Source organism: Triticum urartu, chromosome 7 (assembly GCF_003073215.2).
Source record: "Triticum urartu cultivar G1812 chromosome 7, Tu2.1, whole genome shotgun sequence".
NCBI lineage: Eukaryota > Viridiplantae > Streptophyta > Magnoliopsida > Poales > Poaceae > Triticum > Triticum urartu.
Genome location: NC_053028.1, coordinates 637,851,348 through 637,923,436, shown reverse-complemented (window position 1 = coordinate 637,923,436; position 72,089 = coordinate 637,851,348). Strand labels below are relative to the sequence as shown.

Here is a 72,089-nt window from a genome sequence, read left to right as displayed (position 1 = left end):
TGCTCCAAGGGACTAGGACCGTCACGGCCACAAGTGCCGCAGCAAGCCAGCCATCCTGCGCACTGCTGCAAGCCGCTCTCTCGAGGCCGCCGCCAGTGATCATCGGAGGACGCCGCTGGCCGCCCTTTCTCTCTCCTCTTTTTCCTCTCCAGCTCCTCCTCTCCCCACCTCCCTATGCCCGCTCGCAGACATGGCTGCAGCTAGAGCGCGCACGCCTGAGCTCCACTCTGGCCACCCGTTGGCCCAGCTGCGCCGCTCCGGCCTCCCCTTCCGCCCTCCGTTGTCGCTCCGGCCAACGATGTTTTTTATTCTTTCCACAATAAGGGCTTTGTTGCAAAATTCCTCCCGCAACATCATCTCTATTGTAGAAATTTCTGGGCTCACAATCCAGACGACATCATCTTTTCAATGAAAAAAAAATTCTGCAACATTATTCATGTTGCAAAAGTCCTCCCACAACATCATCTATTTTGCAAAAAAGATGAAGACGGAAAAAAACTGCAACAACACCTTTGTTGCAAAAAAATATTGAAGACAAAAATAAATAAATAAATCAGGCAAAAATAACGCTTCGGTGGTTTTGCAACAAAGCAACTGTTGCGAGCGAGCTGTGCCTCTGCAACATTTACCCTGTTGCAATTTGTGATGCACCTCCTTCCTATTTGTTGCCAATCCAGCGGGCATGAGGCGGTGGATGTTTCTAATTAATCCACCAGCGGACACGTAGCGTTGTCCACCTTTCAGTCCCAAACAAGGTGGGGTATACTAGAGTTGAAACCCATATGAGTTTGAAATCAAATCATGGTTCTTGCATGTGGATAGCTAACTTCCACGCACCATTGTCCATGGCTAGTTCTTTGGTCATATTACAGTCCTTCAGATTTCTCTTTATGGACACCCATGTCAGGTTTGGTCTACCACGACCTCTCTTGACATTATCAGCACATTTAAACCGCCCGCTATGCAGTGACGCTGCTGGAGGCTTGCATTGTATATGCCCAAGTCATATCGGATGATGTTGGTTAACCTTCTCTTCAATCGGTGCTTATTTGTGATTGTTTGTTGTAATTATTCTGTACTCCCTGTAGGGTTCATGTATTTTGGTTTTGATACCGTGAATGCTCTTGTCCTGTTTCACAAAGTTGTCTGTTTCACAGGCTGATGCGCATAGTAATGGGTATAAGATCATAATTGCAGTCACCTTCGCCAAGTCTTATATCTTTTGCCAGAGTTATTTTATAATGTTATTTTGGTATTTGTACATTATTACTGTGAAATTTAATAGTGTGGGTTCCGTAACATGATGAAAGAGTAAGAAATATGTACAAACAAACATAGTTAGTATTGACATATATATCCATAAGTCCAAACAAAGGTGACGCATCCCTTGTGTTTCGTATACTTGGGATCATTTTGATGCAAACATCATAATTTACATGAATGTAAAAACTGAAGTATGAGGAGAAGGAACTTCTATTTCGTTTATGTATAGCAGAAAAGGGAAAAAAATAGCATGGAAGTATAAATAAGCTGCAGGGCAAGCACTGGCAGTAAGGCATCATTTAGAGTAGTGCTAACCTGGAGATGGCCCCTTTGAGATGTCCCTCTTGGGGCGACCGCCTTGAATCTACAGGAAATTATGTAATTATTATGCATGGATGCGGAACATAATCTCTTCAATGTTGTTTTCTGTAATACTAAGTTTTAACCAAACAAGTGGTGAAAATATTATTTTTACTAAATAAGATTTGCGTTTAAACTGAAGACAAAATCATATGCTTTCGGTGCCATTTTTGTGTTCTTTCAGCCTAAGGCTTCATCTAATGTAAATGGGCATTGAAAGAACATGTGTTTTTTGCAAGTTTGCAGCTTTGAGGTTGTAGCAGTTTAGTTGCTTGATGAAGTTACAGAAATGGATGAGAATGTCGATGGAGCCACCGTGTTTGTATCAATTTCTATTATCACCTTGCCAGGTAGTAATAAGTACTCCCTCTGCTCTTTGAAGTTACAGTTCAGTCCTAAGTCAAACTTCCTTAGGTTTGACCAAGTCTACATAAAAATATACCAGCATCCAAAACACCAAATTAGTTTCATTAGATTCATCATAATGTATATTTTCAGACTATATGTAATTTTATATTTAGTTTTGTGGATATTAGTAATTTTTTCTATAACCTAGGTCAAACCTAAGGAAGTTTGACTTAGGACAAACCTAGAACTTCAAATATTTTGGAACAGAGCAAATAGTAACTATTCTATCATTTTGACATTTAAAGACTAGAGCAGCAGGGAAATAAATAAATGGAATCAGTAGGACCATACATAGATGTTTTAAAAATCCTTAAAATAAGTAATTTGATTTGCAGAAATATGATCATTTGTGATCTGTGCTTGTTCACTGTGTGTATTCTTTTTTCCCTTTAGAAAAGAAATCGTCATGCCTCAGGAACAAAGACTTGAGGTACATACTATACCAAGAAAGTAACGTATGTGAATGTTTTCAGATATATGAACACTTCTCTGTGTGTTTTTACCAACAACTATTGCACGGTTCTAGAGAGAATCTTCAAGAATAATTATTGCACATCTAGGAAAAAATGTTTGTACCTGTTCTATTGGCGAGAATGATTTGTTTTCCTCAAGTTCTAGCTTGTTGAGTTTATGAACTATATACTTCATCGTAGGCCTTTTACGTGGATCCATGTCCATGCACTTGACTGTTTCTTTTAAGTAACCACAAAGCTACAGAACCGCCGTCATCCTAATGGAGCAACCAGCAGCATATTTTTTTTGTGGATTTTTTCACTATTTCTCTAGAATTCACAGTTCATACGGGTGCAGTTGTTCGCGGATTAGAGTAACACTTTAGGATCTGCCACCCGTGCTGTGACACTAGTACATACGATGATTGGAACGCCAGATGTGTACGCTTGTACAATTGTTCTAATATTGATTTGCACTAATGAGCTCATGTAACGAGCTGTTGCAACACTCGCGGCACCGGCGGTGCCTGGACGTGGATGGTGCCCTCCAGCGCCTGCACGACCTGCGCCATGGTCCGGCGCTGCCCCTCCTGGTCCTGGATGCACCAGCACGCCACCGTGCACGCCCGCCTCAGCTCCTCCAGCACCACCTCGCCACTCAGCCGCGGGTCTGCCACGGCACTTACGTCCCCTTTCAAGACCTTCCCCGCGGCCCACACAGGGAAGAAGGGCCACGACTCACTACTCTCACTCCCTGCAGCCTCCACCTCGCTGTACCCCTCGGAATTTCGTCGTCCCGAGATGAGCTCGAATAGCACCATTCCAAAGCTATACACGTCGGTCTTGCTGCTGGCGGGTGCCCCGAGATCCACTCCGGCGCCAGGTACCCAACGGTGCCCCTCATCGTCGTCAGCGCGCAGCTGAAGTCCCTTCCCACCAGCTTCGCCATCCCAAAGTCGGCAATCCTTGGGGACAGGTCCTCGTCCAGTAGGATGTTCCCCGGCTTGATGTCACAGTGTATGATACACTCGTGGCAGCCGTCGTGCAGGTAGGTCAGCCCTCTCGCCACGCCGACCATGATGTTGTACGTTTCTCGCCAGCTCAGGCACGCACCTACACAGAAAAGATAGCCATCGAGGGAGCCTCTGGCCATGTACTCATAGACGAGCATCTTTTTGTTGCCCGACGAGCAAAACCCGAGGAGCCTGACGAGGTTAACGTGCTGGATGCAGCCCAGTGTGCTCACCTCCGTCCGAAATTGTTTGTCTCCCTGGCAAAGGCTTTCCAGCTTCTTGACTGCCACCTGAACTTGGGCCGTGTTGTCTCCCATTTGCTGCTTCAGGACGTCGCGGTACACTGAGCCAAAGCCACCGCCGCCCAGCCGCTCTGAAAAGTTCTTTGTGGCGGCACGGATGTCGTTGTAACTATACACGGCCAAGGAGGAACCATTCACGTTTGCAATACTGACCAGTCTCCTCGTCCGGGCAGAAACAATTCTCCAGGATAGTATGACCGACGTGGCCAGTGCTGCAACACCGGCCAATGTGATGCCAAGGACAAGCCATAACTTTCTCCCACCTTTCTTCCTGTCTACGCTTTGGAGATCTTGCAATCCTCTTTTTGAAAGCCGTAGATACAGTTCTGACCCTGAGATGTCAGAGTCCGCGAGGTTCTTGAGCTCTCTGTGCCAGACGGTGCACCCCCCGGCGGAGAATGCGTAGGCCTGGCAAGAGCAGTTATTTTGGCAAGCGGATTCACACTCCGCTTTGCTTTGGGCAGCGCCCACGACGAGCGAGTCGTCGGGGGGCTTCACGTCCTGCAGTGCTAAGAACCCGTCCGTCGTCAATCCGCTACGTGAGCATGTGAGCGGCGAGCTCCGGCGGCAGCCACCGCTCCAGTCGTTGAGTGTCCAGTCCTCCTCCGACACCGGAGCGAACCCGGGCGGGCACCGGCATGGCAGTTGGCTCCTCTGTTCACAGATGCTGAACACGCCGCAGAGCGCGTACACTTCACACTGCATGGTGAGCGCCAGCTCTGTCTCGCGGGCACCCAGATGTACAGCTTCGCTTGTCCGGTTAGATCGAGCACCAAGCGCGTGATGGTCGTGTTGTCCGTGATGACGTTGGTGAGACGCCGGTACGCCGACGTCTCCTCGTACGACGTGATGCTCCTCGTCGCGTCTGGCAGCCTCTCGAAGACTTGCCCCGTCCAGACGCCGCTCCGCCAGTACGCACGGGAACGGTTCCACATGTAGAAGAACTCGCTGGTGCCGTTGGGGTCTATCATGTCGGTGAACATCCCCGGCGCGGGGTCTTGGGAATTCCGCCACGACGTCAGCGTCTGGTACTCGCTGGTGAGCTTGTTCTCGCCGATCCACGCCCCTGGCACGTGTGTGTCCGTCGGGTGGTCGAAGCTCTGCCACAGCACGTTGGAGGAGTTGCCGCCGTCGACAAGGACCAGGTTGCCGTCGTCGCGGATCTCCGCCGTGTTGTTCGAGCCCGGTGACGACGACGACAGGTTCGATGACCAAACGACGACCAGCGAGGCGGAGGCAGCGGTGGGACCGACGAGCTCGAGGTTGCCGTCGTTGGCAGAGACCCGGAGCTGGGCGGAGGCGACACCGGACAATGGACTCGCGCGGTTGCCAACCCAGACGACGGTCTGGCCGGGGATGTTCTTGTACCAGACCCCGAGGTAGAACCGGCCGTCGGAGCTGCCAGCCGGGCTGAACAGGCCGAGCTCGAACTTGCCCTGCGCTGAGACCAGCGTGTCGCTGCCCCGCAGCGGACGCCGCGCCGAGATCGCCGCTGCACCCGGAGCAGGGGCGAAGCACAAAGCAAGGGCTGCAAAAGTGGCAATGATCAACGACATGATGGGGACGCAGAAAGAATTTGCAGGCAGGTGAGACGGATAGAAAGAAGAATCACCTCGATCGCGAGCGACACATACTTATATCGATTCTACTGTTCGTGCATTCGTCTGTCAAACCGAACGCATGCGGAGAAAGAGGGAACGCATACTACGTCGACCTTTTATTTATTTTTGATGAGCTGATACTACATCTACTACTGATTTGTGATTTGGTTGGTTCGGCTATAGCAGACATCAATAAATTTAAGCTTTCAATGCGCAGTCCGTGGTTGTAAAAAGAAATGACAATTTGGACAGGGCGCTCAAAGTCATCGTATGTACTGCCATAGCAGACGTCAGAATTTTTGGCATGCCTTGCTGGGACGGTTAGCCGCGGTCCAATTGACACAAGGTCTACACGATTTTCGCTTGAACATAACTGCAAGTGGTGCTTTCACGATAGACTTTTTGTAACGTGCGCTCCGTCGCTCACGCATTCGTGATTCTACGGATATCGTCATATCGAAGGACTCTATGCAACGATGGCGCCAGGATTGATTCACCTCCCAGGCAAGCTTCGCTGCCACAGTTAAGAAGTGTTATAAATACTCCCTTGCCGCATCGCTGGATCGGAAGAGCTCGCTGGCTACAACTCGGAGTTGCTAGAGACTCCACTGAAGCAACAACTACCCCAGATCTACAGGGGATAGGATGAGAGTGGAGGCAACATGAATGGTGATACCGCTTCTTAGGTGATACGATGCTCCGACTGATCAGATCCTGCTGGAATGGATATTATGAATGCACCCTAGGTCATGTCTTAATTGAGCGCTAGGCCATTTTCCCACTAGTACTAGTCTGCCAGCCTCAGTTTCGCTGATCGTCAAAAAAAGGGCTCATTGTCACTATGCGGCCAAATTTCGTGTTTTTGACCTTTTTGCGAAAGTTTAGCCGGATCTGACCCCGACTGCAAAAAAATTCGGGGTCTGACCCTTTTTGCTACCACCGTAGTATCTGACGGTAGGGTATAACTGCCCACCGCCACAAGCCTTGACAGTAGAATTTAATTGCGCCGTCACGGACGTTTGATGTAGAAAATACCCTACCACCGGGGATTTTGGTGGTAGCCTATTATAACCTACCGCCATGGTCTTTGGCGGAAGGTATCCGCAATGCAGACAAGTTAGCGAGCATCTCGAACCTGTGAGCAAGGCTGGATGGTTCTTCGAGCAGGTGTGCCAGGAAGACCACATATATAGAGTTGCTTCCTCTGAAAGTGTGTATCCAAGTTCGTACCTACCTCTTGAAACAATCAGGGTGCTGGTTGTCACAAAATTATTTCGGACTAGTACCACTACATCTATTGCGTGAAGAATGTATATCCTCATACCTCACCTCCACAAGTGCGATACATGGGTTGCGTCAGTCACCAACTATACATCTAGATGCACATACCAGTTGCTGATGGTGGGAAGGAGACCAGAAAGAGGTAGCAACACTATGACTTTTTACGTTAGCTAGATATACTTCTCGTGTGCGTCTCGTAGTCGCGAAAGGAGCATGTTAGCTAGCTATATACGAGAATGGCGTTCTGGAGGCCGAGCTCCAGGGAGGCCTTTATTTTTGAAAAATTCAAATTCAAACTTTTATGTTTCAAAAAATTCTGAAAAAAAATATGCGAGTATGTAAGGATGTAACCCACATGTGTGCAAAATTTCATGATGAAATACGTTGAAATGCACCCTGTACAAAAAAGACAAATTCATGGCCTGGGAGGATGAATAGTATCATGTGTTAAACAGCCTCAGATTTGTCTTTTTTGCACACAGCTCAATTCAACGTTTTTTGCCCTGAAAATTTATACACATGTGTGTTTTACCTTCATATACATCTGTAATTGTTTTCAGAATTTTTTGAAATGTAAAAATATGAATTTCGATGAAATTTGAATTTTGAATCTGGAGGCCTCCAGTGAGCTCGGTCACCAAAAGCAATTTCCGGCTATATACATCCTTTCAAACGTCCATGTGACTTGAAGGGAGAAGAGAACCAATTACTAATCGATATATGGGTGTGTAAAGTCTAAGGACAGAGCAGCTGAAGGTGTGTAGCCGTGAGAAGAGTAAATGGCAGAGTTGATGAGACAGCCGAAGAAGAGCAAAAGTGAGTATTATAAAAAAAAACTTTCATCATGTATAAAAAATGGCCATCACATGTTTTTTTAAAATAATCTTGTTTTAAAATTTCACCACTTCCTTTTTTAATTGTGTATTTTAAAAATAATTAAGTGATTTTAAGAAAAAGAAGTAGAGAAAGGTTAAAATAATATGAAAACAGGAAAGAAGAAAGGAAAACAACCGGAAAAGAATAAGGAACTGGAAAACTGGAAAAATTAATCAGAAACAAAATTAGAAAGGAAAAAAGAGAAAACCATAAAAAACATAGAAAAACAAGAAAAGAAAACAGTCTTATTGGCCGTGGAGCCATCTTCCTTCCTCGACTTGCCTTGCGCCACGCTAACTCCTGCGTAATAGTTCTGTTTGGACCTCCTTCCCCCATGCGGCGGCGCCGCGCCGCACCGGGGCCTCCCCGCCGGGCCTCCCTCTCCTCCCCGTCGGGCCTCCCTCTCCTCCCGCCGCTGCCGCCGAGGGCATCGTAGGCTAAGCCTGCGGGGCACAGCGGCGGCGGCGGCAATCTTCCTCGGCCGGCGATCGGATCTGGGTGGCGGCGACCCACTCCGGCCGATCCAAGGGCGATGGCGCAGGCCAGTGGCGACCAGGGCTGTCGTGCTGGTGCCGGTGACAAAGAGATCCAGTCGGCGGCTAGGGTGTCCGATCTGGATCCCATTCGGATCTGGATGGTGGTTCCGCGAGCCGTCGTGCGCATCCTTTGTTCCGGCGCGGCAAGCAGCCTCTGGACTAGGCACACGACACGAGAACGTCGGGGGCTCCGGCCCTTGGCGTGGAGGTGATGGCCATCTTCTTCGCCGGAGGTGGTCGGCTAGATGGTTGTGGATTCTCGCATCCAGTCCCAGTGTACAGTGGGGAGATGGGGCTGCCGGTGAAAACCGTGCTATGACTCGGGTCATGGCGGGCGATGGTGGCGTTTTCGCATCGTTATCTTGTTGAAGACATCGCCTTTGCAACTTCTGTCGACTTGCTTGCGCTGCTCTGGGTGAAAACCTTGATCCGGAGTTTCCGGATCGGACGATGGCGGTGCTTTTGGGGCGTCGTTTTCCCTCATGGGGGCATCGTTTTTTGAGCAGCGGCTGGATGCAGGGCCAGAGGACGGATTCTTTGGTGGAGCGGTGCGGCATCTCACTCATTGATGGCGACGGGTCTTGACGGCATGGCGTTGTGGTGACTCTGCGTCCGATGCACGGAGATGGACCCGCGCAGGAGGGTGACGCGGTCTGGCGTCGTGGTGGCGTCGACGGCAGCTAGACCGGGTAAGGTAGATGCATCAGTACAGCTCTGAAGATGGATTGGTGGCAGGTGGCTACGGCGGCCTCAGACCCGGCAGGCGTCCTGGTTGAGGAGTGCGCCGGACTGGTAGGTGACCCATACCCGGCAGGTGTCCTGGATGGGACCTCAGGTCTTAGATGTTAGACTTGGCTGCGAGGTCTGTTTGGTACTAGGCCAGACTATCAGCATCCCTTCATCAGTTGGATAGGAATAGCGTCACTTTTGTTACCTAGTCAGTGGCTTCAGTCTTACTGTTGTATGACTTTATAATATTTTGTGTGAATAATTAATAAAGTGGTTGCATGCATCGTCCAAATGCAGATGCCGGAGGTCTACCTCCATTTAAAAAAAAATGGCCGTGGAGCGTGCTGGGAGAGCGAGACACGATTGGTGGCTATTGTTTACACTAGGCTATGAATAGTCTTTGTGTTTGTTGAGGCGTGTCGGCATGAGTCTTTGGATTCATAAATTGTTAAATCCAGTTTTTGATATGTGTGGACTGTATTTATTGTGATGACTCGTATCAACGTAGTTGTTCCGTCGTGAACAAACACATCACGACTGTAAACAACGCCTACGGTTCTTTTACGGTGCCTCTCACATCAACATGCATGGCCAGCTCAAATGAAGATCTATACTACTCCCAGAATGAAAGACCATGTCAATGAATCACACATATGCATGTGTAACCTTTATGCTCGCACGGCCACCATTTACTTTTTGGTCAAAAACAACAAACATTAGAGTTCCGTCTTCTGCAAAAAGGAACGGACCCACGCTGAGAGCAGGCAGACAAGGTAAGCCAGAGAACTTGACAACACTCTCCAGGACCAGCGAGAGCGGGTGCACCGTATCCCCAACCCATTGCGTGATGGAGGCCTATGAGCTATGAAGGTACGAAGAGTTGCTACGCATCCAAGGTCGTACCAGTCGCCTCATAGTATCAAGTTGGTGGTTGCGACAAATGCTTGTCAGCCAACATGTTTGTTGCAGGAAATTGGCCAGCAGCACCTATCCATATCCTGATACCTCCCCTTCCAAAATGTAGTATATGGATCAATTGCCTTGGTTAGACTATATGTTGTGCACATCATTTTTTTGCGGGTTGTGCATATATGATATATGTGCACATATATCATTAGCTTATGATGGGAAGGAAAGGAAGATGAACAGGAGCACCAAGACTAGATAACAGCTAGGTTTAACTCTTGCATCTTTTATCTTATAAAAGGTTCATATGCATGACCAACACTTCCATTGAAAATTCAAATGTATATATGACTTGGAGCCAGAGAGGGAGGACATACACGTGTCTGATAAGTGAATGTGTAAAAACTAGAGATGTGGCAGTTCAAGGGTATAGTCATGAGGAGTAAATTGTTGAGTACTGCTAGATAATATAAGATAACCGAAAGGTGAGTATACTCTAATAAAAGATAATAAATTTGATTGAATTCCACGCCTGTACTCTAATAAGAAAAATGTTAGACACGTGGAGTAAAACAACGGAATTTTACGGATCAGCTGACTTGTCATTCTTTAATTGGGCTAAATAACCAGCTCATCCTAATTAACCCAACAGATGCGTCTAGAATGGGCAGAGAGAGGAGTGAAGCTGCTCTAATAAAGCAACCGGGCCAACTGCCTGCATCAACAAAAGGGGCACGTTGAGGGGAAAACATTGGTGTTATTTTATATAGAAAAGGCGACCGCCCAACTTTATCAGTAAACCATGCCGAAGCAAGGCTGAGTAAGAGTCACTAGTCCGGTGCTGGATACAAAGAGCAGGCTGTGGTGTGTATATTGGAGATCATAAATTCCATGTTGTCAGCGTCAAGCCCCTTAGCAAGCGGCCACCATTGCTGTAAGATGAAAATCGGTTTAAAATAGCAGTCATATGGCTTAGCCGTAAAATAAGCTCATTGGTAAATTTGTTGCTGGTAACTAGTCCATAAGGACCAAGCTATAGCAGCAAATGCAACCCAACAGATGCGTCTAGAATGGGCAGAGAGAGGAGTGAGATAATCTTGGAGCTAGGAGCATTTTCTTTGGGTCCAAAGAAAAGTTTTGTATCGCGGGAGAAAGCATTTTGCTGCCGCTTCTCCTAGACGATACGGCCGCTATAGCAGACAATGGCGGGCGCCAAGGCATTTAGCGGGAATTAGAAATTTCATGCTGAATCAGCAAACACACTAGAGGGTCGTTCAATGAAAGCAAACATACCGAGTACTAGAGCTTCTGAATCTGCAAACGGACAGAGATGAACTTACTAGTACCTGTTGGCGATAATCTACCACCTGCCATCGAGGATGAGTGTGGGTTAACGAGCAGAGGGGGGAGTGGCGTGCTGCGGATCGGATCGGCAGGGGAGCAGTGGCCGCAACAGAGGCCCAAACAAATCTCAGACAAAATTAGAGGAAATTTGGGTTGAGATTTGTGTGGGCCTCAGTTTCGGCCCGCGGAAATTAAATCTCAGTCATTCCAATGAAATTTGCAGTGACTGCTAAGCCATTATATTAGTGTTATATTAGTGTTGTCTCGACCAGTGATCGTGGCCATAACAGCAGATTGCGGGAAAATAGGCATTGCGCCACGGGGAGGCTCTTCAGCTGCAATAGCGCTAGTTTCACCAGTGATTTTAATATTTGAGCCAAGCTGACATTGAGCGATGAACGAACAAAGATCGACACAAACTCAGGCAAAATGCAATTGAATGGAATATGCTTCACATTCTAAACCTCTCCACAAATAGTGCATGCTGCATTAGCCGGTCCATGTCGTTTTATAAACTTGATGATGGCCCGCACGTTGTTGCGGGAATATTTTGCCCGAACCTTTTCCTATTACTCATCGAATGTTCAGGTGGGCCTTTTCCAATGCATGTTGCTTGATGAGATTTCATGCTTGCATGTTGAGAGAAATATGTTAATAAGGGCTAGCTATTTAGATATAGAAGATTGACCAGTGAACAGCTAGCAAGCATCCCTGGTCGCTTGCCACACAAAAATCTTGATTTTGTTCTATAAAAATCTTGATTTTAAGTGGAACATGTGCCATCGACGTGGCCTTAAACTCTCGAAACAGAATTTTGCCCTGTTTTCTTATATATAAAGCACAAACCACAAATACACGGCCGAACAATACATCAATGATGAGGAAGCCCTCAAAAATAGCAGAACTTAGAAAGAAACAGACAACATACATCGGTCAAGACATGACTATGTCGCCGAACAAAAATACAGGACCTAAGGACTACACGGCGATGACCAGCAACTCCCAGAATCCCTCGGCAATGCCCTCAAGAGGGAAACTAGTGCAACGTGTTGCCATCACTGCGTCCGATGAAACAGACCAAGGTTTTCACCAAGAGCACTGACTGGGGGAGCAAACCTGTGACAGCGTCCTCAAGAGGATAGCGGCACCAACGGGCGCCGTCGTCATCGGCGCCGAAGGGCAGAGCTTTCACCAAGTTGTAACCACCAGCCAAGGAGGAGCTGAGCCGGACGCTGCGGTGTAGCCAAGAACTCTAGAACTAGAACTGGGAATCTCCGCCGCGATGTAGAAGACGCCAGAGCCTCCCAACGCCGCACCCCTCTCTGTCTGCATGACCGAGAGATGCAACCAACACCGCTACCCAGCGACCCGTCAGAGATCCCACCGAGTAGCCCGCCACCTAAGGCCGCCGCCCCAACATCCCTCTCCGAGCCATTCCCTAGCGCCACAACACGCAAACGCCATCACTAGGCCGAGAAGCAACCACCTCCCTGCCAACCTGCCAAGACTCACCACGCAACCGCCCGGAGGGGGGGCCATAGCCGGGCAGCATCGCTGCCAAAGCTTCCCTGTGACCCAGCACCAGGCTGCAGGAATGGAGTCAGCTCGGACTGGGCAGGGAACCACACACCCCCACATCCAGGACCGCATCGCTGACCATCTGCTAGCAGCACCTCTGGGGAGCAGCGGAAGCCAGTGCACCATCCGATCTAGCAACTCTAGATCCAAAGAGAAAGGTGTGGCAGCTCCCGGGTGTAGGTGCACCCGCATGAACAGTACATTTGAAAAAAAATGAAACAAAGTAGGAAAAATCCGATTTTTTTGACATCAAACTAGATCAAAAGTTTTAGCTTTCTGCAAAATTTCGTGACCAAATAACATTTGAGGAGCCCTCAGCAAAAAAAACAAAATCACTCCTGAAAAGTGAATAAAACTTTGAACACAGATTTGTTATTTTTGTTGAGGGCTCCTCGAATGTTATTTGGTCATGAAATTTTGCAAGAAGCGAAAACTTTTGATCTAGTTTGATGTCCCAAAATTTCAGATTTTTTCAATTTTATTTTGTATTTTTTTAAATGTACTGTTCATGCGGGTGTAGGTGTACCCGAGAGTAGAAAATCCAGTCTCAGATCCAAATGGGAGCCACCCGGGAACGGTAGCTCCAGTCGTCGGGCAGCCTTGGAAGCACCAACCACAGCCACATCCATGCCTCCACGCCTGTGCTAGCCCCCACCGTAACGCACTACGGGCCGCCATAGCACCATCCATCCTCGTCCATGTGCTTGCGGAGAGTCGCGGAGCCCGCTCGACCAAACCAGAACGAGGCCAAACAGCCCAGTCGCCAGCAGATGAATGAAACCTCCACCACGCCGCTATCTACAACAACTACTGCGGAGGAGGCCGGCCATAGCCCAAGTCGCCTGCCATAGCCCGTGCCTCCCGTCCCGGCAGGCACCAGATTTGGCATAACAAGCCATCGTTGCCTCCTGGCCAGACACACTCCGCCACCACGTGGCCCACCATGACACCAGCTTGCCTCGCGATCTCGTCACCAAGCCCCACCATCGCACCGCCATAGCGCGCGCACCGTGACGACCCAGCCAAACGGCACGGACCCACATCAGTCCCGAGCAGGCGAGGTGGAAAAAGATCCCTGTCGTTGCCGACAACGGCCGGACATTGCCCCGGCACCCCTTGCGGCGACAGCGGTGGTGGGGGAGGGAAGGAGAGGCAGGTGGCATGACCGGCGGCTAGGGTTCTCCCCGTCGCTCGTGGGGGCGAGTGAGAGAGGAGGGGAAAGGGCCCGTCTAAGCCCATGTGACCCTAAACTTACCGGAGCAGGTTCTAGATTGCAAGCTATTGTAAATAGATTTAACCCAAATTTTTCGGAAAGCATAATGGGTTGAACTCACTAGATCCTTAGCGCACGAGGGGGAAGCAACCGGGTAATAATAGGTTCCCACTGGTTCATCTCACTACATTGAACGTCGAAAGCCAAAGTCCTAGTTTCTAGCATGAAGCTCGTAGGTGCGTACATCATGATTGCCACAATATGAGAAAAGTATTAGAAAGCAATCCTTAAGCGGACCATCTCCGGTCTAGCAGTCTAGCCAAAACCTAGTTGAGGAACCAGATACCATAATGAACTTGACATAGTATAGAATTTGCCTCAGATCTAAATTAAGAAGAGATTTCCAAAATTAAGGGCTATTCCACAACAAAGAAAAAAGGGGTTCTCTATCCGGGAAGTATTTTGCACAATGCAGTTTTGCCTCCATCGAGACTCATAACAACTAAATTGGCAAATCTTCCACCACCATTTTGTCAGAAGGCATTTGTCCATGATTAAAGGTTTGAGTTTCTCACTTCACAAGTCTGCACTTTGGAGAATTTCACCTGCTTCAGACATTTTAGAACTAACCCAAATTTTATGACGACTATGATTATTTCGTATCCATTTGGGTTACAAGCTGAGAAGCATATCCTTTTATTTTATTAGAACACAATTGAGTACTCAAATAGACGGTAGGCCTTCAATCGTGGGGTTCACACTTATATGTATTACCAACGAACAGTAAAAGGTCTTTAAAACAAAAATGTGTAGTGTTGATAAACAAATGGATATAACCCAATGTGCTCATATGTGATTGATCTGGGTCTATGGCAGGTAGGTGCACACCTGCAAGGTAAAGATACAACCTAAAAAGATTTGTACTTTTTATGGGAAAATACAAGAGAAACTATTAGGAACAGCCAGCTTGTGAGACGCTCATGGACAAAAATCAGGCCACACATGCCATGAATCGGATTTTACAACAATGAAACCCAAAATAATCAAAACCAACGAAACAAAGGATCTAATGTACTTTCAGTCCCTATCCTTGGAGTAACAAAAGATATCTTTAATTTCAACTTGAACAGCAATGACCAAACAAGCTTTTGTCATAGTAAACATGACAAGAAAACATCATATATCCTAATCACCCCCACCCGCATCACATGCCTCTGCTATCCCTGATATCCAAACTAGTAGCTAGGAAAAGTGTTAGGTCAAGAGAATGATGTCCAATGTGCCACAAACTTCATGTCACATTATTGCATCCAAGATTTCAATAGGGAACCATACAAAACAAAGCCATGTTTGGTTGACTTGTGGCTTCTAAAAGCCTTTTGATCGCCGTCACAAAATATAAATCTAGATTCACATATCAGTTGCTGATGGTAGGAAGAAGACCAGGAAGAGGTAGCAACACTAGGACTTTTATGTTAGCTAGATATACTTCTCGTGTGTCTGGTAACCGCAAAAGGAGCATCTTAGCTAGCTATATATACACCCTTTCAAACGTGTATGTGATTTGAAGGGAGAAGAGAACCAATTACTAATCGATATATGTGGTGTCTAAAGTCTAAGGACAGAGCAATTGAAGGTGTGTAGACGTGAGAAGTGTAAATTGTAGCCGAAGAAGAACAAAAGTGAGTATTATAGAAAAAACTTTCTGTTGGATCTGCCCAGGTCACACACGCTCGCGCGAGCTGGAGTTTGATGAATACACACAAAGAGTCTTGGCATGCACACATTTGCCTTTTCTTGTATTTCTTCTCTCACTTGATGCAACCGGTTACAAGTCTTATTAATAGAGATGCATACACACGTACTGCTACTGCTTATCCACTGAGCAGTTTTAACATGGTCCCGCTTACCTCCTCATTTCACATGAGAGGTAAAAGTATAGAACAGATCTAAGCCGTTGATTTCATTAAGAAGTGGCCTGATTAACTCTTACCTTCTTACCTATCATGTGAAAAGAGGAGGTAAGAGGGACCATGTTAAAATTAGCCTTATCCACTATTTGCTCTCCACTAGTCAGTAGCTAAGGCTATGAGTAACAACGACTTGGCAAGGCCACACTATTCGGCGGGCACCATCCTCTTCCTAGTTGATTACTGGGTCCACATCTTAGCCAAACTAAACACACTCAGCTTGCATTTGTACACAGGATCGCATCTCTCAGTGCACACATTACCGCAGCTCGCGTATAGGAAACTCAACTACATGCATGAACGAACTAATGCAACCAAGTAAACATGATGCATGCTTTAGAACAAGGTTAACTCTAACACTTTCATCGTGTATAAGAAATGGTCATCACGTAATAAAAAAATATTATGTATTTCATCATGCATAAAAATTTCACCACTGCCTTTTTAAAATTGTGTATTATTAAAAACAATATGTGATTTTAACAAAAAGAAGTTACAGAAGGTAAAAAATTGAAACCGAAAAGGGAAAACAGACGGAAAAGTAAAATGAACTGAAAACTGGAAAATAATAAATAAATAAATAATCAGAAAAAAACTGGAAATGAAAAAATCATTAAAAAACATTAGTAAAACTAGAAAAATAGGCTTATGGGCCGTGGCCCTTGCTTGGAGCGCCAAAGGCGATTGCATGCTATTGTTTACACTAGGCGAGGAATACTTTGTGTTTGTTGAGGCGTGTCCGTGTGAGTCTTTGGATTCATAAATTGTTTTTTTAGGGGATTCATTGTTCTTTTAGGGTATTCATAAATTGTTAAATCCGGTTATTGATATGTGTGGGCTGTATTTGTTGTAATGAGCCGTACCAATGTGGTTGTTCCATCATGATTGTGAACAATGACTATGGTTCTTTTACGGTGCCTCGACATGCATGGTCTGCTCAAATGAAGAATCTATACTACTCCTAGAATGAAACAGCATGTCAATGAATCACACATATAGAATACAACAGATGCATGTGTAACCTTTATGTTCACGCGGCCAGTGCTCTACTTTTTGGTTTCAAACAACAAACATTAGAGTTTCGTATTCCACGGGTAGGAACTGACCCGCACTGAGACCAGGCGGGCAAGGGAAGCTAGAGAACTCAAGAACACATTCCCAGACAAGCAAACATGGCTGCATCGTATCCCCAAGCCTAACCCATTGCGTGATGGAGGCCTATGACCTATGAAGGCACAGAGAATTGCCTTTTTTTTAGGAGTTGCTATGCATCCAAGGTCGTACGAGTTGCATCTGAGTGTCAGGTTGGTGGTTGCCACAAATTCTTGTCAGTTAACATGTTTTTTGCGGGAAGATGCCCATTCACACCTATGCATATCCTGATACCTCCCTTCTAAAATGTAGTATATCGATCAATTGCCTTGGTTAGACCATATCTGGTGCACATATATCATTTGCATATGATGGGAAGGAAAGGAAGATGAGCAGGAGCACCAAGACTAGATATCAGCTAGGTTTAACGCTCGCATCTTTTAGCTTATAAAAGGTCCATATGCACGACCAACACTTCTTGAAAATTAAAATGTATATGTGACTTGGAGCGAGAGAGGGAGGACATAAAAAGGTATGATAAGTGAGTGTGTAAAAACCAGAGATGTGGCAGTTGAAGGCTATAATCAATTAATCATGAGGAGTAATCTTTTAAGTACATAAGATAGCCAGAGGTGATTACTGTAATAAAAGATAATATATATTATGGAACTTCACGCTTGTACTCTAATAAAGCAACCGATCCAACTAACTACATCAACAAAGGTGGCACCTGCATGGGGAAATGCTGGAGTTTTTTTAATATAGAAAAGGCGAACGCCTGACTTTATGAGTAAAGCCAAACATGATGAAGCAAGCCATAAACATAACACATAACATTCACACTAGTCCGGCGATGAATACAAGGAGCGGGCTGTGGTGCGTATCTTGGAGATAATAAATTCCATGTCACCATCGACCACCTTAGCAAGCGGCCACCATTGTCGTAAGATGAAAATCGGTTTGAAATAGCAGTCATATGGCTTACCGGAGAAAATAAGCTCGATAGTAAATTTGTCGCGGGTAGTCCATAAGGACCGAAAAAGTATCAGGTGCTCCCGAGAAAGTATCGATGCTCCCATCCTTGGGTACTCCTGGTGTCCAAATTAAAATAAATCACAAATATTTCAAAAAAATCTGAAAATTGTAGATGTTCACAAGGAATGTGACTACAACCCCTAAAAATTTCAGCTCCAAACTCGAAATGCACAATGAGAAACAAAAAAGTGAAATCCAGATGTGAATAGTGTCAATGTTGCTTGTGTCTTTTTTTTAACACTATTCATGCTAGATTTCATATATATTTTTCTCAATGTACGTTTGAACTTTTAGGGTTGTAGTCAAACTCCTTGTGAACATTAACATTTGTTTTTATTGAATTTGGAGCACCGGGATTACCCCAAGATGGGAGCACCTGGGAAAGTGTCGGGTGCTTCCATCATGGGGTATTTCCGGTTTTCCATAAGGACCAAGCTATAGCAGAAAATGCAACCCAACGGATGCGTCTAGAATGGGCAAAGAGAGGAGTGAGATAATCTTGGAGCTAGGAGCATTTTTTTTTTGTCCCAAGCAAGCAGATTTGGATCGGGGGAGAAAGCATTCGCAGCCACTTCTCCTAGATGATACAACTGCTATAGCGAACAATGGCGGATTTTTTTTTTTAAAAAGAAGGATTACCCCCGGTCTTGATGTTGTTCTGAAAAAATCTAGATTTTAAGAGGAATATGTGCCTTCCACGTGGCCTTAAACTCTCGAAACAGAATTTTGCCCCGTTTTCTTATATATAAAGCACAAACCAAAAGTACACGGCCATACGATAAATCAATGATGAGCAAGCCCTCAAAGAAAGCAGAACTTAGAAAGAAACAGCCAACATACATCGGTCAAGACATGACTATGTCGCCGAACAAAATTACAGGACCTAAGGAGGAAAAACATTGCAACACGTCATCATCACCGCATCCGATGACATGGACCAAGGTTTTCACCCGGAGCACTGACTGGGAAAGCAAACCTGCGACGACGTCCTCAAGAGGATAGCGGCACCCACGGGCACCGTCGTCATCGGCACCGAAGGGCGGAGCTTTCACCCAGTTGTAGCCACCAGCCAAACAGGAGCTAAGCCGGACGCCGCGGTGTAACCAAGAACTCTATAACTAGAACTGGGCATCTCCGTTGCGACGTAGAAGACGCCAGAGCCTCCCAACGCCGCACCACTCTCCGTCTGCACGACCGAGAGATGCAGCCACCATCGCTACCCGGTGACCCTCCGAAGAGCCACCTAGTAGCCCGCCACCTAAGGCCCCCACCCCAGCATCTCTCTGGACCACTCCCTGGTGCCACAACACGCAAACGCCATCACCAGGCCCAGAAGGAACCACCTCCCTGCCAACCCGCCAAGACTGACCACGCAGTCGCCCAGAGGGAGCCATAGGCGGGCAACATCGCCACGAAAGCCGCCCAACGAACAAGCACCAGGCCACAGGAATGGAGAAAGCTCGGACTGGGCATGTAGGGAACCACACACCCCTACATCCAGGCCCGTGCCGCCGGCCATCTGCTAGCAGCACCTCAGGAGAGTAGCGGCAGCCACTGCACCATCCGATCTAGCAACTCCATATCCAAACGGGAGCCACCCGGGAACAGCAGCCACCAACTACGATCACGTCCACGCCTCCACGCCTACGCTAGCCCCCACCATAACCCACCACGGGCCGCCATAGCACCATCCATCCCCGTTCACGCACTCGCAGAGAGTCGCGGAGCCCGCTCGACCAAACCAGAACGAGGCCAAACAGCCCGGTAGCCAGCAGATGAATGCAACCTCCACCGCGCCGCCATCTCCACCAACTACTGCGGAGGCGGCCGACCGCAGCCCAAGCCGTCTGCTCTCGTGGTCCCACATGTCAGGAGATGACACGTGTCAGCCTTCTACTGGTTCTCTTTGCCGAGAGTGGCTCTCGGCAAAGTTGGCCCTCGGCCTGCTCTCGTCGTCCCACATGTCAGGAGGTGACACGTGTCAGCCTCCTACTGGTTCCCTTTGCTGAGAGTGGCTCTCGGCAAAGTTGGCCCTTGGCCTGTTGTCGTGGTTCCACATGTCAGGAGGCGACACGTGTCAGCCTCCTAATGGTTCCCTTTGCAGAGAGTGGCTCTCGGCAAAGTTTACGTGGTCCCACATGTCTGGAGCTAACGGACTTATCCGTTAGCTGCTTTATTTTGCCGAGACGGGCTGTTTAGCTCTCAGCAAAGACTTTGCCGAGTGCCCGTGTTATGGCTCTTGGCAAATTCCTGTTTGCCGAAGAGGTGTACGCCGGGTGGCTTTTGCTGAAAGTGACACACGGCAAAGGCGTTGCCGGCGGTTTTTGGGCCTTTGCCGAGTGTCCGTGACACTCGGCGTATAGGGCGATTCCAGTAGTGCGTGCCTTCCGTCCTGGCAGGTGCCAGATTTGGGACAACCAGTTGCCGCTGCCTCCTGGCCAGACGCACTCCGCCACCATGCCACCAGCTTGCCTCGCGACGTCGTCACCGAGGCCCGCCGTCGCGCCACCAAAGCCCGTGCACCTTGACAACCCAACCAGACGGCATAGACCCGCATCAGTCCCGAGCAGGCGAGGTGGAAAAAGATCCCTGTCGTCGCCGGCGGCGGCGGCGGCCGCCCTTGTGGCGTCGGCGCGGGGGGGGGGGGGGGGGGGGGGGGGGGGGGGGGGAGGCGGGCAGCATGACCGACGGGTAGGGTTCTCCCCGTCGCTCGAGGGAGGGGGAGGGGAAAGGGGCCGTTTAAGCCCACATGGCCCTAAAACTTACTGGAGCAGGTTCTAGATTGTAGGCTATTGTAAATAGATTTAATCAAAAAAAATCGAGAAGCATAATGGGGCGAGCTCACTAGATCCCTTAGCCCACAATGAACTTGACATAGTATAGAATTTGTCTCAGATCTAAATTAAGAAGAGGTTTCCAAAATTAAGGGCTATTCCGTGGCAAAGAGAAAAAGGGTTCTCTGTCTGGGAAGTATTTTACACAATGCACTTTTGTCCCCATCGAGACTCATAACAACTAAATTGGCAAATCTTCCGAATGCATTTGTCCATGATTAAAGGTTGGAGTTTCTCACTTCACAAATCTGCACTTTGGAGATTTTCACCTGCTTCAGACATTTTACAGAACTAACCCAAATTTTACGACGACTGTATGATTATTTCATATCCATTTGGGATACAAGCTGAGTAGCATATCCTTTTGTTTTATTAGAACACAATTGAGTACTCAAAAAGAAGGTAGGCCTTAAATCGTGGGGTTCTTACTTATGTGTATTACCAACAAACGGTAAAATGGTCTTTAAAACAAAAATGTGTACTATTGATAAACAAATGGATATAACCCAATGTGCTCATATGCAATTGATATGGGTCTGTGGCAGGTAGGTGCACACCTGAAAGGTAAAGATACAACCTGTAATAATGTGTACTTTTTATGGGAAAATACAAGAGAAACTGTCAGGGACAGCTAGCTTGTCAGACGTTCATGAAAAAAAAACATGCCACGCATGCCATGAATCGGATTTTACAACAATGAAACCCAAAATAATCAAAACAAAGGATCTAATGTCCTTTCCGGGCCCTATCCTTGGAGTAACAAAAGACATCCTTAATTTCAACTTGAACTGCAATGACCAAACAAGTTTTTGCCATAGTAAACATGATAAGGAAACATCATATATCCTAATCACCCCCACCCGCATCACATGCCTCTGCTATCCCTGATATCCAAACTAGTAGCTAGGACAAGTGTTAGGCCAAGAGAATGATGTCCAATGTGCCACAAACTTCATGACACATTATTGCATCCAAGATTTCAATAGGGAACCATACAAAACAAAGCCATGTTTGGTTGACTTGTGGTTTCTAAAAGCCTTTTGATGACCATCTTGCCCAAACCTATAGCAGAAGAGGAAAGTGTTAGCCCATATGTCTTGTGCTCCCATCGGAGGCCAAGATGTAAAAAGTCTGACAAACTAGAGTTGACGAGGCGAAGTAAGGCCTCTCTGTAACAATGTTAATTAATGTTGAGATATGACAGTAGAAGAAAAATGTGATAAACATTTCTCTGGCGCTGAAATGAAATATAATTTATACCCCCTTATCGTACTTTCTTTTGCTCGCCCATAGTTCGTCAAATAAGGGCTACTAAACAATAAGTTTGATCTCAATGCACAACTTTCCATTCAGCCACTTATGGGTTATGTGCACATGTATGCATGGGCTCACATACAGAAGTATGGATAATGGTTAATACATTTTATCTTTTGAAATAAACATAAACACCCAGGGAAAATATCTTGATTGATTGTAGTTACTAAAATTAACATCGGTAAAACTGCCTACATATGCATAGTGTCAAGTGATGACACCAATGACCATGTAGCTACTAAAATTTAACCACCGCGAATGCAACTTATAGCTTCATCACGTTAGATAGAAAGGCATAACTGGTTGGTAACTAGTAAGTGAATAAGTCTCTTACAATAACAAAATTTAAATAGATGCCTTGAGTAAATCAAAATGTGAGACTCAAGAAATGATGACGACTTTGTACTTCAAAGTTCCCACTTCCTGGGGAAAGTTCCTCAAGATTGTCGAGTACCTTGTGCAGTACCTCTCTCGCAAAATTTCCTCGCTTGTTTGTTACGGACACCAACTACTCTTACTAAATGCAACCAGAAAACTTTCACATTTTATCCCAATACCTCCCATGCTAAGATAACAACCCATTGGGGAAATGTCGTGACTAATCTTCAGGAACATCTTGTTTTTCAATGTGCACAACAATCATTTTTCTTTGTATGCATGCATGCTATTTTCCTACGATTGGATAAAACCATGTAACTGAAGAAAACCATGTCCGTGTGGGTGAACGCGTGATGTTTGTTTGTGATTGGAATAGGAGGCAGAGGCAGTTAAACCTCAATGATGTGCCTATTTGGTGGTATTTATCTTGCAAAGTTATATGAGGTCGTTTTGAAGTAGCTATGTACTTTCGGTAATAATGGAAGAAGAGAAAGATCAGTACTAGAATAGATGGAGTAAACAAAGTACCCAGAGAGAGAGAGAGAGAGAGAGAGAGAGAGAGAGAGAGAGAGAACATTTTTCTTTTCAAATTGTCACCGCGGCCACTGAATCATTGAGGGGAAAGGTGCTCAGTGCGTATCAACTATCAAACCTAATCATACTAGGATGCCGATCAAGCTACACATGCAACTAGGATATGCGAGTGGCATAAATAAACGGAGCCAATAAGAAGGTGTGCGAATAAAGAAGAGGCAGTTGAAACATGGAACATGGAACGTGAAAGGAGTAAAAAAATAGAAAAAAAAAGGTAGTATATTGTACATTAAGAGGAGCATATATAGAAGTGGAATAAAGATGTGATGATGTGAGCAGAATATGGATGCGTATCATCGAGACAGCCAAGGGATCAGTTGGTTCATAGTAAGCAAGTATTGTTCAGGATCGATAGGACTGAACAAAAAGTAATGTGATTGGTTTTCCATGGGCCCAACTGTTTTGTTTTTACCAAGAACAAGGCTAAGTGTTGCAATGGCACGCCCATATATAGAACTTCCTTTTCCATTTGCGTGTACATAAACTCTTGCATATTCACTGAAGATACACTTGCCTTTTGTTAAAAAATCAAGAGACAGGTGGAGTTCAGTGAAACGATGGACATACTAACAGTCCACGAATTACCTACCGAATTATGTAAGGATCACTGAAATTTTATTTTATTTTTTTGCGGGATAGGATCACTGAACGTTGTCCGATCATAAGGTGCATGGAGTTTTTTATCACTGAACTTTGTCTGATTGTAAGGTGCACGGGTTCGTAAAATATATTGAATCAGCTCTTTCACAAAATACTCCGTCTCTGGTCGTGAGGTTTGATATTGAATTTCTGATAACCATTATTATTGTGTTGATAATGGTAGAAGTGAACATGAACAAGCGCATCTAAATCACGATAGGAACTACTCCCTCTGTCCAAAAAAAAAAACTTGTCCCAAGCTTGTCCCTCAAATGGATGTATCTAGCACTAATTCCCAATTAGTGCTAGATACATCCATTTGAGGGACAAACTTTTTCGGACAGAGTGAGTACTTTTTACAGGAAACATATCTTACGGAACAGCAACCACTTTAGTTTATGGAACTTGAAGAACAGGTGGAAATCTACGCCCTTGTGTGTGTTCCAGTACCGTCCATGGAGCTTCTAGAAACGCAATAACTTGACAAAATGTAACACCGGAATTTGGTTTTCCGGATCCTACAGTAAGGAAACACATGCATTTGACAAAATGATATTTTTCCTATGAAGTCCCAAACCATGTTGTATTTCTTGAAGTTAGTAGGGATATAGAGCTATATATTGGACCCATATGATATCTGTCGGACAAACTCTGTGCTCTGTGAATCGAAATCATACGAAGTTTCTTTGAGAATGTTGAAAGTTAATTTGAAACTAAAGAGAGTAATCTAGTTAGTCCCTATCTCCCAGATCACTCTCTTAATTAGCTTCACATGGAGGTTCAGAGATCGAGAATAAAATTAGAATCTTACGCACACGAAACACTCCGCGATTGTCTAGTTCATCAGACATGACCCATAGACATTTTCCAGGGCGGAGACGATAGGTTTTGAAGTGTCCCACGTGTCTTAGCTCTAATGTGAAGCTGGGCATACATGAGTCCTACTAGGCTGTAGTAGGAAAGGGAGCACCACTCATGTCGGGTCTCAAGAGAAGCCACAGCATCACCTTCTGCATCCTAATACCTCCCATGCCGAAAGGTCAACAAACTAGTGAGTATTGGACGTACTAGGTTCACAGATTTTTTTTCCTACTAATGAGAAGGAGAAGAGGAAGGAGATTCAGACCTCAACGTTATTATAACAGATATGTGTATGTATGTGAGTAGAAGAAGTAGCATTAGATAGAGCAAAACAAAGAGTGTGAAGATTAGATATAGGGTAGTTGGAGTAAATTATGGGAAGGTAGAAGGACCATCCATGAAGCCATCTTGTGCGAACCTTCGTATATAAGTACTGGTGAATCGGGATGTTCTCGTGCTGCGTTATCGTAGCCCAAGTGCGCAACCTACTTGGGCTAGTCCTAATTTCCTTTTCTTAGCTTTGAGAGAATATACTGAGTTAAGATGATAACACGAGATTCAATGATCTATACTTGGATTGGGTGTAGTGACAATGTGTCTACAATAGAAGGTTGTTTTATCATCTCCATTTGCAAGTCTACACTAGAAGTTTGTACTGTGGTGCAGCCTGATAAATTCTTTAGCACTAGACGATGCCCCGCACGTTGTTGCGGGAATATTTTGCAATACATTTCTAAGATATTAATAATTTTATGAAAATAAGAATATTCGGAGAAATAATATGTGAGCTAAAACTAAAAATACATATTTTTATTTGTGTTAGATTATTGTATTTTTGCAAAATATTTACTAAATATATCATGCATGTTTGCATGTTGAAGTTAATCTTTTTCTATGACTCATTGAATGTTGAAGTGGGTCTTTTCTAATGCATGTTGCTTGATGAGGTGTCATGCTTGCATGTTGAGAGAAATAGGTTAGTGGGGGCTAGCTATTTAGATATAGAAGATTAGCATTTAAAACTAGTTACTGCTATAAACTACGAGGGCCACCGGTTGAATCATCACGTGCATAGTATATATACACGCCACTGATGAACGAGAAACTCATCCGCCAAAACACAAATAAATTTCAGAAATCCCTAGTTGTCATGCCAAAGAAAGCTACACAGTCTCGCAGTCACCGGGGAGTTGGATTGTTGCGTCACGGATCTGACACCTACGTCACTACTTCAAACTTGAGACCCTTGTCATTGGCAGCGTCAATGGAGACCGAGGAGCCTTCACAGATTCGTCCGCTGACCAGCATCTCGGAGAGATCAGTCATCACATTCTTCAGCAACCACCTCTTTACAGGCCTTGCGCCATACATCCGCGGGTGCGGGACAAATTAAGCATGGATGGTTACCAAAATATAAACGTTGTTACCTTAAACATGAGACTAATATTGCCTCAGGTTTGAAAGGAAGCTGTGCTCACTGGGTTGTAAGATTCCGACAAAACCACGTCCAGCGCGGCATCACTCGCACATAGAGAGATGCCCCTGCTAGCTACGCTGGCGACAATGCTCTTCATCTGGATTTTCACAATCTCCTTAAGATTGTCGTGCGACAGCGGCTCAAATATCACAATCTCACTCATTCTGTTGCGAAGCTCGGGTTTGAAGTGTTTCTGAACCTGCAAGAACAAATGTACATGGCATTAAGCATGTTTCTACTGGTGACTTCACAACAGCAGTCTCTTGTATACACAAACCTGTTGCATCACAAGGTCCCGTGCAGCTTCCATTGTGATTTTTCCAGCCATTCCTGCTGTTAGGTGCTCCGCTCCTAGATTTGAAGTCATAATGATGATGGTGTTCTTGAAATTTACGGTCCGGCCTTTCCCATCTATCAACACACCATCATCCAGAAGTTGAATAAAAAGGTTCAACACCGATGGATCTGCCTTCTCCACCTCATCAAAAAGGATAACACTGTATGGACGTCTCCTGATTTTCTCCGTCAATTGTCCACCGTCTTCATGGCCTTTATAGCTTTAAGAAGGAACAAATAAAGCAATTACGATCAGTGAAATTAAAGTATGATATGAGAAAGTAATGCATGTTCAAAAAGATATACAAATTAAACCTTGGAGGTGCTCCGATGAGACGCAGCACGGATCCCCTGTCAACATATTCAGACATGTCAAAGCGAACTAACATCTTCTCGCTGTCAAATAACTGCACAGCAAGAGCTTTTGCAAGCTCTGTCTTTCCAACACCAGTCGAGCCTAAGAAGAGAAAAGAGCCTATGGGTTGGCCAGGCTGATCAAAGCCGGCTCTGGAACGTAACACTGCTTGTGCAACCAGATTTACAGCTTCATCCTGGCCAACAACTCGCTCCCGCAGTCTGCTCGCTAGGTGGATTAGTCTGTCCTTCTCCTCTTGGTCAAGCGCAGTGACAGGAATTCCAGTCCATTGGCTCACAACCTTCAAATAACAATGTTAAAATCTGCATAACAAGCATATCTCGTCGATCAAAACATTACAAAACTGTCATTAGGAAGAGAATGCCTACTTGTGCGACATGATTAGGGCAAACAATTGCCTCCTTCACTGCATTTTTAGAGCTACTCTGCAGAGTGGTCACATTCTCTTCTTGATCACCAACTGGCATCATTGTTTTGGCTGCTGTGGCACCAGCCTCATCAATGAGGTCAATTGCCTTATCAGGAAATGGACGACCTACAGTAGACATCAATTAACTCCAACATATATACATTCTTGCCAATCATGGGAGCAAGTCGGCAGAAAGATAGCACCTGCTCCATTAATTGATGCATCTGACACTATCATGAATTTGTTCAATACCGTATACATGATTTATACATTAGTTAAGCCAAACAAAACTGAATGTACAGGTTGCAACATGGGTTAGCATGTGAGCTAGTGGACCTTAACAAGAATGAACATCTGACGATAACCAATTAAAGATCATATATAACCCTCTTTCTTCCCTTCATGTTTCATTAGATTTCCTATAATAAACTAGATGAGTTCATGCATCTACTAATCACCTCTGGAAACAAAAGGAATAAAATTAATTCCTCACCCGTGATGTAACGGCCAGCGAGCTGCACGGCAGCAACAAGAGCGGCATCTTGGATTTCTAAGCCGTGGTGCTGTTCATACTGCTGCTTTAGCGTCCGCAGCATGGCAATGGTGGCCTGCGCGCTAGGCTCCTCAACGTGCACCTTCTGGAACCGCCGCTCGAGTGCGGCATCCTTCTCAATGTACTTACGGTAATCATCAAAAGTCGTCGCACCCACACAACGGATACGACCACGGGCCAACGCTGGCTTGAGCATATTGGCAGCGTCCTGGCATCCCCCCATCCCATCACCGGCACCAAGAAGCATGTGCATCTCGTCGATGAAGAGAACTATCTTGCCACCTGAGTCCTCCGCCTATTTTATCACGCTTTTTATGCCTTCCTCGAACATGCCACGGAACACAGTCCCAGAAACCATCGCCGTGAGATCAACCTCCACGACGCGTGCCCCGGCGAGTGCCGCAGGGACCTTCCCGGCAGCGATGCGCTGTGCAAGGCCCTCGGCGATGGCCGTCTTGCCAACTCCTGCAGCACCGACCAGCGCGGCACAGTTCTTGGTCTTGCGGCAGAGGATGGAGACAACACGGTCTATCTCGCTGTCCCGGCCGACCACCGGGCTGGCTGCCTGCTTGCTGCCGGTCATGTAGTGTTTGACAAAAAACTACCATTTTAAGGGTTCGCGTCCCACAGAACTACCACTTAAAAAAAGTGACCGAAAACTACCAAATTTTCTTAATTTTGTGACTAAAAACTACCACTTTCAGATAATGACCAGTTTAGACGATTTAAACATGTTGACTGTTCAGTTGACCATTATTATAGTTGGGACCCACACGTCATTCTTCTTCCTCCTCTCTTTATCTTTCCTTGCCATTTTCACAAACAGTTTTTGTGCATCCCGGCTCCCCGGCGGTCATCGCAGGAGGCGAGAGGGAGGCCGGAGCCTCCAGCTCGAAGGGAGGCCACCATCGCGGCGAGCCCTTGCTGCTGGGCGAGACTGCTGCTGCCCGAATTCTGCGCCGTCGGGCACGCGGAGGATGAGGAGGAGGAGGAGGTGGCACGACGCAGGCAGGGCAGGTCGACTACGAGGGAGCCGTCGACCAGATCGGAGCGGAGGTCGAAGACGAGCTCCTCCGTCTCGAGCCGCGCGGCGGCGCGGGGCAGCGAGTTGACGTGGGCGGGCCGTGAGGGCGCACCACCGACGCCAGATGAGGCCGGTGCCCGCGGCGGCCCGGGCGCAGTGGAAGCGGGCAAGGACGAGGAGCAGGTCGTTGGGGAGGGCCCTGATGCGGTCCGGTGGTCGTAGCCGGGTGGAACGCCGGCGAAACTCCATTGACGCCCCAGATCTCGGGGATAGGCGAGGCGAGCGGCGTCCGCTCTCCTGTGAAGTTGACTTTGACGCCATGTTAGCGCTGACAGATGGGCCCTGCCTGTCATAAACACGCTTAAATAGTCTAAACTAGTCATTATCTAAAAATGGTAGTTTTTAGTCACAAAATTAAAAAAATTTGATAGTTTTCGGTCACTTTTTTTAAAGTGGTAATTCTGTGGTCGCAAACCTCTAAAATGATAGTTTTTTGTCAAAACACTCGTCATGTCACGGCCGTAGCTGCGCAGGCACGAGTTGCGCTCGTAGTACCTCCAAGCTGCCCAGCACAAACCGAAGGCTGCTCCAACACAGAGAGCGCTCTCCACCCCTCGGAACAACATAGACGCATGTGACAGGAGCCCATCCAAGACCGCACTTGTCGGAGTTTCTCCATCGGACACCATAACCCAGGTCCCAAGCCGAGAATCGTAGATTGCAGTCGCCTCCATACGGTGATGGTGATGAATGAAAAGACCTAACCTGAGCAACGAAGATACACTGCAATAATATTTCAACCTATGCATATATATTGCAGAAGTATGGGACTTCAAATTGTATTACAATGGCGGAGTTGTAACAAAATTTCTTGTTCTGTCTTGCTTTGGAAACCTGAGTTGTGATCAAAATTTGGATTTTTAGGGAGTGTTCAAATTTTGTCTGTTGAGAGGCAAGATTCCAAGATTAACCGGGGCGAACTATTTACTTACACAAATATTCACTCTCCTCTTGATTAATCAGCAAAACTGGGATTTGAGGGGCGAATTTTGTTTTTACCAGAGTCGTGGGCGAAGTTACTCCACTCCTCCAGGCCGCCGCCGCCCGCTCCTCAGTGCCCGCCGCTCCGCCGCTCCACCAAGAGCTCTCGTCGGGTTCACTCCAGCTGGCGCCTCTCCACCCCTCGCTTCTCCTCTGCTTTCCAGGAGCGAGCTGCCCTACCTCCGGCGGCGGCAGCTTGAGCTCCAATCCTCCAGCGCGGTCTCGTCACCACCTACAACTGGGCCCCAAGGCTTTCTACCGCGGTCAGCTAGATGGTCCAACTGCGGAGTTCAGCCCACAAACCCGATTCTAAGAGGTTAGTAAGCCACAAGGAGCAGCCCATAATTGATCGGCCAGCAGTGGCCACAGGCATCCATAGCTTTTTCTTCTTCTTCTTCCCTTTTTCACATTTTTTCTTTTATTTTTTACTTTTTTACTTTTACTTATATATCGAAATAATTTAAATATATATTAATAAAAATAAACTTACATTCTGTATTTACAAATTTTAATCATGCATTTTAAAAATGTTAAAGGTGTAGAAAAATTGTTATGATGTATAAAACAATGTACAGTATGTAAGAATATATATATATATATATATATATATATAATATTAAACGTTTATTTAGAAAATGATACATTTATATAAGAAAAATGTTCCTCGCATATACAAAAAAATAGACATAAAAATGCATTTAAGAGAATGTTAATCATGTATTTAAAAATGCTACACATGTGTATAAAAAGCTGTTAATGATGTATAAAAGTGTACAATGTGTATAATAAAGTAGCCAAAAAATATGTTTTTCGAAATTTAATCATGTGATAGAAAAATGTTTTTTTCGAGAGTACGCACATTGCGTACCATAGCTTTATAGAAGAAGAGAGAAATACAAATACAAGATGACTACAACTCGCTGCGAACAACAAGTGTAGCATGAACTCCACATCCGGCTAGTCCAAAGACAGCCACCTACGACAACACCACTACAACGCAAAGGAACTTGCCCAAAACAGAAAAACCTCGCCGCGTCTTAGTTGATGCCAGCCACCTCCGAAGGACTGCAACTCCCACCGAGCATCCCTTGCCGATGCACCATCCACCCTTAATGCCTAAAGGAGATGGCAGGAGAATGGCGGGACCGTTCAGACCCGAGAAAGGTATCGTCTTGGAATCACTAGCGGCGACCGTACATTGCGTCGCGGATGATCGATCATGAACAGTGGCGAGCGCCGGAGGAGCGCAACGAAGAACCTCCAACCCGTGTCTCCAGACACAATGCTCCCACCAGAGGGACGACGTCGAGGACGCCGCCATCGTGCCGATCCTGCACCGAATCAAGGCTTTCGCCCGGAGACAACTACCAACACCAAGCGAGCGAGGGGATGTCGACGCACCTCGACGACGCCTCCAAGGAGGGGTAAGACACCCACGGGTGCCATCACCGCCGGCCCAGCAAAACCGGACAAGATTTTCATCCGTAACGCCGCACATCGCCCCACCTCCAAGGTTTGGGGCAAGCAGAGAGGAATGCGGCCCCAACATCCACCACCAACCTCAGCCAGCAGCCTCCCGACACCTCAGCCATGGATCAGGGTCATCACCGTGGTCGCCACCCGCTCCAGGGGACATCCACGCAATGACCCCATCCCCTTCGGCCCAGATCAAATCCGGAAAGATCCATCTGACCCTCCTCTCCAATCACTGCTCCAGCGCCAGCACCACCTGGCGGACACCACACCAGCCCCGACGTGGAGGAGGCCGAACGCCCGCTGCTCGTCAGGAGCTCCTTCCTGACAGAGCTTCCACAACGACACCGCCTCCGAAGCCGAGATCCAGCGCCATCGCCTCCAGGCAGCGCCGAGGTGCCACCTAGCTCCACTGCCCCTGCTGCCTCCCCATCGACTCCGCCGCTCCTCCAAGAGCCACTCCGCCTACCGGAGAAGCCCGCCGCATCCTCGCACCGCCGACCATCCACCACCATCGCATCCCCAGGGACGACCCGCCTCCGCGCGAAGGGGCTCGTCAGGGAGCGCCGCCCTCGCCCACCGTCTTCGACGGCCAAGCGTGGCCGCCACCGCCGGCGCCGGCGCCGGCAGCGGCCGGGGAAGGGAGATCAGGTGCCTCTGGTTTCCTAGGGTTAGGGGCGCCTCCGGAGCCGCATGCGCGTGCGACCCGGGAGGAGGAGGGAGCGCTGGGTCTTAGGAAAACGTCGTTGTTGTCGTCCTGATAGAAAAATGTTAAATGTCTGTATAAAAAATGTCCCTGTTGTATACAAAAATGTATACTATGTAATAAAAATCGTAGACATAAAAAACATATATGTTTAAAAACATGTTAATCATGTATTTCAAAAGAATGTTCAACGTGTAAACTAAAAATGTTTCATGTATTTGGAAAAAATGTTAACTGCGTATAAAATATATATTCATGTTTTATACGAAAAGGGAAAGAAAAAAACAATGGAAACCAAAAAGAGATGGGGGCTTCTAAGCGTCATACGACGGATCTTGTCATGGAAACAATGACCTTCTTTGCAACAATCAATTAGCTGAACGTCTCTCTCTTCTTTGCAACAATGACCTTGTCATGGAAACAGTTGTAACCGAGATTGTGTTGTGGAGTTTTATGCAGCATAGGTTGTGTTGCGGGAATATATGTTTTGCAACATAGGTTGTGTTGCAGAAAAAAAAATCATGTCTTCACTTTTTTTGCAACAATGGTATTGTTGTAGAAACTTTTGGCAACCGAGGTGATTGCAAATTTTTTTTCTTGGTCTTCACCTCTATATGGTGTTACGGAAGAAAGTTTTGCAACATCACTGATGTTTCTGCGACAAACTGGATGTTGCAAAACAAAACTAGGGATGGCTGTTTTGCCCATGGGTATGGGTATCCGCAGGTACCCTACCCGAAAACAATGGGCATGGGCATGACTTTAAAAGATTTTGTACCCACGGGTAATGGGTATCCATACCTACAAAATCTATGGGTAGGGCATGGGTATTAACTTGCACCCATGGGTAACCCAATGGATACCCAAAAATTTAATAAATCAGAATTATTCCTATGACATGTGGGGTAAGTATCTAACTGATATGGCCCAACCCTAAATCTTGTATTCCCTAAACCGGCCATAGGTCATAGGCCCACAATCACCTTCTCAACACTCCTCCGACGTCCTATTTGACTTCTTGAAATGATGAAATCTTGACTCATCGCCATCGGACTCCTCTGAACTATCGATCCAGTGACCCTAGTTCCAACTGCTCATTCCCACTAGGTCAGGCTTCCACCAATCGCTGCCCATACTCCCTTGATACCTCGAAGAACCCACCCATCGGAAGAGGCTATGTTGGTGCTATAATGCTCGGCCATACGGCCATATCACTTGAATTTTAGACTCATTGCTCTATTTTTTTCAAATTTAAATGCTATATATGTTATCCAACTGTTGGGGAACGTAGTAATTTCAAAAAAATTCCTACGCGCACGCAAGATCATGGTGATGCATAGCAACGACAGGGGAGAGTGTTGTCCACGTACCCGCGGTGACCGAAAGCGGAAGCGTTATATCAACGCGGTTGATGTAGTCGTACGTCTTCACGATCCGACCGATCCAAGCACCGTTACTCCGGCACCTCCGAGTTCTTGGCACACGTTCAGCTCGATGACGATCCCCGGGCTCCGATCCAGCAAAGCGTCGGGGAGGAGTTCTGTCAGCACGACGGCGTGGTGACGATCTTGATGTACTACCGTCGCAGGGCTTCGCCTAAGCACCGCTACAATATTATCGAGGACTATGATGGAAGGGGGCACCGCACACGGCTAAGAATATGATCACGTGGATCAACTTGTGTGTCTATGGGGTGCCCCCCTGCCCCCGTATATAAAGGGGCAAGGAGGAGGGGGCCGGCCAAGAGGAGGAGGCGCGCCCAAGGGGGGAGTCCTACTCCCACCGGGAGTAGGACTCCTCCTTTCCTAGTAGGAGTAGGAGAGAAGGAAGGGGAAAGGGAGAAGGGAAGGAAGGAGGGGCGCCCCCCCTAGTCCAATTCGGACTAGGCCTTGGGGGGGCGCGCGGCCTGCCCTGGCAGCCCTCTCTCTTTCCCTATGCCCAATAAGGCCCAATACTTCTCCCGGCGAATTCCCGTAACTCTCCGGTACTCCGAAAAATACCCGAATCACTCGGAACCTTTCCGATGTCCGAATATAGTCGTCCAATATATCGATCTTTACGTCTCGACCATTTCGAGACTCCTCGTCATGTCCCCGATCTCATCCGGGACTCCGAACTCCTTCGGTACATCAAAACTCATAAACTCATAATATAACTGTCATCGAAACCTTAAGCGTGCGGACCCTACGGGTTCGAGAACAATGTAGACATGACCGAGACACGTCTCCGGTCAATAACCAATAGCGGAACCTGGATGCTCATATTGGCTCCTACATATTCTACGAAGATCTTTATCGGTCAGACCGCATAACAACATACGTTGTTCCCTTTGTCATCGGTATGTTACTTGCCCGAGATTCGATCGTCGGTATCCTATACCTAGTTCAATCTCGTTACCGGCAAGTCTCTTTACTCGTTCCGTAATACATCATCCCGCAACTAACTCATTAGTTGCAATGCTTGCAAGGCTTATGTGATGTGCATTACCGAGAGGGCCCAGAGATACCTCTCCGACAATCGGAGTGACAAATCATAATCTCGAAATACGCCAACCCAACATGTACCTTTGGAGACACCTGTAGAGCTCCTTTATAATCACCCAGTTACGTTGTGACGTTTGGTAGCACACAAAGTGTTCCTCCGGCAAACGGGAGTTGCATAATCTCATAGTCATAGGAACATGTATAAGTCATGAAGAAAGCAATAGCAACATACTAAACGATCGGGTGCTAAGCTAATGGAATGGGTCATGTCAATCAGATCATTCAACTAATGATGTGATCCTGTTTAATCAAATGACAACTCTTTGTCCATGGTTAGGAAACATAACCATCTTTGATTAACAAGCTAGTCTAGTAGAGGCATACTAGTGACACTCTGTTTGTCTATGTATTCACACATGTATTATGTTTCCGGTTAATACAATTCTAGCATGAATAATAAACTTTTATCATGATATATAAGGAAATAAATAATAACTTTATTATTGCCTCTAGGGCATATTTCCTTCAGTCTCCCACTTGCACTAGAGTCAATAATCTAGATTACACAGTAATGATTCTAACACCCATGGAGCCTTGGTGCTGATCATGTTTTGCTCGTGGAAGAGGCTTAGTCAACGGGTCTGCTACATTCAGATCCGTATGTATCTTGCAAATCTCTATGTCTCCCACCTGGACTAGATCCCGGATGGAATTGAAGCGTCTCTTGATGTGCTTGGTTCTTTTGTGAAATCTGGATTCCTTTGCCAAGGCAATTGCACCATTATTGTCACAAAAGATTTTTATTGGACCCGATGCACTAGGTATGACACCTAGATCGGATATGAACTCCTTCATCCAGACTCCTTCATTCGCTGCTTCCGAAGCAGCTATGTATTCCGCTTCACACGTAGATCCCGCCACGACGCTCTGTTTAGAACTGCACCAACTGACAGCTCCACCGTTTAATGTAAACACGTATCTGGTTTGCGATTTAGAATCGTCCGGATCAGTGTCAAAGCTTGCATCAACGTAACCATTTACGATGAGCTCTTTGTCACCTCCATATACGAGAAACATATCCTTAGTCCTTTTCAGGTACTTCAGGATGTTCTTGACCGCTGTCCAGTGATCCACTCCTGGATTACTTTGGTACCTCCCTGCTAGACTTATAGCAAGGCACACATCAGGTCTGGTACACAGCATTGCATACATGATAGAGCCTATGGCTGAAGCATAGGGAACATCTTTCATTTTCTCTCTATCTTCTGCAGTGGTCGGGCATTGAGTCTGACTCAACTTCACACCTTGTAACACAGGCAAGAACCCTTTCTTTGCTTGATCCATTTTGAACTTTTTCAAAATCTTGTCAAGGTATGTGCTTTGTGAAAGTCCAATTAAGCGTCTTGATCTATCTCTATAGATCTTTATGCCTAATATGTAAGCAGCTTCACCGAGGTCTTTCATTGACAAACTCTTATTCAAGTATCCCTTTATGCTATCCAGAAATTCTATATCATTTCCAATCAGTAATATGTCATCCACATATAATATCAGAAATGCTACAGAGCTCCCACTCACTTTCTTGTAAATACAGGCTTCTCCAAAGGTCTGTATAAAACCAAATGCTTTGATCACACTATCAAAGCGTTTATTCCAACTCCGAGAGGCTTGCACCAGTCCATAAATGGATCGCTGGAGCTTGCACACTTTGTTAGCTCCCTTTGGATCGACAAAACCTTCCGGTTGCATCATATACTACTCTTCTTCCAGAAATCCATTCAGGAATGCAGTTTTGACATCCATCTGCCAAATTTCATAATCATAAAATGCGGCAATTGCTAACATGATTCGGACAGAGTTAAGCATCGCTACGGGTGAGAAGGTCTCATCGTAGTCAACCCCTTGAACTTATCGAAAACCTTTTGCGACAAGTCGAGCTTTGTAGACAGTAATATTACCGTCAGCGTCAGTCTTCTTCTTGAAGATCCATTTATTCTCAATTGCTTGCCGATCATCGGGCAAGTCAACCAAAGTCCATACTTTGTTCTCATACATGGATCCCATCTCAGATTTCATGGCTTCAAGTCATTTTTCGGAATCTGGGCTCACCATCGCTTCTTCATAGTTCGTAGGTTCATCATGATCTAGTAGCATGACTTCCAGAACAGGATTACCATACCACTCTGGCGCGGATCTTACTCTGGTTGATCTACGAGGTTCAGTAGTATCTTGTTCTGAAGTTTCATGATCATTATCATTAGCTTCCTCACTAATTGGTGTAGGTGTCGCAGAAACAGGTTTCTGTGATGTACCACTTTCCAATAAGGGAGCAGGTATAGTTACCTCGTCAAGTTCTACTTTCCTCCCACTCACTTCTTTCGAGAGAAACTCCTTCTCTAGAAAGGATCCATTCTTAGCAACGAATGTCTTGCCTTCGGATCTGTGATAGAAGGTGTACCCAACAGTCTCCTTTGGGTATCCTATGAAGACACATTTCTCCGATTTGTGTTCGAGCTTATCAGGTTGAAGCTTTTTCACATAAGCATCGCAGCCCCAAACTTTAAGAAACGACAACTTTGGTTTCTTGCCAAACCATAGTTCATAAGGTGTCGTCTCAACGGATTTTGATGGTTCCCTATTTAACGTGAATGCATCTGTCTCTAAAGCATAACCCCAAAATGATAGTGGTAAATCAGTAAGAGACATCATAGATCGCACCATATCTAGTAAAGTACGATTACGACGTTCGGACGCACCATTACGCTGTGGTGTTCCGGGTGGCGTGAGTTGCGAAACTATTCCACAGTTTTTCAAATGTACACCAAACTCATAACTCAAATATTCTCCTCCACGATCAGATCGTAGAAACTTTATTTTCTTGTTACGATGATTTTCAACTTCACTCTGAAATTCTTTGAACTTTTCAAATGTTTCAGACTTATGTTTCATTAAGTAGATATACCCATATCTGCTTAAATCATCTATGAAGGTGAGAAAATAACGATATCCGCCACGAGCCTCGACATTCATCGGACCACATACATCTGTATGTATGATTTCCAACAAATCTGTTGCTCTCTCCATTGTACCAGAGAACGGTGTTTTAGTCATCTTGCCCATGAGGCACGGTTCACAAGTACCAAGTGATTCATAATCAAGAGGTTCCAAAAATCCATCGGTATGGAGTTTCTTCATGCGCTTTACACCGATATGACCTAAACGGCAGTGCCACAAATAAGTTGCACTATCATTATCAACTCTGCATCTTTTGACTTCAACTTTATGAATATGTGTGTTACTACTATCAAGATTCATCAAAAATAGACCACTCTTCAAAGGTGCATGACCATAAAAGATATTACTCATATAAATAGAACAACCATTATTCTTTGATTTAAATGAATAACCGTCTCACATTAAACAAGATCCAGATATAATGTTCATGCTCAACGCTGGCACCAAATAACAATTATTTAGTTCTAATATTAATCCCGAAGGTAGATGTAGAGGTAGCGTGCCGACCGCGATCACATCGACTTTAGAACCATTTCCCACGCGCATCGTCACTTCGTCCTTTGCCAGTGTTCGCTTAATCCGTAGTCCCTGTTTCGAGTTGCAAATATTAGCAACAGAACCAGTATCAAATACCCAGGTGCTACTGCGAGCTCTAGTAAGGTACACATCAATAACATGTATATCACATATACCTTTGTTCACCTTGCCATCCTTCTTATCCGCCAAATACTTGGGGCAGTTCCGCTTCCAGTGACCAGTCTGCTTGCAGTAGAAGCACTCAGTTTCAGGCTTAGGTCCAGACTTGGGTTTCTTCTCCTGATCAGCAACTTGCTTGCTTTTCTTCTTGAAGTTCCCCTTCTTCTTCCCTTTGCCCTTTTTCTTGAAACTAGTGGTCTTGTTGACCATCAACACTTGATGCTCCTTCTTGATTTCTACCTCCGCAGCTTTCAGCATTGCGAAGAGCTCGGGAATAGTCTTATTCATCCCTTGCATATTATAGTTCATCACAAAGCTCTTGTAGCTTGGTGGCAGTGATTGGAGAATTCTATCAATGACGCAATCATCTGGAAGATTAACTCCCATCTGAATCAAGTGATTATTATACCCAGACATTTTGAGTATATGCTCACTGACAGAACTGTTCTCCTCCATCTTGCAGCTATAGAACTTATTGGAGACTTCATATCTCTCAATCCGGGCATTTGCTTGAAATATTAACTTCAACTCCTGGAACATCTCATATGCTCCATGACGTTCAAAACATCGTTGAAGTCCCGATTCTAAGCCGTAAAGCATGGCACACTGAACTATCGAGTAGTCATCAGCTTTGCTCTGCCAGACGTTCATAACATCTGGTGTTGCTCCAGCAGCAGGCCTGGCACCTAGCGGTGCTTTCAGGACGTAATTCTTCTGTGCAGCAATGAGGATAATCCTCAAGTTACGGACCCAGTCCGTGTAATTGCTACCATCATCTTTCAACTTTGCTTTCTCAAGGAACGCATTAAAATTTAACGGAACAACAGCACAGGCCATTTATCTACAATTAACATAAACAAGCAAGATACTATCAGGGACTAAGTTCATGATAAATTTAAGTTCAATTAATCATATTACTCAAGAACTCCCACTTAGATAGACATCCCTCTAATCATCTAAGTGATCACGTGATCCAAATCAACTAAACCATAACCGATCATCACGTGAAATGGAGTAGTTTTCATTGGTGAACATCGCTATGTTGATCATATCTACTATATGATTCACGCTCGATCTTTCGATCTCAGTGTTCCGAGGCCATATCTGCATATGCTAGGCTCGTCAAGTTTAACCTGAGTATTCTGCGTGTGCAAAACTGGCTTGCACCTGTTGTAGATGGACGTAGAGCTTATCACACCCGATCATCACGTGGTGTCTGGGCACGACGAACTTTGGCAACGATGCATACTCAGGGAGAACACTTTTATCTTGAAATTTAGTGAGAGATCATCTTATAATGCTACCGTCAAACAAAGCAAGATAAGATGCATAAAAGATAAACATCACATGCAATCAATATAAGTGATATGATATGGCCATCATCATCTTGTGCTTGTGATCTCCATCCTCGAAGCACCGTCGTGATCACCATCGTCACCGGCGCGACACCTTGATCTCCATCGTAGCATCATTGTCGTCTCGCCAATCTTATGCTTCTACGACTATCGCTACCTCTTAGTGATAAAGTAAGCATTACAGGGCGATTGCATTGCATACAATAAAGCGACAACCATATGGTTCCTGCCAGTTGCCGATAACTCGGTTACAAAACATGATCATCTCATACAATAAAATTTAGCATCATGTCTTGACCATATCACATCACAACATGCCCTGCAAAAACAAGTTAGACATCCTCTACTTTGTTGTTGCAAGTTTTACGTGGCTGCTACGGGCTTAAGTAAGAACCAATCTTACCTACGCATCAAAACCACAACGATAGTTTGTCAAGTTGGTGCTGTTTTAACCTTCGCAAGGACCGGGCGTAGCCACACTCGGTTCAACTAAAGTTGGAGAAACTGTCACCCGCAAGCCACCTATGTGCAAAGCACGTAGGGAGAACCGGTCTCGCGTAAGCGTACGCGTAATGTCGGTCCGGGCCGCTTCATCCAACAATACCACCAAACCAAAGTATGACATGCTGGTAAGCAGTATGACTTATATCGCCCACAACTCACTTGTGTTCTACTCGTGCATATAACATCAACATATAAAACCTAGGCTCCGATACCACTGTTGGGGAACGTAGTAATTTCAAAAAAATTCCTACGCACACGCAAGATCATGGTGATGCATAGCAACGAGAGGGGAGAGTGTTGTCCACGTACCCTCGTAGACCGAAAGCGGAAGCGTTATATCAACGCGGTTGATGTAGTCGTACGTCTTCACGATCCGACCGATCCAAGCACCGTTACTCCGGCACCTCCGAGTTCTTGGCACACGTTCAGCTCGATGACGATCCCCGGGCTCCGATCCAGCAAAGCGTCGGGGAGGAGTTCTGTCAGCACGACGGCGTGGTGACGATCTTGATGTACTACCGTCGCAGGGCTTCGCCTAAGCACCGCTACAATATTATCGAGGACTATGGTGGAAGGGGGCACCGCACACGGCTAAGAATATGATCACGTGGATCAACTTGTGTGTCTATGGGGTGCCCCCCTGCCCCCGTATATAAAGGAGCAAGGAGGAGTTGGCCGGCCAAGAGGTGGAGGCGCGCCCAAGGGGGGAGTCCTACTCCCACCGGGAGTAGGACTCCTCCTTTCCTAGTAGGAGTAGGAGAGAAGGAAGGGGAAGGGAGAAGGGAAGGAAGGAGGGGGCGCAGCCCCTCCCCCTAGTCCAATTCGGACTAGGCCTTGGGGGGCGCGCGGCCTGCCCTAGGCATCCCCTCTCTCTTTCCCGTATGGCCCAATAAGGCCCAATACTTCTCCCGGCGAATTCCCGTAACTCTCCGGTACTCCGAAAAATACCCGAATCACTCGGAACCTTTCCGAAGTCCGAATATAGCTGTCCAATATATCGATCTTTACGTCTCGACCATTTCGAGACTCCTCGTCATGTCCCCGATCTCATCCGGGACTCCGAACTCCTTCGGTACATCAAAACTCATAATATAACTGTCATCGAAACCTTAAGCATGCGGACCCTATGGTTCGAGAACAATGTAGACATGACCGAGATACGTCTCCGGTCAATAACCAATAGCAGAACCTGGATGCTCATATTGGCTCCTACATATTCTACGAAGATCTTTATCGGTCAGACCGCATAACAACATACGTTGTTCCCTTTGTCATCGGTATGTTACTTGCCCGAGAATCGATCGTCGGTATCCTATACCTAGTTCAATCTCGTTACCAGCAAGTCTCTTTACTCGTTCCGTAATCCATCATTCCGCAACTAACTCATTAGTCGCAATGCTTGCAAGGCTTATGTGATGTGCATTACCAAGAGGGCCCAGAGATACCTCTCCGACAATCGGAGTGACAAATCATAATCTTGAAATACGCCAACCCAACATGTACCTTTGGAGACACCTGTAGAGCTCCTTTATAATCACCCAGTTACGTTGTGACGTTTGGTAGCACACAAAATGTTCCTCCGGCAAACGGGAGTTGCATGATCTCATAGTCATAGGAACATGTATAAGTCATGAAGAAAGCAATAGCAACATACTAAACGATCGGGTGCTAAGCTAATGGAATGGGTCATGTCAATCAGATCATTCAACTAATGATGTGATCCTGTTAATCAAATGACAACTCTTTGTCCATGGTTAGGAAACATAACCATCTTTGATTAACAAGCTAGTCTAGTAGAGGCATACTAGTGACACTCTGTTTGTCTATGTATTCACACATGTATTATGTTTCCGGTTAATACAATTCTAGCATGAATAATAAACTTTTATCATGATATATAAGGAAATAAATAATAATTTTATTATTGCCTCTAGGGCATATTTCCTTCACCAACGGATACCCATTGGGTACAGGATACCTGATGGGTATGGGCGTGGGTATCAATTTATGCCCATGGGTATTAAAGTGGGTGGGTATAGAAAGTTCCTGTGGGTATGGGTTTGGGCAGAAGGAGGTTGTACCCGCCCATACCCTACCCATTGCCATCCCTAAAAAAACGCCACCTTCCTTCACCGTAAGCCTGCTGGATTGTGGTGAGGGAAGAGCGGCGCTGCCCGCCCCCGCCATCGCGTTGCCGCCGGCGAGCCCTGAACCCCTGACCAGGTCGCCTCGCCGCCATCCTCCTCTTTGACAAGGTGGACGACATTGATTGCCGCTGAGGCACTTGCGTATAGAAGAGAGATTGGGTAAGAGATAAGACTAGGGAGAGAGATGTGTGTGGTCCAGTAGGCCACGTGTCTATCAAGAGAGGTGGCGAACATCGTGCTATATCCGTCGGTTGAGTGATAGCCTTTTCCAAAAGAGAAACAAAGAAAATCAAAAAGGTACAATGGAAATGGAAAGAAAATAAAAAGGAAAAAAACAAAGAAACCAATAAAAGGAATGGTTGTGAAATTCAAAAAAAAACAAAGAAAAACTAAAACATTAAGACACAAAGAAAAGAAAAGGAAAAAAAAGTGGGAACCAGGAAGAAACAAGAAAAACAAAGGAAAAAAAAGGAAAAACGAGTGAAAACTATGTAAGAAACAAAGAAAACCAACAAAAAAAGAAACAAAAACCTAAAGAAAACCAGTGAAGAAACAGGAAAAGAAAGAAAAAAAGCAAAAGCAAAAAAGGAAAAGGAAAAGGAAAAAAGGGGGAAAAACTAGAAGAAACGAGCGAGAACATGAGCCTCGATCGGAACATACTTGTTTGCGGAAAAAAAGGAAGACACTGGTTAGTTGACCAACTGACTTTGAAAGAAAACATGAATAAAAAAATAACTTAAACAAGGTTCACAACATTTGAAAAAGTTCATTAATTTTAATCATATAATCATAGATTCGTTGGCTAGTCATTGTATAGAAGTTTACTACTAAATCACAATATTGTCTAGAAGTTACAATGTCATAAAATCATCCTTGCAGATTGTGGAAGAGTGAACTTCTAGGCAATATGTGTGTAAGTTTTTATCATCATTCGATTTGATTTTTTTTCTTCATTTCCTTTTTAAGGCAATATCAATGCCCTTGATTTATTCTACCTTAAGCGAGTCACATCGTAATTTTATAGATTATATTGCAAGTTGTATGTGGTTTATTTCTACCCATCTCTACATTCTTGAATGTTAAAGTTAACTAGAGGATACCATGCTTGTTGCTGCGATAATTGATTAATAAAAATTTGGGTTGATAACGTAAGAACCAAATTTAAAGTACATATGACTTACTATATTTGATCATGTATAGTTGCAAAAATATTTATTGAATATAAGTAGAGTAATTTATAGAAAACATTTTTCCATACATGGTTAGATAGAGAAAAGCGTCATGCAAGCTTGCATGTGTAGATAGAGAAAAAAGTAGTAGCACGGAGGGAAAAGAAAAATGACTTATACCAAATAGAAAATTCAGGTGACTTACAAATAGACGAGCCATATAGTTAAGAACATGTGTATACGACTGTCCATATATATACTTCAGGGGAAAGGACTCCTATGATCTTCTAACCCAAAACAAATCAATGGGTCGATGAAGGTAATTAAGAATGTGAGGAACCAAACAACATAATATCTGTTGGTTCCTCTCGGCTCCTTCCACTGCTCAGCAAAGTTACCCTACGTACCAACACACACACAGCGTATCTGCACATGCATGCATGCACATATATATAGATGCTAGCCATGCATCTAGACTCTAGATACGTACGTATAGATCGAGAATCTCTAGAAGGCCTTGGCCTTGTAGTTGTGGTGGTGGTGGTAGCTGCACAGGTCCTGCAGCTTGTTCCACGACTCCTCCCTCTGCATCTTGAGCTGCTTGTAGAAGTTGCCGATGAACGCGTCGGCCTTCGCGTAAAGTTCCTGCTTGCTCATGAGATCATGGGAGGAGGCGTCTACCTTGCACCTTTTCCGCCCTTCCCCCGCCTGATTGTCTTGGAGCGTCGACGTCGCATCGACGATCTCGCCGGCGTCGTGGGGGTCCGCGCTCCCGATGAAGAAGATGCTCGCCCTGGACGGGACTTTCTTGATCTTCTCCTTCAGTTTCTTCGCCACGCTCAGCACCTCATTGATAGCACCGCGATCTGCAAGCAGATTTACCTCCCTAAGTCGTCCTGGCAAGGGTGCCGCCATGATCGGCGGCTGTGAAGTGACAAGGTGGTGATGGTGGTTGGGAATTACAGCAGCAGCGGCAGCGGCAGGAGGCTGGCCTGTTAGCTTGGTCCCGGTTGAGACGGAGAGGAAACCGGCCTCGACGCCAAGGGCGACGACGAGGGCGTTGAAGAGGAGGTAGAGATAAGGGGCCCTCAGAGAAGGAGGCACCATGGGTACGAGGATGAAGAGGAGGAGGAGCGCGGCTATCTTAGCCAGCTGGGGCAACCTGACATTCGTTTTTTCCATAGCACCTATTAGTTGGAGAAGAGGCTAGAACGTACTACGTGCTGTGGTATGGCAGCTAGCTAGGAGAGAAGGATCGGAGTAGTGTAGTATTGGCCTCTAGTTGGCCGTGTATTTATAGACTACACGACCGTGGTGGGTAGCTAGCTACCCTCCGTTCACACGAAAATTGCTTTTGGAGGCCGAGCTTCGGGGTGGCCTCCATTTGCAATTTTTAAATTTCATATTTTTAGGTTTTAAAAAACAATTGAAAAAATACAGATATAAATGGAGGCATAATATACACGATGTGTAAATTTTCTGGATGAGATACATTGAAATGAGGTTGTTAAAAAATCTAGGACCTTTCAACATGTGATATTATTTATTCTCAAAGTCTGTGAATTTGGTTTTTACAGGTCGCATGTCATGGTATTTCATCCTGATTTTTTACACACATATACATTTCATCCTTCTACACTTGAATATATATTTTTAGATTTTCTTTCTGAAATTAAAAATTTTGAACTTTGAATTTTTTTTCAAAAATTCTGGGCTTCATCTAGCCCGGTCACCAAAACGCCCCACTCCCGTTCACAAATACAAGATGTCCTGCTAAACTTTTTCTAAATCGGATGTGTATAAACACATTTTATGTGACGTTCATTTATTTTAGTACATATATAGCCCATATTAAGATATTCAAAACATCTTATATTTGTGAACGGAGGGACTAGTAGACAACGAAGGGTCGGAGAAGATAAGCTCAAGGTGGTTTCTTGTGTAGGATCGAGAGCGAAAGGCTAAGCTTTTGCGTTGTTGCATCAACGGCGACATGAACAGATGCCATGTGAGCTACGCACAAAAGATCGACATGGCACTGGAGGTAGGAATAGTAGTACTCTTTCCGATCGGGCGACGGTGATGCGCGCGTGTTGTGGAGCCACGTAGGGCATGGCCGGTGGGATATTCCAGCCGGCCGGGCGCTTTCTCGTGAATCCTGATCGAGGGTGGGATTTCATTCGCTGCTAGTACATTTGTATTGCATTTGCATGTCGGCTAGCGCTCCCGCCTTGTACGTCATGTCCGTATGTTGACATGCATGGTCCCGTAAGTAACCTTTTTATCCTGCATTTACCTTTCACTCCTGCTTTTTTATCGCTACTTTACAACCATCTGTACGCGTGGGTGGTGATGAAATAATGTGGCAAATATCGAGACGGCAACTGTAACAAGTGAACGTGCTCGCGGATGAGCCACCAACTTTACTCGGGTGAATATCTGGTGCTCCGGGAGAACCTAAGTTAAGCTCGGGTGCTCCCGTGCAAGCTTGGCCGTTAGATCTTGATCCAGCGAACATTAGAGGAGCCCTTGGACCTACACCTAATTAAGGAACTCCTGGATGTTTATCTCTCTTTTTTTGCATTTTTTCCAAAGCACCTACAATGTCGGCGGGATGAAAATCCAACGGCCGAGCTCCCGCGGCAGCACCTGAGCTTAGGTGCTCCCGGAGCACCAGATATTTTCCCCACTCAAACTCCCATTCAAGGATTGGGATCAAGTAACCTCAAGCACGAGGGAATTGTAGATAGTACACCGTAAATGTTGATTAGATCACTGACTCTCAGTCCAATGGCTGCAAAAGGTGGTTATGTCACTGGTACTCTCCATCGATGACTTTTCTCCCTATAAAGTTATTAGAACTCAACCTTCCTAACCTTAGGGTATGCTGAACATGGACTATATGCTACGTGTTTACCTTTTTATTTATCTTAATGTACAAATCGAGTTTGTCCTTATATTATTTGCTTCAATGTTGTCGTTTAGATACTTGAATTATCATCTTCGGCTTCAACCTCCATGATGAATGTTTTGGAGTGCTTCCGTGGTCAGCCCTCAGTCGACATGTCGACACGCTGGGTTTATGTGTCTTTTTACTGTAGTGTATGACAACGAGTGGGGACACGTGTTACTGGCACCATCACATTGTAACATGTCATTGTTCTTTATAGAACCACACTGGATTTTGTATTTTTAGCTTGTAAGAAATGTCATGTGTTCTACTACATTCTGTGCTCAAAATTTGGTTCTTATTACTCCTATAAACTCCTAACCAAGACAACTTGACATCATTTAGGGGATGAGACAAATTATACCAAAATTGACGAAACAAAAGTAGTCAAGTTTTATTCTAAGGGAAACAAAAGTAGGTGAATGACCTTTCACATTTTTGTAACACAAGTAGGGGCTCAAAAGTCTCAGATGCTTCATTGATAGTCAAACCAGTGGTTCAGAGTATCAGTCACAAAAACCCTACCTGAAACAAATAATACAAACAAGTCCTTGCATTTTATGTAGAGGACCCGAGAAAGCAGATACACTGCAACTAGGTTCAAACCAACCTCCTTATTCTTTGAATGATAGAGAGGCCTCCCTCTCTGATTTTCATTAAAGAATACTATCCATTTTGGAACATCATTTTTAAACCCTAGTTAAGAAGTACTCGGCATTAAACCAACGACGAGGAAAAGAAAAGTATGGACCCAACGGTTCCCGTGCGACCTGGCGACCAGGGGGGCGATTCCGCGGGCGACGGCGGGGGGAACCCCGTGGCGGCGGCGGAGGGATGGACGGTGGTGCGTCCTGTGGTGGGGCGCGCTCGGTGGTGCGTCTCGCCCGGGGGGCAGCCCCCTGGCACGTTCCCCTCTGGAAGCAGGTTCTGGGCGCTCGGGGGTGGCGACTCCGACGACGAAGAGGAGGAGTCCGTTCATGTATTTAGTCAGGTGAGTGATGGTGTTGCGCCGAGGCCGCCGACGGCGTGCTCGGTGGGTGACTTTGTCGCCCGTGCGGAGGAGCTGGGGGGCTCTCTCATGGCCGGTCGCCGGCGCGCGTTCGCCCCTAGTGGGCATGGCGGGCGCCGCCTAGCGCCGCGGTTCTGGCGACCGCCGAGGGGTGTGGATGCGGGCCCTGAGGGCCGTTCGCGTGTCCTGCCGGAGGAGGGGCGCCTTGATCTGGTGTTGGCTGCGCCGCCTTCGGGCTCGGTGAGCTCGCCGGCGTCGACAGGGGTCGGTGTCGGCGACGGGGCTGCTCCTGCCAGGGAGACGCGGACCCTGGCTAGGGTTTCGGCACCGTCATCGCTCGGGGCGGCTCCCTTGCTGGGCCTATTGGACTGGCCCAGCCTGCCAGTGCGTGGGCTGGGGGGCCCATTGGCCGACCCGTCCGCGTTTTCGCCAGTGGGGGCGTAGGGGCGCTCCTCAGTGCTTGGGCCTAGACAGCCTGACCCGGTGGCCTTACGCCCGCAAGAGTTTAGGCCCGGGCCCAACGTGATGGTGGCTGCGCGGCCGCTTCCGCCTATTAATAGGTGGTTGTGGCTGCCAAAGGGTGCCCTAGATTTGTCGCTAGGGTTTCCCGCATCCCACTCGCAGGTGCGGCGATTCGGGCATCTCGCTCGTCGTCTGCTCCGCTCCGTCCCTCCCCCCCCCACTCACCTGCTCGTTCGCAACCGCGGTGCGGATGGGATCTCGCCGCGTGGAGAAGCCACCCATGTTGCCTCCGATCCCGGCGGCCGAGCGTCGGCGTGAGCAAGATCTGAGGGCAAAGGCGCTCTCCAAGGTGTCGGCGCCTCCGGCGGAGGAGGCGGGCTGGGGGCCGCCGCCTCCCTGGTGGCTCACGGAGCAAGAGAGGAAGAAGATGGAGGAGCGCGAGCACAAAAAGAAGGAGGAATATCGGCTCCGTGGCCTAGAGCAGAAGAAAGAGCTCAAGAGGAAGGAATCCCTCCTTCCTCCGAGCGGCGAGAGGGCTGGGGATCCACTCGCCAAGAAACAGAAGCAGAAGGGGGTCGGCTCGGCGCTGTCGCCGCTGGCGGCTGGGCCGTCGGCGTCGAAGGGTTCGGCCGATGCCCCGATCCCACTGGAGGAGCCCGACGGGCCAGAGTGCTTCAAATGTGGTCGGGTGGGCCACTACCAGAACATGTGCCACTTCAAGCCCATGTGTGTCGTCTGCCACGAGGAGGGGCACGCGTTGGCGCACTGCCCCATGCGCGGGCGGCCTTTGTTGCTGCAGATCATGGGCAACGCCATCCCCGGCGAGGGCTTCTTCTGCCTTCCCTACGTGGAGACGGAGGGCGAGGAGGTCCGTGCCCCGGTGGTGGCGGACGCGGCGTTCATCTCAGCGGCGCCCGGCAAGCTGTCCATTCCCATCTTGGAGGCGGAGCTCCCTCACCTCTTCGAGGGGGAATGGGATTGGCAGGTGACGGCCGTCGGGGACGACATGTTCTCCGTCGTCTTCCCCAACAAGGCCATGCTGCGAATGGCGACGCGAAGCGGAAAACTCTACCTTTCCCTCAACGACATCATGGCGGAGATCAAGGAAGCGCTGCAGGAGGAGCCCAAGGCCGAAATCATGCCGAATGTGTGGGTCAAGCTCTGGGGTGTGCCGCCCAAGCACCGTCGCGTGGATCGACTCATGGCAGGGACCGTGATGATTGGGCGCCCGATGGAGGTGGACAAGGCGTCGTTGGCGGGGCCGGGTCCCGTGCGGATGCGCTTTGCGTGTCGCTCCCCGGCCAAGCTCAAGGGGTATGTCCAAGTGTGGTTCAACAGCGAGGGTTTCATCATTCGGCTGGAGGCCGAGGCGGGTGGCATGCAGGGTGGTGCCCCCCTCCCCCTCCCCCTGCAAGCACGGACAAGGGGCCGGATGACATGTGCAAGGAAAAGGACAAGGACACGAGCATGGGTGATGACTCCATCGACACCGCGACTTGGGACAAGCTGGGCCTCAAGGACAAGGCTTCCGAGGCCGTGGCCCCGGCTGCGGGGGCCGCGAAGGATCTGGAGGAGCGTCAAGTGGTCGTGGGTAGCAACGAGACGGGCTTCAATCAATATGGCTCCAACATGTCCCTCGGCCTCGACCTTGACAAGGGCATATCGGCTTCGTGCGATTCGGAGGGCCGCTCCATGCTCGTCTCCCTGGTGGCTGCGGATGTGGGTGGGCTGCGCGCTCTTGCATCGCGTTCCCCCATGTCTGCGTGCGGCCTGGGTAGCGGCGGGGTGCGGCTTCACAAGTAGACGGCGGGCCGCAAGACTCCCCCGGTGGCGCCGGCGAGATCACCCTCGGTCCGTGCGGGCACGCCTGTCTCGCTCCAGCCAGTGGTGATGGCGTTGGCCTCTCCGGGGGGGTCCGGTTGGCGGGCCCTCGCCGGCGGCCCCCCCTCCTCCCTCCGACGCGCTTCGGGCGGAAGTGACCAAGGCGGTGCCCATTTCCACGGCCAAGTGGTCCAAGGCGGTGGTGGCGGCCCCGGTGGCGCAGGAGCGGCAAGTTCTCGTTCGAAGGGCGCCAAGGGCAACCTTCCTGCTCTTCAGCGCGCTCAACTCTTGGTGGCCCAGAAGAACATGGAGACCGAAGGTAACCCCCTACCCCGTTTTACAATTTTTGATGATTATTCGGATGAGCGTCTAGGGGGTATTTTAGCGGATAGTGGGGTTGATTTGTCTGATGAGGGTGAGGCTCGAGAGCTCTTGTCTCTCATCCGCTCTATGGAAATTGCGCAGGCCACGCTCGCTTAGGCAGCGGCGGCCCGCGTTGCGCCAGTAGCAGAAGAAGCAGGGGCTTCTCTGTTGCCTGTTGCGCGGCCCGATCGGGTGGACACAGCAGCAGGGGCTGCGCCGTCCCCCTCAGCCCGTGGTCCTGTCAAGACACGGCGAGTGGCCAAAGCGGTTACCGCTCACGGTATTCGCCTCTGCAATCGCATAATTTAAATGTGTTTCATCTTCTGGAACATCTGAGGCTTCGGCCACGTTGGGAGGCGGACCCAGCTAAAAGAATTCATTTGCATTGAGGATATCGACGTAGTTGGCTTGCAGGAAACCATCAAGGCCGAATTCTCTCACCGAGACCTGCTAGCCATCGATCCGCTCGAACGCTTTGCGTGGCACTGGGTGCCTGCGGTGGGCCACTCGGGGGGTCTGCTTCTTGGCATCAGCCATGTTTGCTGCGAGGTGGTGGCGTGGGATGCAGGTCGTTTCTTTGTGTCGGCACACATTCGCCATCACGCGACCCTCCGCGAGTGGGAGGTCATTGTGGTTTATGGCCCGGCCGACCACTCACACTCGCATGAGTTCTTGGGGGAACTACAGGAGAAGGTCGCGGCCTTGGGTGTGCGTAACTTGCCACTGATAGTCGGTGGGGATTTCAACTTAATCCGTTCGGGAGCGGATAAGAACAACGGGATTATTAACTGGACAAGGGTGTCCATGTTTAATAACGCGATAGCATCAATGACCCTTAGGGAAGTGGCCCGCGTGGGCGCACTGTACACTTGGACAAACAAGCAGCTTACGCCGGTTCGGTCAGTGCTTGACCGAGTTTTTATGTCCGCGGAGTGGGAAATGCTATTTCCCTTGTGCTCCCTACATGCTGAAACGAGGATCGGGCCGGACCACGTCCCTTTAATCCTCTCCTCGGGGGAGGAGAGGTTAAAACGAAGCCCTCATTTTTTCTTTGAAACTGCGTGGTTTGAGCACCCGGAATTTGAGCAAATCTTCCTCTCCAAGTGGGAGACTTGTGTTGCCCGGATCGGGCACACGCGTGGGCCCATGGATTTCTGGATTGCCGCAGGAGCGGGGATGCGTGCGGCTCTCAAAGGCTAGGGGGTCAACCAGGGCTGTGAGGATAAGTTGCTCCGAGCGCGTTTGATCGCGGACCTCGCCCGAATGGATGCTGCGGCGGACTCACAGGTCTTCCCGGAGCAAGACTGGGCTCAGCGCTACGCTGTAGAAGCCCAAGTTGAGTCCCTCCTACGAGCGGAGGAGGAGTACTGGCGTAGGCGCAGTGGAATCAAGTGGACGCTCAAGGGGGACGCGAATACAAAATATTTTCATGCCTATGCTAACGGCCGGCGCCGTAAATGCGCCATCCTAAGACTGCAATCTGAGCAAGGGCTCCTTTTGCGTCAACGGGACATCGTTTGTCACATCTATGACTTCTACATCCAATTGATGGGCTCCAGGGAGGAGTCCTGGGCTCGGCTGCGGTCGGATGTTTGGGAACCCGCGCTGCGGGTCACGGACGAGGAGAATGAAGGATTGGGACTCGCTTTCCTTCCCCAGGAGATTGACCAGGCGGTCCTTGGGATGAAAACTGACACCGCCCCGGGTCCGGATGGATGGCCGGTGGCGATGTTCAAAAGGTTTTGGCAAGTGCTCAAAGGTCCTATTTTCAAAGTTTGTAACGGGTTCATGTGTAGCTCAGTAGATATCTCTCGCCTTAACTTTGGGATTCTTTCTCTTATCCCCAAAGTGCAGGGCGCAGACAACATTAGACTTTTTCGTCCTATTGCGCTTATCAATGTCCCGTTTAAAATTTGTTCTAAGGCTTGTTCTACGCGCTTGTCTCCGGTAGCTCATCGTATTATTAGTAGGAACCAATCGGCTTTTATTCGTGGTTGCAACATTTTGGAGGGGCCGTTGGCCCTCCAAGAGATCGTTCACTCGCTCAAACGCACTCGCCAGCCGGCAATTCTTTTGAAATTAGATTTTGAGAAAGCGTACGATCGAGTGAACTGGGAGTTTCTCCGACAAATCCTTCTGGATCGAGGATTTTCGTCGGTTTGGGTTCACCGTATGATGCAATTGGTCTCGGGAGGCCAAATGGTGATTGCGGTGAATGGAGAAGTAGGGAACTTCTTCCGCAACAAGCATGGGCTACGTCAAGGGGACCCAGCCTCACCGTTGCTCTTCAACTTTGTGGCGGCTGCCTTGGGCGCCATGCTAGACAAAGCTCGATCTGCTGGCCACATCAGGGGAGTGGTCGGTAATCTGATCCCAGGAGGTGTGTCACACCTGCAGTATGCGGATGACACTCTTCTCCTTTTTGAGCCGGACGAACACAGTATCACAACGGTTAAGGCCATCCTACTGTGTTTTGAACTCATGTCCGGACTAAAAATTAACTTCCACAAATGTGAAGTGGTGTCCATAGGGATGGATGCGGCCGAAAGTGAGCGGGTGGCCAACTTGCTTAATTGCAAACTTGGGAAGTTTCCGTTTACCTACCTCGGCCTCCCGATCGCAGAGAAGAAATGCTCGATTGCTGATTGGGAACCTCTCAACACTAAGGTGGCGGACCGGGTTTGTCCGTGGAGAGGTCGATTTATGTCTTCAGGGGCAAGACTAATCCTTACTAACTCCAGCCTCTCGTCCCTACCCATGTTTGCCATGGGTATGTTCTTGATGGCTGATGGGGTCCACACGAAAATGGACACCCCGCGGGCACGTTTCTTTTGGGAAGGAGCGGGTCCTAAACGGAAATACCACATGGTTAAGTGGCAAGCCGTCTGTAGACCTAAAGCCCAGGGGGGCCTTGGGATCATCAACTCTAAGCTGATGAACATTGCGCTTATGTGTAAGTGGATCTGGAAGTTGTCCCAGGGAGGGACCGGCCTCTGGGTTGACCTCCTTCGTGCCAAGTATTTCCCGCATTGACATTTCTTTGAGGCAACACCTCATGGGTCCCCTTTCTGGACCTCTATCCAATCCCTCAAACCATACTTCGCCAGGGGTGCGAGGTTCACTGTTAATAACGACCGCTCCACGCATTTTTGGCACGACGTTTGGATAGGCCAGCATCCTCTTTGGTCTGAGTTTACCCATCTTTATTCCATCGCGGTTGAGCCCAACCAACTGGTTGCTTCGCCTCTTAGTGCCACTCCGCCCCCTATCTACTTCAGAAGGGAGCTTTTGGGGCCGGAGCTGGAAGATTGGGAGCGCCTGCGGGCTCTGATAGCGAATGTGCGCCTGTCGGGCTCCGCAGACGTGGTCTCTTGGAGACTTTCAGGCTCTGGCAAGTTCACTGTCAAGTCCCTGTATAGAGAGTTGTGTCGCGGCCATGCCCCTATGGCAGCCACCGGGCTTTGGAAGGCGCGAATCCCGCTTAAGATTAAGGTCTTCCTATGGCAACTATGCCAAGATCGCCTTCCTACCTCTATCAATATAGCCAAGCGCAATGGCCCTGCTTCCGGTCCTTGCGCTTTGTGTGATGACGCGGAAGATGCTGACCACGTGTTCTTCCGGTGTCCTTTGGCGCGCTTTTCTTGGAGCGCGGTCCGTGAGGCCGCTGGGGTGGATTGGGATCCATGCTCATGCTCTGAGCTTGTGTCATACCTATCTTCGATCCAGGGCCCTCTGCGCCGGATCATGTGGACGTGTGCTTCGGCCATGTTATGGGCCTTATGGCATATTCGTAACAAGTTTACTATTGAGGGAGTGTTTCCCTCTCACCCCGCTGATGTAATCTTCAAATGCATCTTATTCTTGCAGCAGTGGGCACCGCTGGGAAGGCAACAGGAATCTGATCTTCATCGCCAAGCTATCGCACGTCTTCGCTCCATCTACTCGGCGTCTCGAGCCCCGTCACCTCCGTTTGCTGCCTCATAGGGTCACCTCCGTTTGCTGCCTCATAGGGATGGGCAGTCCTTTTGGTTTTGGTTACCCCCGAGCCTGCACGCTCGTTAGTTTGGCTGGTTATGCCATGTAATGCACTTTATTTCGCCGTCGTTGCCTTTTGTGGCATGCCTTAGAACATGGGTGATTAGCTTCGGTTCCGTTTGTTTGGTCTGTTTGTTTGTGCACGCTGCCTATGTTGAGGGCTTTATTAATTTAAAGTCGGACGTCCCTGACGTCTATGTTCTAAAACCAACGACCATAAACGATTCTAGACAACCAACATGATAGCACCTGAGTTCAATCAAGAGGCTATAAACAACCGCCTAACATATATAATTTGTTCAGTCGGGGACAAGACCATTTGGTCCAACAAAACCTTTACAGCTACTAGAAGAATGTCCGTGCATTGCAACGGAGCCACATTAACTTTAAGAGTTCAATATCAATTATGTTAATATTACATTTAATATTCTCATACATATTAAGTGACATTGACGACCTTTTTTACCATCAAATTCTCTCTCTCACACACACCCTCTCCCTCCCTCTTCCTCACTCTCTCTCTCTCTCCTCTCTCTCTCTCTAACACACACATATCCATCTTATTGGGTACGGGACCATAATCCATCTATTTCACACGCACATGCGCTAGTGCATAACAATATGGATTATGTGTATTATATTTGCCACCGTAACTAAGGGAATTAATTTCATGTAATCGGCCAGCTCCATGACAAACAATACATCTAAATTCTCAACGTTAATTTTATGTAACATTGGCAAGAGGTAAACGACGGTGATTGTTTCCTTTGTTTGGAGATTGATTACCATCCGTGAGTTAAGCTGGGTACTAAAGAAGAATCTGATTGTGATACGTGAATTGATTGTTGCCTTGTACGTTTGGTTTTGGTATTTGAAGATTGATTACCATCCGTTAGTTGGGTTACCAGATAAGAAATCAATCACCATATGTAGAAAAATGAACTACATTGCACATGCTTACACCTCATATACTCGCGAGAATATATAGAATTGGAGCAAACAAAATAAGTGCAGACGAGAGATAAAACATCAATGAGGATCCCTAATGTCTTACTAATATGTTGTCCTCCAGCTTGAGAAGCGCCTACAAGAAATTGGGAGGTGGGAGGGAGGACGAAAAAAACCAGGGGAGATGGGGCGAAAATAAACCCGGAACAGAGACTACCAACTGAGACATTAGGAGTAGAGATCATTTAGTTGATAAGAATAAATAGAAAATGGTGTTAAAAAGGAGAAACAGATTAGAATACATTAAAAAACCAAAAGGACGATGTAAAAGGGGATTCGCCCTGCCCCCCGGGCCTTGCTACTGAACCGGCTCAGCGGTCCAGTCCTCGCGCGGTCGTCTTCTCCTGTTCCCCGAGCCACGTCGCTATAGAGTTGGGCTCCCGCCCGACCACCTCGCTGGCATCGAAGGGGAATGGATAAGGGTGACGCCCTGCCTTCCCTGCCCCCATGTCCTCACTCCTCCTCGACGCCCCCTCCCAAATCCACTTCTCCTCCTCGCTCGCTCGATCCCGTCGATCTGGACGAAGTCAGACGCCACGACCACCATGACCGACCCCGTCCACATGGCCACTGCCCTCCCTGCGGGTTAGGAGCTTGTCGAGGAGCTCGAAACGCCTTCGCTACTTCGTCTGCGCCAACGAGATCAAGTCCAGCACCCCCGCATCGACGTCGCTGCCGTCTTCCTCAACCTTGGACCACCGCGACACTGCCGTTCGATCCACGTCGCCCCGAGCTCCCATGTCTTCCCCTAGGGCGCCATTGACACCGCCATGATCTCCTCTTGCCTTTCCCCTGTTTCCCCTCTCGTTTTCTCTTGTTAGGTATTTCGCTGTGGCCGAGAACCGCCGTCCTCCATGGCCATTGCAGGGGTATCCACCAAGCTCCTCGGATTGACCCCTTGGCACATGCCCGCTCCTATGCACGCCCATGCCTGAGCCTGCCGCTCTTTTTCCGCGCCCACGGGGCCACTCCCTCTCCATGCCCACGCCCGTGCTATACCGTGTCGGTCGCGCCCGCCGCTACCGTCGCGCTCGCTGCCGCCACCGCACCACTGTGCCCCGCGCGACACACACCCTGGCCGCGCGCCACACTCTCGCTGGTTGTGCTCGCCCCGTCTGCTGCCGCATATCCCTTCGCTCGCCCCGCTATCGCGCCCCTGCCTTGCGCCGCCTCTAGTCGTGGCCATCGTGTGCCGGCCGCCCCCTCAGCCACGCCGGCCGCATCTCTGCCCTCCACTGTTGGCCGCTCGCCTCGCCTGCTGCGTGCTGCTTCCTGCTGCTATGCGCTGCTCTACCACTGGTACGCTGCTGCGCCATCTCCTCGACACCGCCGTGGACAAATGTGGCGGAGGGAATGTTAATTGAGTACGAGAAGGAGGTGGCGGAGAAGGTGTGGAGAGGCAGAAGGTCGGGTGGTGTCACCTGGCTGTGGTGGAGGTGTTTATGCGAGAAGGAGCCGGAGTGGAAGGAGAGGTCACAATTGGAAAGAATCGCAAAAAAAAATCATAACCTGGAGATCTCATTCCAAAAAAATGCTAATATCGATGGAGGGGTGATTTCCTTCAGTAGGTGGAAAACATAGGAAATATTGGTTGTTATCAAGGAAAGGTAAAAATTTAGGAAAGTTAAGATTTTTGAACTGATTTCCATGCAAATGGGGTTTTATTGTTTGGTAATGTGATATCAGTACCTGCCCGTTTGTGACGTGTCTGATTAGGAAAGTTTGCAAATGTTAAGAAACTATTTATTGGGAGGAAAGTTGTGACGTGTCTGTTATTTGTTTCCTAAAATAAATTTCACTAATAAGAGAAATCGATTGATTTAGATAAGTTAGGAAAGTTAGATTAAAATGTATTATTTGTTTCCTGAAAATTTGTTATTTGTTTCCTAAGACAAATTGAACCAATAAAAGGAATCGATTGATTTGCATAATTTAAGGAAGTTAGATCCATAATTTGTTATACGTTAGGAAAGTTCTGGTTGTAATAATGAGTGGAGAGAAAAATAAACCGATGGACCAGGGTGGGAGGGGGTGGTGGGAGGAGAGACGAAAAAAACCAATGAAAATAAACCGCGGAGACTATTCACCAACTAAATCATAACCCGGAGATCTCATTCCAAAAAAATGCTAATATCGATGGAGGGGTGATTTCCTTCAACAGATGGAAAACATAGAAATATTGATTGTTATCAAGGAAAGGTAAAAATTTAGGAAAGTTAGGATTTTTGAATTGATTTCTATGCAAATGGGGTTTTATTGTTTGGTAACGTGATGTCAGTACCTGCCCGTTTGTGACGTGTTGATTAGGAAAGTTTGCAAATGTTAAGAAACTATTTATTGTGAGGAAAGTTGTGATGTGTCTGTTATTTGTTTCCTAAAATAAATTTCACTAATAAGAGAAATCGATTGATTTAGATAAGTTAGGAAAGTTAGATTAAAATGTATTATTTGTTTCCTGAAAATCTGTTATTTGTTTCTTAAGACAAATTGAACCAATAAAAGGAATCAATTGATTTGCATAATTTAAGAAAGTTGGATCCGTGATTTGTTATACGTTAGGAAAGTTCTGGTTGTAATAAAGAGTGGAGAGAAAAATAAACCGATGGACCAGGGTGGGAGAGGGTGCTGGAAGAAGAGACGAAAAAAACAGTGAAAATAAACCGTGGAGACTATTGACCAACTCGTCGTAACCTGGAGACACGCAGATCAGTGTGATCACAAACACATAATATTTGTTCTAATAGTACTAGTTGGAGAGAAAAAAAATACTCAATACCACCTGTATTGGTCAAACAAAATCGTTTTGAATGAACTCTGCTGCAAGGTTGCACTCCCTCCCATTTGGCATTGTGGTGGAGAGTAAGAAATCAGATCATCCTTCGACCAAGAAGATGAATGTCACATCAGAGGAGAATGACCAACAGCCACCACACTGAACACAAAAGATTGTCTGGAGCCACTGCCAAAAATCCTCTTTCGGTTGGTCACCCACTCTCTCCATCATGAGCTCTCCCTGACTAGCATCAGACCTCTTCTATTCTTAGGGATCAACGTCGACCACAACATCGTTGGCCTTCACTTCTTGCAAGAACAACACACCCTTAAGAAACTCAACCGGGTTGGCATGCTAAACTGCAAACCTATCTCCACCTCTGCCAACACCAAAGTTACATATTTATGCCTCTGACGGCTCTCCCTCCAGGGATCCCTCCCACTACGGGAGCTCAGCTGGAGCCCCTAGTATCTCACGCTAACATGGCTTGATACATCATATATTGTCCAACAATGTTGTTCGTTCATGCATTATCCAAGGGACACCTACTATTAGATGGCAAAACGAGTTCTTCGATACCTTCGTGGCACTACTCACCTTTGGCTTCAGTTCTACCGCTGCTCTGATCAATGGCGAAGCCACGGTCAGGCAAAACTATGATATGGCCCGCCCAACTTAGTAGAAATTCAGTAGGATATGAGAGCAAAATGGGCCCTAAGAGTATAATTGTTGGACTACCATTCAATTCGACCCGCCCAGGTATTCAAGTGTAGCTCCCCCAGCAGATTCCCTGTTTGACGCTCTGTGTGGCAGATTGCTGCGGAAACGCACAAAGCACGCAAAGTGCCATGGAAATGGGCCGACCAACTTGAAGGTTTCTACACGTGCGAGAAATCCTGCTTTTGGACCTTCAGGAAGGTTCCTGAATAGTTTTGGAAAACCTCTAGAAGGTTAAAGACCAGCCTTTACTAGTTCTTCGGTTTTCATTTTTTTCCATTTTTCATGTTTTTGCCCTTTTTGTTCTTTTTTTCTTTTCCTCTCTTGCTGGGTTTTTTTCAGAAATTGATAATATTTTTGAAAAAAATGGCTTCAAAAAGTGTTTTATAATTTTCCAAATTAGTCTGTGATTTCCAAAAATGTTCAAAAAAATCAAAGTTTATTTTCATCTTCACACAATGTTTGAAAACTAAAATTAAGTTTTTTTTAATTCAATGTTTTAAATTTGTTCATAATTTTTAAAATTATTCGCGTTCTGCATACCTAAATACTTGACCCCTACTAACTTATTTATTTTAACATGGAAGCATGCCATCAATCATGCATGGAAAAATGCCCACCTCAGTGGAAACCCATGGTTAAATTTGGTGACAAGGATGCGACGGACATCCTGATCCCTCAAGTTCGAGCCTCTGCCTCTCATATCCTTAGCCGATAGCGAACTTCCCAGGCGTCCTAATTATGTCTCCTTTTAGTCTCAATTTAGTTCATGTGTGTGGGTTGCTGGCATGCGCGCCTTTGGATATTGGATGCCTGTAACTTTGCTACATATGCAATGGTTTGAACTTGCGTTGAACTTGTAGTTTGTTGTCTGCTCTCTGGATCTTGCCATATGGCTTTATTTATAAAGTCAGGCCCTGGCCTTTCTTTAAGAAAAGGATCACCTCAACATGCAACCGTGTATGAAAAAAGGTCCACAAAACATGCAATCATGTATTAAAAATGCTTTCTATTTTATTCAAAAACTTATATTCAATAAATATCTCATAACTATACAATAATCATATTCATTGAAGCCTATGTATTTCCGGTTTTGATTCTAATGTTATCAACTTAAATATTCATGTTCCATACAACCAAATCTCATAAAAATTTATTGCAACCAATTCATGCAAGAACATACGGAGTATCATCAAGTTCTTTAAATTTTGTGCATTTTCAATACTTGTTTTGTCTTAAAAAAATGCTCATAAATTCAAAAATAATTTATGTCTTCCAAAAAATGTTCTCTTTTCCAAAAGTATTTACAATTTTCAAAAATTGTTTGCATTTTAAAAATAAATGTGTTTAAGAATGTTCATAATTTTAAAATATTCTCATTTAAAAAAGTGCTAGTTCCTAAAAAAATGTTCATAATATTTTTTTGTGTTTCGGAAAATACCGAAAAAACAAAATGCTATAGTAGGCAAGCTGTTACTGCACTAATGGGCCAGCCCAATCAGGGTATGCCGCGTGCGTTGGACTCCTATTGGACACAAAGCGCGTCATAGAGGAGTCCCCCTCCGCTAGTACCTCCTGTGGCGGTCTAATGGCCTACGCAGGCGCAGACTGTGTGGGTGCCTAGGATATACCTCGCCCGCAAGCACCATAACACCTTCTCTCAATGAACTCGAAGAAACTGCCATCGCGCGCCACCATCGTCTATTGCGACCACATGAGTGCCATACAAATGCCTAGCAATCCGGTGCAACGGTATCACACGTTGCTGACATCTTCACCGAGGACCTCCCGACCAGTGTGTTCGCCGATTTTTGTCGTTCTAGCTAAAACATTTGCGAGCACCATGCGTTGACTGTGGGGGCTGTTGGAAACCCATTATGAAATCACGCTTGGTAGGCCAACCTCAAGGACCGGTTCCCATGGTGTACCGTGCAGTTGCACGCCGACACTCCCACTCGTGTGCCGATCGGCACTCAAGTGTATGGAAATCTAACTCCTGTTATCCGAGATCGGCTAAATCAAACCGTACTAAAACTAAGGTTACAAATCCCCAAATCAAGTACACCAATAACCATGAATATCAGATTTTTTTTAGAAATCTTAGTGAACGCTCTTGGGACCGTCAGATCCTGATCGAACGCACCAGAGTACTCTGTGCAGCTTGGCAAATTTCTGTCATTTCTTTTACAACATGACAATTTTCGCTTTAGAGGATGGCAAATCTCCTACAACAACATGGCAAACTTATCTGTTTTCACATGAGAATTATGACGTGAAATCTTAGAATCTTGCATCAATTTTTTAACATTTCAGCAAACCAAACACCCTATGAGAAAATCATTAAATTAAGGAGCCCATCATTGTTCCTTCTTGCTGCTCCCCATCCTTTGTCTGAAGTAGGCGAACCACAGGTTACCCACCCACAGCACGCTCACCAGTATCGCGGACCCAATCACCACGCTCCACGACGCCCACGCCCACGTCGGCAGAGCACCGTCGCCGGCTCCGGCGGCGTAGAATCTCACCATCCGCACGAACCAGACCGGCCCGAGGACCGCCCTCATGGCCGTGTAAGCCGCGTAGAACGGGAGCGACAGCGCGGCGTGCGCCCTGGCGGCCAGCGGGGAGTCAGCGCGTCGCATGCCGGCCAGCGTCCACAAGTTCTGCGCGACGCTGGTGGCCTCGGCGAGCACCTCCAGCGCGAGCAGCCCGTAGGCGCCACGACGCACGGCGGCGCGGCAGGTGGCGAAGACGTAGAGCGTGGCGAGGTGGTGCGCCACGAAGAGGGCCTCGTGGGGCAGGAAGACGAGGTAGTGGAGGAGGTCGACGACGAAGTAGGCGGTGCTGAAGTCGAGGACAAGGTCGTCGGAAGGCGCGTTGGGCGCCGCGAGGTCGCCGGCCCCCGGGCTAGACAGCACGGCGCGCAGCGCGAGCAGCGTCGCCGGCGTGCCGTGGAGGAGCGAGGTGAGGCAGCTGGACGCGTCCGGCCGCTGCTGCGGGCTCCAGCGCCGGAAGACCACGAAGTAGCCGAGGAGGTAGACCGCCGCGAACATGGCAAGGAAAGGCGGGAACATGGAGGACGCCGTCGTGGATGAAGCATCATACTCCATTCCCATCGTTGATCGGTGCAGCTGAAGCTCGCCCGAGACGAAGATAGGATGATATATAGAATTACAGATACAGAGCAGAACCGAAGGGTGTAGGAATTCTGTTGCTTGCTTGGACGGGTTAGGGTGTTGTGAATTTGTCATTCTGGTTGGCTTGGGTGAGACGGAGGTGATGAGCCGTCGCTCTCTGGCCTGACTTGGCATATTCTTTGTGTTGGGCGTGTGAGACCAGCGTAATTAAGCATATTCTGTCGATGCAGATGGAAGTGCGTGGAGGACTCTACTCGGGTCGATCGGGACAGATCCACATCTGATTGGCTTCAGTTCGCGAATTCAAAATCAAAACCAGAGGACGAGGCTTCAGGGTGTTTCCAAAGACACGTACACGAATGGAGCTGGCAAATTCCTGAAGTTACCGGTGAGAGTTTGTGCTGAATACAATATGTACCACGTACGTACAGGTTACGGAGGTTTTGACGGAGAAAGCGTCAGCGTGATACGTCAGAATCAACTGATAATAAATAAAATAAAATTAAGAGAGTGCACCCTAAATTTCTGATATAATTTCATCGGATTTTTGTTTTGTGCCCCTGATTGCTTAATTGTCCTCGATTCGCCTCATGGCATCTAACTTTTCTCAATCATGGCATCTAACTTTTCTCACTTTACCCATCCATCACTCGCCCCATTCTCATATAAGCCCAATCGGAGTCTTGCCGTCGGGTCAAAGAAGTTGACCGTTACCTACTCAGTTACTGACGTGTGGGGCTGCAATTCTTTGGATATTTGGGCCGTGTATGGCAGGTGGGCCATGGCCGTGAACCCTTATGACGAGTGGGGCCTAAGCTGGGTGAGCAATCGCTTTCTTTTGCCTAATAGCCTGACCCCGAGCGAGCAGCTGCCATTCCCGTAGCAGTCCCCGCCACCCACTCCAACTGTCCACATGACGGCATGAGCTCCAATGGCGAGCGACCTGCTGATACATCGCAACCCATAGGAACCATCTGATATAGTTGGGTGACCCCTTTTTGTATCAGACATTGCAAGTCTGCCCTCTATATGTAACTCAGGGGCCATAAATTTTTGTCCTGGATGCAAGCAAAGCAATCCTCGACATGCAACTGGGGAAGGGGGGGGGGGTCTTTTTCCCCAGTTGCTACTCCACCCTCAATACGCAATTGAGGGCCCGGCCCATTTTTTCCCTACTTACAAGTACCTCCTCGAGACGCAACTAGACCCGACCCATTTTTGTCGTAGTTGCAGGTCCACCCTCGACACGCAATTGTGAGTCGGGGCGACCCTTTTTTGTCTCAGTTGTAACTCCACCCTCGATACACAACTGGGAGGGAGGCGACCCATTTTGTCCGTGGTTGAAACTTCACCCTCGTCATGCAATTGGAGGCCCCACCTTTTTGTTCTAGTTGCAAGTACGCCATCGATACGTAGCTAGGCCCAACCTATTTTATTCTCATTTGCAAGTCCACCATTGACATGCAACTTTGGGCGCGATCAATTTTGTTCCAGTTGCAACTTCACCCCGAATATGCAATTTGCCCCTCCCCCTGCCTTTTATTATCCCGTTGCAAGTCCACATTCTACATGCAACTGGGGGGCAACCCATTTTTGCCCTAGTTGCAAGTCCAACTACACCCCCAAAATGCAATTGGGGCCCACTTTTTTTTGTCTCAGTCGGAAGTCCACCCTCGATGCTCAGTTGGGGGTCGGACCAATTTTGTCCTAGTTACAACTTCACCCTTGATACACAACTGAGAGCCCGATCCATTTTTGTACTAGTTCCAAGTCCACCATTCATACGCAACTGAGACTGGCCCATTTGTTCTGTCCCAGGTACAAGTCCATCCTCAAGACACAACTCCATTCCCGCAATGAGATTGTAATTAGAGGCGGGAGGATGGTTATTGGACAGTTGTAACTCCATTTAACAAAACATGATTTCTTAAGTTTTTTAAAGCATGAACATTTTCTTAAAATTATGAACCTTTTAAAAATCATAATGTTTCAAGTTTGTGTTTTAAATTTCTTTTTAAACACTTTTATACATGTTTAACATTTTTAAAATACATGAGTAACATTTTTAAATAATACTCCCTCCGCCCCAAAATTCTTGTCTTAGATTTTTTTTTAAATATGGATGTATCAAGTCACGTTTTAGTATTAGATACATCCGTATCTAGACTAATCTAAGACAAAAAAATTTGAAATGGAGGGAGTAGTTTTTTAAATACATGTTTCAGAAATACTCTTTCAGAAATCCGGAGTGCATGTTTTACATTTTTTTCTATATATCTGAAAAAAATAATACACATTGAAGTTTTTTTCCAATACACGATTAACATTTTTTCTAATATATGTTTTGAACATTTTTTCCATTACGTGTTTAACATTTTTTAAATACACGTTGAAAATTTGTTTGAATTGATATGAAACATTTTTATACTAACGAACATTTATTTATATTGTATTTTTTAAAATTTCACAAACATATTTATTATGAATTACATGGAATTGTTTCACACTTTATAACATTATTTTAAAAGTTTCACATGCACTTTTTGAAACGTGTGAGCAGTTTTCAAATGCCACGAACTTTTTTGGGGGAGATGTTATCAACATTTGTTTTAAATTACATTGTGTTAACTTTTCAAATTCGCGGTGAACATTTCGAAAACATGTGGACACTTTTCCAAATGTTACTTGAACATATAAAATTGTAAAGTTTTCATGTATCTCTAAACTATGCACGAATATACGATTTATATGAGAAACAACATTCCTGGGAAGAAAAAGGACGGGCCATGGAACCGAAAAAAGAAAAAAACAAATGGAGGATTAGCCTACACCGACGGAACGAAGCTAGTGTAGCGTACGTAAGCTAACACGTTCGCAGTAGCCCCTGGATAATAAGCTTAAAAAGTCTCGCAAAAAAAAGCTTAAAAAGAAAAAAGAACAAAGAAAGGAACAAACTGATGACATCAAACTTAGACGTTACATAGTTATGTAAAAAAAGGATCCGACTATGTCACATCTAGATATGAGATAATACGTCACATCTAATTATTATGTAGCGCCACCTCACTTCCTCATTGTTTTTTGATTTTGATTTGTTAAAGCCCAAAACAAATAAACCAGCTCGTCCGCATGTCCGCCTGGGTGGGCTGGCCTATATGTTCAACCGCTCGTATGTGCTATTAGGCAACCGGCTACCACAAAGCTAGCCACTGGTATCTAAAAGAAAGAAAAGCTAGCGATCAGTGCTAAAAAAAATAGACGAAGCTAGCGATCAGAATTTTGATAAAGCTAGGCTCTCAAAATTATGTCATTATTCGAAGCTATCTATCAGAATTTCTTTTGAGGATAAGCTAGCGATCAGATGTATCAGTGAAAATAAAGTAGCGCTACCACAGATTTGTTTGTTTTTGCGTTTTATAGTCATCTTTTTACCTGTTAGCTTCTAGTAGTAGGCTACTGACGTTTTATTTTTATTTCTTCCTTTTTTACACATTAATTATTAATAAAAAGACAGAGTTTTGATTAAAAATGTGTTCATGAATTTAAATAAATGTTTTCAAATTATAAAAAAAATGTCAACGAATACGAATCTAATACAGGGTGAACAATTCTTTAATATGTAACAATCATTTTCTGAATGCACACTAATTTTTCTGTAATATACATTGAATTTATATAAACACCAACGGCATCACACTTTGCTGACATCTTCACCAAGGACCTCCCGACCAGAGTGTTCGCCGATTTTTGTCGTTCTAGCTACACCATGCGTTGACTTGGGGATTGTTGGAAACCCATTATGAAATCACGCTTGGCAGGCCAACCTCAAGGACCAACACTCCCACTCGCGCGCCAATCGGCACTCATCTCAAGTGCATGTAAATCTAACTCCTGTTATCCGAGATTTCAAAAAAAAAAAACCCCTCCTGTTATCTGAGATCGGCTATATCAAACCGTACTAAAACTAAGGTTACAAATCCCCAAATCAAGTACACCAATAACCATAAACATCCATTTTTTTAGCAATCCTAGTGAACGCTCTTGGGACCGTCAGATCCTGATCGAACGCACAAGAGTATTCTGTGCAGCTTGGCAAATTTCTGTCATTTCTTTTACAACATGACAATTTGCGCTTTAGAGGATGGCAAATCTCCTACAACATGGCAAACTTATTTGTTTTCACATGAGAATTATGACGTGAAATCTTAAAATCTTACATCATTTTTTTAACATTTCTGCAAACCAAACACCCTATGAGAAAATAATTAAGATTAAGGAGCCCATCATTGTTCCTTCTTGTTGTTCCCCATCCTTTGTCTGAAGTAGACCAACCACAGGTTGCCCACCCACAGCACGCTCACCAGTATCGCGGACCCAATCACCACGCTCCACGACGCCCACGCCCACGTCGGCACACCACCATCGGCGGCGTAGAATTTCACCATCCGCACGAACCAGACCGGCCCGAGGACCGCCCTCATGGCCGTGTAAGCCGCGTAGAACGGGAGCGACAGCGCGGCGTGCGCCCTGGCGGCCAGCGGCGAGTCGGCGCGCCGCATGCCGGCCAGCGTCCACAGGTTCTGCGCCAGGCTGGTGACCTCGGCGAGCACCTCCAAGGCGAGCAACCCGTAGGCGCCGCGACGCACGGCGGCGCGGCAGGTGGCGAAGACGTAGAGCGTGGCGAGGTGGTGCGCCACGAAGAGCACCTCGTGGGGCAGGAAGACGAGGTAGTGGATGAGGTCGACGGTGAAGTAGGCCGTGCTGAAGTCGAGGGCGAGGTCGTCGGCAGGCATGTTGGGCGCCGCGAGGTCGCCAGCCCTCGAGCTGGACAGCACTGCACGCAGCGCCAGCAGCGTTGCCGGCGTGCCGTGGAAGAGCGAGGTGAGGCAGCTGGACGCGTCCGGCCGCTGCTGCAGGCTCCAGCGCCGGAAGACCACAAAGTAGCCGAGGAGGTAGATGGCCCCGAACATCGCAAGGAAAGGCAGGAACATGGACCCCGTCGTGGATGAAGCATCATACTCCATTCCCATTGTTGATCGGTGCAAGCTGAAGCTCGCTGGAGACCAAGATATAATGGTATCAGCGGCGAATCCAGAAAGAAAATGCCTTTTAGAAGAAAAAAAGCAATTTTCTCCTAACCCTGTTGTGCAAATAAGCTCAAACTTTACCAGATTGCTACTGGTCATATGCACAGTTTTTTTAGAATTTCTTTAAACCAACAAATTTTGAACCAAAATTAGGATCAGTTGAGCAAAATAGCTGTTATCCCCTAATCATATTGTCGAAATAAGCTTACAATTTCCCAGATTACTACTGTAAGCATGTAGTAGTATTTACTGGATTTTGTTTTGAATGACAATCTATGAACCAAAATCTGGACATTTTGTCAAAGTAACTAGAACTAAACTGGGCAAGGCCAAGTATGCTACTGGAATTCTGCAAAAAAACAATGGTAGGTAGGAGCAGCGTTGGGTAGGAGAAAAAATAGGCTCTGAATCGGACCTGATGAGCCGGCGCGCTCCCGCCCTACTCTGCCTTCTGCACGCCCCGGGCTGCCGAGCCCCTGACGCAGGGCTCCGCGGACGTCCGGTGGGCCCCGCGGCCGGCCGGTGGGTTCCCAGCGGCTGGCTCCGGCGGCGTCGGTGGCGCCCTGGCTGTGTGCTCCGTCGACGGCGTCGCGGCTGCTCTTCGTGGGCGTCCTCGCGGCGTGCTCTCCGTGGACGGCGTCGCGGCCTGCTCCGGCGGCGGCTAGGGTTGCGGTGCGGCTGGGGTGGGGGTGGGTGAGGCGTGGAGAACTAGAGATGTGTTGCAGGCAGCGCACGCTCGAGACCGGCGTTTGTTTACAGGGGCTGAGCAGATGGGCCTGTATTTTCTGGGCTGGGCTGCACTGATGAGGATTTTGGACGGCAGGCTTGAGCCCATCCAAGCCTGTCCTGTCTCAGTATCTTCTGGGCTGGGCTGCAAGTGGAGCATGCGTTGCAAGGGAGTTGGGCCATGTGGGTGCTGCGACCTTCGCCTCCCTCGCTTTTCGTTCTTTCCTCCATGCTTCGTGGATCGAGATCACCATGGCCCCGGCGATGCTTCAGGCTGAGTTGAAGCTGCAAGGCTGACAGGTGACCGATGCTTCAGAGCTCGCCGTCGGTTCCAATCCCACCGTCTGCTGCAAGGTCGCCGTTGCTTCAGATGCTGCCACGCTGGCGGCGATGCTGCATACCAGCCTCGTCGTCCGTGCACACCGCTGCAAGCCACATCATTGGTGCTGGGACACCATGGTTGCCGCGAGGATCACGGTGGCCAGTACTAGCAAATGCTGCGAGAAGATGCTGCCATGCCACGGGCGATGCCGCGGAACAGTCCCCTCGTCCGTCGATGCCGCCATGCCCCGCCGGTGTTGCTTTGAGGCAGAGATCTGCGGTGTTGGTGCGGGCTGCCGCGGCGGCGACGCTGCGGAGGTCGCCGGTGCTGCGACGAACGCTGGCCGCACATCAACGATGCTGCCACCTGCAATGGAGGATGGTCGCGCGTCGGCGATGCTGTGACTGGGGGAGAGCGAAGCGAGACCACGCACTCGAATTTCTGTTTCTTCCATTGACTTAATCCTGCGGCTAATAATGTTTTAATTAGGACGCATCGAACGGATGTTGTTTCGATTGGTACATCCGACTGCCGCCTAGCAGCCGCCATATTATTATATATAGGATCCGTCTATGTCATATCTAGATGCGAGATAATATCTTACATTTAAATTTTTTTTATCCTATTTGTTTATCATGTCAAAGCACAAAACTAAAAATTACTTTGTCGTGCATCCGCCTTGGTCACCAGCCTATACGCAAATCTGGTCACTAGCTCCCCTCGTAAAAAAATATCTGGTTGATAGCTACCCGTACAAGGAACCTGATCGCTAGCTTTTTCTAGATAGATGTTGTTTCGATTGGTACATCCGACTGCCGCCTAGCAGCCGCCATATAATAATAGGACCGGCTTAGCGAGCGGCCGGCTGCTTGTTACATTTTGCGAGTGGCCGGCCTAAAATAAAATTTTTTGCTTCCTTAATAATTTATAGAGTTTGTTTAGGACACATCTAGATGTGACATAGTTATGTCACATCTAACTTGATGTCCACTATGTTTATGGTCTATTTTTTTGTCTTAGTTTTTTTTCTGTTCCTTGTTGCTGTGTTATTTGTGAAAGCTTAGATGTAACATTCTTAGAAAACATTTAAATGTGAATTAGACAAACTGTAATCTATAACTAGCAATTATTTGTCTTACAGGTAGAGCTTTAGAGGGCGGGTGTATAAGGAAAGTACATGGTCCTTTGTACATAAAAGGAAGTTGATAATCTAGTTTGCTTTTTTAGTTTTTTGTTCTTAAAAAGCCATAACTTTTGAACCAAACATTAAAATTAAGATCCACTTTTACCACTGAAATTCTCGCGATGTGCTCTTCGAAATAAGATCTCGTATGGATATGTTTTGACAAACTTTTTTTGTGCAATTTTATCTCCATTTTGTGCAACTGGCTAGCTGTTGATGTGCAACTACCTAATAGTCGATGTGCAACCTTTTCTCTATCCATGGATGTGCAGTTTTCAACGACGACGCCTTGCCTCAAACTACCCAATATCAAGTGAGATGTGCAACTTCGTCTGCTGCACCATCCACTTGCTTAGTAATCCATGTCCAACTTTTCTCCTTTAGTTGAAAGTGCAATTTTTACTATTTGCTACCTCGGTCAACTGCCAAGGAGTGGATGTGCAACTTCGGAAACTGTCCCAACCAACTAGCTAACGGTTGATGTGCATGTGTAACTTTCCCCCGTACCCGTGGATGTGTAGTTTTCATTGCTAGTACCCCTTCCCACCCACCCCAACTAGTGAGATGTGCATCTTGAGGGTCTCATCTGTAGACAACTTTTCTGCACCCTCATGGTCTATGGATGTGCATTTTTTCACCATTCAACAAATCCATGTCAGTGAGATGTGCAACTTTATCTCTTGCCCTAGCCAACTGCCTAGAAGATTCTGTGCAACTAATTCTATTGCCCCTGCAAACTACTTTCAATGACCGTGTCCAACTGAAAACAACTATGTGTCCAACTAGAATTACTATAGATGCCAACCAAAAATGAACCCCGTGTGTGCAACTTTTCAATGACCGCGTCCAACTGAAAACAACTACGTGTGCAACTAGAACTACTATAGATGCCAATCAAAAATGACCCCCGTGTGTGCAACTTTCTAATGATCGTGTCCAACTGAAAACAACTATGTGTGCAACTATAACTACTATAAATGCCAATAAAAAATGATCACCATGTGTGTAACTTCCGAATTACCGTATCTAACTGAGAACAATTATGTGCGTAATATCTAGAAGTACTATAGATGCCAACAAAAAATGATCGCTGTGCGTGCAACTTCTCAATGATCGTATCCAACTGAGAACAAATATGTGTGCAATTAAAACTGTTATAGATGTCAATAAAAATGATCATCATGTGTGTAACTTCCCAATAATTGTGTCCAACCAAAAACAATTATGTGTACAACTAAAACTACTATAGATGCCAACAAAAATAATCGCGGTATGTGCAACTTCTTAATGATCGTATCCAACTGGACAAATATGTCTCCTCCGTCCTTCATGTAAAAGAAGAGCATAGTTACAGTATAGAAAAGGCTGTGCTCGTGCAGATTGAATCGAACAAGTGAACAACAGGGGCAACGCAGGATCGACCGTCGCTGTCTCCGAATCCAAGAAGCTAAGCATATTAGCATTGTCCAGCAGCTACGCATCAGTTGATCCTCAATTTCCCAAGCAAGCATTCGCATTTTTCAGCAGCTACACACCATGTAACCTGGAGGGAAGAGGAGAAGAAAGCTGAACCTTGTGCAATGCTAAACTTTGGTCACTTGTGGATCCAAAGAACAGAATCGAGAAGCACCACCGTCACACAAGCAAGAGGACGCATCTCACCGTCGCTCAAAGTCCCACAGATGTACTAGCTCGTAGCAACAGAAGCCGCAGCAGCACGAGATCACAGCCACCTCGTTTTAGTCGCGGCGCCGCACCCGCACCCACAAGAAGCCCGTAGAGCACCACACTCCTGGACTCCACCGCCGCCCTGCTCCGGCAGCTCGTCGCAGCCGCCCGAGCGCCGGCCCCAGACCTCGCCGGCGCCGTCTTCCCTTGCAATCACCGCCCCTGCCTCGACAGACGCCGCGCCGCACAGGCCGACCTCCACAGCAGCCACTTCGTCGTCCTTGTCCCCGCCATCCGCAGCAGCAGAGACTTTGGGGAGGAAGGGGAGGAGCAGGGCGGCTCCATGGGAGGAAGGGGAGGAGAGGGGCGGCGCCTAGGGGAGGAAGGGAAGGAGAGGAGGCAGGGAAAAAGCAGAAGCAGCGCTTGTCGCGTAGCGAGTCTTTACCTGACCAAGCAGCACCTGCAGGTGGGAATCGCGACGACACGCATCAGATCGTGCGGCCACGTGTCGGCCGCTCGACTCGTTTAAATAGTGCGCGTGCATTTTTTAAATTTTAGGATAATAATATGTACGTGTATATACAGGTTACAGAGGATTTGACAGAGAAGGTGTCACTGAGACAGGACAGAGCAACACACGGCGTCAGAATCAACTGGCGAAATAGGACCGAGAAGAATGCGTCCTGATATAATTTCAGAAAGACCACCTTCTCTACTGCAACAAACCAAACAACTTGATCTTGCTAGCTAATTTAGCAAACGTAGCCGATTGCAGATGTCTTAGCACCCTTAACCAAAATGAATTGAATTTCGCACGCGGGGGGATATAAGAGTTTTTTTTCCCTCAGGTATGTGTTTCAAATCTGCAATAAAAAAGTCGGCTATAAACCCAGGAGATTTATATGGAACCAACAAGCGGTTGAGCCATGAGTAAGTTTTTTTTAATGATGAAAGAGGGGTCTTCCCCTTCGATTTCCATTGCAGAAACCAAATGATTCGAACCCTAGAACAAACTACGTCACTATCAGGGAAAAGTCTAGCAATAGCGCGGGTCAAATGCTTAGCAGCAGCGCGGGTCAAATGCTTAGCAGCAGTGCGGGGGGCCGCGCTACTGATACGGCGCTACAGCTAACGCTTATCAGTAGCGCGGTTTGACCCGCGCTACTGCTATCTACGGATAGCAGTAGCGTTCGTCTCCAACACGCGCTGGTGCAAATAGCTGTAGCGCCCTAGTACAAAGAGCGCTACTGCTAAGACCTCACTGCTGCTAAAGCCATACCCCGCGCTAGTGTTATTAGTTTCTGAATTTCTTTTTCTGCTCCATATTTTGTGCTGCTGAATTTTGTTTAGGGCTTTATACAATAATCTCTAGCATATCATACACATACAAATGTAATCATAGCATACATACAAATAGTCTCATCAAATCATATCATCATCATAATCATCACCCAACACAAAGTGGTCTCTCGTCATCATCTCGAA

The 72,089-nt window shown here is 47.0% G+C and overlaps 3 protein-coding genes and 2 pseudogenes across 3 annotated transcripts; all 5 read right to left on the bottom strand.

Moving 5' to 3' along the window:
- Window positions 1-2,863: 2,863 nt before the first annotated feature.
- Window positions 2,864-7,160, bottom strand: LOC125522968 (annotated as a pseudogene).
- Window positions 7,161-25,947: 18,787 nt separating this feature from the next.
- Window positions 25,948-28,313, bottom strand: LOC125519260 (annotated as a pseudogene).
- A 15,185-nt stretch (window positions 28,314-43,498) lies between these two features.
- Window positions 43,499-44,606, bottom strand: LOC125524316. Its single transcript, XM_048689388.1, has one exon. It carries the CDS (start codon window positions 44,523-44,525, stop codon window positions 43,851-43,853), a length of 675 nt encoding a protein of 224 aa, XP_048545345.1. The 5' UTR covers window positions 44,526-44,606; the 3' UTR covers window positions 43,499-43,850.
- Window positions 44,607-60,642: 16,036 nt separating this feature from the next.
- On the bottom strand, window positions 60,643-62,029 carry LOC125520787 (TLC domain-containing protein At5g14285-like). The gene has a single exon (XM_048685809.1). It carries the CDS (start codon window positions 61,790-61,792, stop codon window positions 60,839-60,841), a length of 954 nt encoding a protein of 317 aa, XP_048541766.1. The 5' UTR covers window positions 61,793-62,029; the 3' UTR covers window positions 60,643-60,838.
- A 3,644-nt stretch (window positions 62,030-65,673) lies between these two features.
- LOC125523304 (TLC domain-containing protein At5g14285-like) lies at window positions 65,674-67,438 on the bottom strand. Its single transcript, XM_048688352.1, has 2 exons — window positions 67,121-67,438; window positions 65,674-66,674 (listed from the first exon to the last, which is right to left on the bottom strand). Exon 2 carries the CDS (start codon window positions 66,646-66,648, stop codon window positions 65,902-65,904), a length of 747 nt encoding a protein of 248 aa, XP_048544309.1. The 5' UTR covers window positions 66,649-66,674; window positions 67,121-67,438; the 3' UTR covers window positions 65,674-65,901.
- Window positions 67,439-72,089: the final 4,651 nt, after the last annotated feature.

What these genes read in the sequence shown, in the direction of transcription:
- LOC125524316 (XM_048689388.1), bottom strand. Translation starts at nt 44,525, where the DNA reads ATGGAAAAAACGAATGTCAGGTTGCCCCAGCTGGCTAAGATAGCCGCG.
- LOC125520787 (XM_048685809.1), bottom strand. Translation starts at nt 61,792, where the DNA reads ATGCCAAGTCAGGCCAGAGAGCGACGGCTCATCACCTCCGTCTCACCC.
- LOC125523304 (XM_048688352.1), bottom strand. Translation starts at nt 66,648, where the DNA reads ATGGGAATGGAGTATGATGCTTCATCCACGACGGGGTCCATGTTCCTG.